This window comes from Miscanthus floridulus, chromosome 16 (assembly GCF_019320115.1).
Source record: "Miscanthus floridulus cultivar M001 chromosome 16, ASM1932011v1, whole genome shotgun sequence".
Lineage (NCBI taxonomy): Eukaryota > Viridiplantae > Streptophyta > Magnoliopsida > Poales > Poaceae > Miscanthus > Miscanthus floridulus.
In genome coordinates, this window is record NC_089595.1 from 95,575,282 (window position 1) to 95,647,370 (window position 72,089).

Genomic DNA, 72,089 nt, shown 5'->3' on the forward strand with positions numbered 1-72,089 from the left:
AAAAAACAATTTGTTGTGGTACTTGTGACTTGTCTTTAAGAAGCGTCGGTTCCTTAGGTAAACTATCTTCTTGGATGCATCTAGGTACACCCATGTAGTACCATCTAAGCAAACCAAGCATCCCGTCTTTCCTTTAATCTGTCTAGACAAAGCAAACAACGCGGGGTAATCATTGGTAGTAATAAATATTATTGCTCTACATATAAAGTCTTTCTTTCGGAATGCAACGTACATCTGCTCCCCATGCCTCCATAGCCTCTCCATTTCTTGCATCAAAGGCTCGAGGAACACATCTATATCAATGCCTGGTTGTTTAGGGCCAGAAATAAGAATAGTGAGGAAAATGTACTTTGTCTTCTGACACAACCATGTTGGGATGTTGTACATGGTCAAGATCACTGGCCATATGATGTGGTCGATCATTCTCTCATTGAAGGGATTCATTCCATCGGTGCTCAAGCCAAACTGTATATTCTTTGGGTCATCGCTGAATTCTTTGTGCTTCTCATCAAACCTTTGCCACTGACTACAATCAGTCGGGTGTGCAATCTTATCATCATCCACCTTGCGCTCATCATCCCACCATGTCATGAGTGCTGCTTCTTTAGGGTTTAGGAAGATACGTCTTAAGCAGTCGGTCACTGGCAGGTACCATATTACCAAGGCAGGAATTCTTCTCTGCTTTGTATTGTTGCCTAATGGAGTGTCCTCTGGGGGCTGAGATTCGTGTACCACCTTTTTTGTATCCTTCTTATTTCTCTTTTTCTCCGTGGAGGCTTCGTCCCCACCGTAAAGATCATTGTTCTTGTATCGGCTGGCCCCACACTGGGGACATTTATCCAGTGACTTGAACGTTTCGCCACAAAAAAGTATACAGTGGTTGGGGCATGTATGGATTTTTTCAACCCCCATTGTCAATGGACTTATGACCTTCTTCGCTTGGTATGTGTTGGCGGGAACTGAGTTTGGTTGTGGCAGCACCCATGACAGGAGATGCAATAGATCATTGAAACTACAGTCTGACCAGCCGTACTTAGCCTTCAGGATGAGCAGCTCAAGCACAAAACGTAGCAATGTCCAATGTGCTGGACAGCCCTTTTCAACACCATACACAGTCTCCTTCGATGCTTTTGTCACCCTTTCTAAATTTTCTAGACCTTTCGGGCTATTTAGTAAAATCTCTGGTCCAAGGGTTTGAATCATGTCCTCTAAATCATCTTCATCCCCGACACGTGCTCCACCATCATTATTGGCACCACCTTCGTCGTTACCATCCCAACCACCAGCATCACCACCTTGTTTATTGCCAAACTCGAACTCCATTCGTGCATCAAGCTCTGCTGAATATTGGGATAGGGATTCTATGGTTTCGGCGTCGTATTTCTCCTCATCCTCGTCGTTAATAATAATCATTTCACCATGATGAATCCACACTGTGTAGTCCTCAACAAATCCTCGCATAATCAAATGTGATCTGATGATAGTCACATCTGTCCATTCCATACGGTTCTTGCAATCTTTATAGGGGCAAATAATTATATTCTTATTCTCTTTCAATGTCGTTGCATGCTTCTTTGCGGCTTCAATAAATTTATCCACCTCTTCACATAAACCTGCCTTGAGCCTTAACGAACCATACATCCAAGAGTTACTGTACTCCATCTTTTACAACAACAACAAAACAAACATTAAAGGACTACTTATTCAGATATATATAAAAATGAAACAAATTAATAATTACTTGAGAATAATTGTATATACTTCATATATATATGAATATAAATCTAATATAATTAAATGAAGCATACACACCATGGTAGAGAAAAAATAATTAATGGCCCATTTATCCATAAATAATTAAAATACATATTTATTGATTACAATAAACAATTTCAAAGACAACAATTAGCAACAATTATACTTTACCCAATATCTTTCATACAAACCCTAGTCCAATTTCATCAAACATAAATTTACAAAAATAAAATTAATAAAAAAACCAAACCCTAAATCTAGATCCACATGCACATGAAACATCCATAAAACTAACTAATTGTCCACTAAAATCAAGAAACATGGATCAAATAAGGGTATGATCTTGTTCCCCTCTCTAATTTACCTTAGTACAATTAAAACTTAGGTCTAATTTGCTTCATAAGTAGCTTAAGCACCATAGAAGAGAGAAAAAAACAAAACTCTAATTACTCACTAACCAACCATTAAAACTTCAAAAAAAGTGTGGAATAGCATTTTCTTACCTTCTACAACTTCTCCACCAAAGGATTTGAGAGCAAAACCTTCCCTCCTTAGTAAAGCAATTTTTGGGAGGTGCCCAAGGCCTCCCCACCTTTCTTTCACGGGTTGCAGTGAGTGACTCGAGGAGGAAGAAGGTGCAGCAGCTGTTTTATATGTGGGTCATTTGTAGGGGCGGCTAGTGATTGAGCCGCCCCTACAAATCGGAGCTATATATACAGGGGCATTTGTAGGGGCGGCTCAATCACCAGCCGCCCCTACAAATAGCATTTCCAGGGGCGGCTGGTGATTGAGCCGTCCCTACAAATCAGACCCCATTTGTAGGGGCGGCTTGTAACACCAGCCGCCCCTGCTATTCTATTTGTAGGGGCGGCTGGTGTCTGGGCACCCGAGCACGTCACTGTAGGGGCGGCTCCATCACCAACCACCCCTACAAAAAATTTGAACCGTTGCTAAAAATCGTTTTTTACGTAGTACGATCAAGGCAGAACCTTCAATCATCTTCCAATTAATAGCCATGATTAACACTAAAGCTAATCGGCTTTAATAAAATATTTCCATTGATCAAACATTCCAAGATTATTCCCTCTTTTCCTTGACCGAACCAATTAACCTTTTTTCTCACCTTCGTAGCTAGGCCAAACAAATAATCATGTGCGTCAAGACAGCATGCATCAAAGTAGTGCCGAGCACTCTTCAATACTTAGAGCCAATATTTAATTTGATCGGCAGTCATAATCTTGATGATTCCTGAACTTATCGGCTATACGTGCAAACCGTGGTGGTCGGGTGTGATCCGTCTTGAAGCGACACTGACACACCAGATGTAACCGTGTCCTGGACAAATCGGTTGATTCGGTAAGCCATGGAACGAGGTTGGCATCCGGTGGTATAACTGTAGCCTTGCTGGGAAGTCGTGAGCGTCGTCGGCGGTGTGTTCTCTGGCTTCTGCGACCTAGTAATATAGGCCCCGTTCGCTTGTCTGAATTCTGGAAGAATTTGGATGGTTTGCAGGAATGCTGGATGAATTTGTGAGAGAAAAACATGGTTCCGGATGAAAAAAATAAGCGGATCAAACCGAATTTAAGGGCACGCGAATGAAAAAATAATCAGAACGTTGAGAGGGAGACCCCATCGGCAAGCTACCGATTAATTGGTCTTCCCTTGTCACTGATCAATCTTCATTAGCTGGAAAGCAGATAGCCGATGAACTGGTCAAAATATCAGTTTCAATAATTCCGTCGGCTATTCTGTACTAAGTGATGGGCAACATCCCTCTGATCTTTCTGGCTAGAGACTTTGAATTTCTCATCAAGACGATAACCCCACAAGCGCACAACTGATCTCAGAAATCCTATTCTTCGTCTTGCAGGAGGTATCAGAATAGCCAAGGAGGTTCCACCGTGCCGCTCCGTGATCGGTGATCAGAATCAGGCGATCAGATGTTTAATGACGACGATGCCGATGAGAGGTCTAGCGGCTGCGGCTTGCCTACTTCCTCTGTCGATCTGCTATCTGATGGTTGGTACGTTTCACAACTTGACGCCGACACATATAGGTAGCTTCCAACTTTGTTTGCTCAAATCTACTTCTGACTCTATCTCTTCCTGTACGTGATCCTTTATTTTTCTTTTCTGCATACAGTATTCTTCGAGCCGGACTCTTTCTTTCCAGTTTAGTTGGCGCTAGCTTTGAATTATTTTAACCTAAGGAGCCGACGAACTTTCCTTCCTCTCGATGAGACATGAGGGTCAAATAAAAGACCCTATCGGCTATAGGCTTCAAAACTTGGCACTGATTTGTACGTGCATGTTCCTCCGAGTAATGCACGCACATCTTCCTTAACTTTAAACGTAATGAACCTGGATTTGCTAACACATGCATGCGCATAGCCTCCAAATATGGTCAGCGACATCAATAACTCAGAATCAAACTGCTCAATGTATTTCTGTTTCCATCATTTTCCTGTTTCAGCAGCAAGTTTTAGCCAATTGTGGTTGCATCGGCTCTACATAGCCGATTGTGAGTTCAGAGCACCACATGCGTATCCGAGCTCTTCACGTCGCACGCGGTCGTCCACTGCTAAAGTACCTTTGCTGGCGGTAGCTCCACTTGAGCCGGCCATGTCGTGTCTGCCAGGCCAAATGGCTTCATCACCTAATGCATCAGCTGAAGTGGAAACTGAGCCAGTACTGGCCCCTAGCCGATCTCTATATATCTAGACTCTTGATTTTTGGCTGCTTGCAGTAAAAGACCTCATCGGTTGTCATAAGTTGAAGTTTTTGAGCTTGACGATGGATTTGTCGTGCACCTTGAATGTGTGCAACTCCCTAGACCTGACTACCTCGGTGTACTTTGCGACCTACTTGTCGAGCTCTAACAACTCGTGGCGGTCCTGGTTGTCGTCGCCGAAGGTGTCAGGATTGGCGGTAGCCTGGTTGAGGCCGTGCAACATCCTTTGTACCGCACCAGCGCTTCTCGTTCACCCTCGCCGTAGTTGGCAAACATGGAACTCAAGATCATGCTCAGCCCAAATTCATCGGTATGACTTATAATCAGGCGATTGGGGGTGTCCCACTGGGCGTGCCAGAACACATGTCGGCACGAAAATGTGTCAACACACAGCAAGCCAGAAGGATCTGCTTGATGGAGCAAGGCTGGAGATCCGCTTGGCTTCAACGCAGGACCAATCGACCCTGCGAATTCCTCCCGAGGGCGTGCCAGTCAATTTAACCTACAATTGACAAAGAGAAAGAGTTTATCAGTAATTTAAAGTGGAACATACCGGTTTTGCCCAGATAGTTCCAAGTGTGCCGCTTTGGGAGCAGCCAGACGGGAAAATCGACTAAATAGCTGATATGAGAAGAAATCGACTATAAAGCTCGTGGGTCGTAATTGATTTTACAGTAACGAATACAATGCACCCAGATATAAGTAACATCATCAGCTAGATAAATATAACTGGTGTAAGCATTGAGCCGATAAGTTTAACGAGAAAGGATATAACATGCGAATAAATCGACTGTCTAGTACAAATGGATCCACAAACGCTCTGAATCTAATCTATTACCATCAACGGTGAGGTTCGATCGGATCAATGCAGCTATGATGATAACAATAAACTAAAGCCAAAGAATCCATAAAACCACCTATACGTCGACAGGTTTCTGAAAGACATGCTATGTGTGTGAACGCGCATGCGAATCGGCTGAGATAGCCGATTCAGGAAGAAAAGGGATTACAACATGAGAACAATCGACTATTCAATATGGACATATCTATAAACTCATCAGACCTAACCTGTTATCTTTAACAGTGGGGTTCGACCGGATCGATGGCAGCCGTGATAAAGACAATAAATCAAACCTTTAAAATAAACAGATCTATTCACATTTAACAGAATCATGAAGACACACTGTAAGCGTTAAAGTACAGGCGATCGGCTATTTAGCCGATGCAGGCATAGCAAACAGTCAAGGTCATGCCTGGTCGAAAGCAAATCTACTAGCTAGCATCCTCCGATCTAAAGTACTAACAGTGGGGATCGACCGGATCGTTACATCCATAATAGCGAGCTATAGACCAGATTCAGCTAGCTAGTAAACCTTCTCAAGATCAGACACGCCTTGACCGCGTACTATGCACGACCAATATCGAAGTAGAATAACCGATGAAACACAATCCGTCATTTGAAGTAAGAGCCGTTGCGATGTAACAAAATAAACGAAGGACTAAAAGGATGTGAGGCCGATCTAGATCGATCTCCATCGGGTAGGTTGATATTGCTGAAACTAATGACAATAAGAACATCAGCAAGATCGGTAACTTAATGAATCTACCCGAAGAATGCCACCCTTAGGTAGAGCCGATAACTTGACCTTGATCTAATTCGAGCAGTGGAGGTCGAACTTAACCGATGCAGCCGTACTTGAACTAGATAGGAATCGATAACTAGTTTATACTAGAGCTCGCAAGAGGTCGGCCGGACCGATGCAGCCTTACAAACAGAAGTATAAGCCATGACGGTACTTACAAACAAGCCGGAGGTCGATCGGACCGATGTAGCCCTGCCTGTTGAAGAACTCGCCAAGATCTATAGTACTCCTACTCCTAAGGGGTGGCGTAAAGCCAAAAAAAAAATAATTGATATTGATTGATTGGATCCCTTGATACATTGACCGGGGGCTTATATTTATACCTTGGGCTATTGACGTACAAAACTTGCCTCAAAAGAAAATATCTAAACAAAAAGAAATATTAAATTATACGGACTCTAGCTTCCCCTTCTGTAGGATCCTCATTGAATTTGCTCGATACGTGCCCTTGTCTTGTTTGGTTCAACCGGCAAAAGATGTAGTATACATTACTTTGCCGAGCACATATATGAATATACAACTTAGCATGCCACGGATATGTACGTACATGCATGATACCTATCCTAGCTCCTTAAAAATAGTATTTTCCTTTCATTTTCTTATACATATACGATGTATATCTTGCATAGTTCTCCATGCGCACATCCCAGCGGCTAAGACTCTTCTGCAGTCCAACGGAATTATCCAATCCTGGTTGTCTTCCTTTTTCTTACGTGAATCTTCCCATATATTAACTAAACCGAACAATGCGGCCAAATATATTAATTGGTCATACTTGCATGAGTACCCATAATGGCCAAACATGAAAGTCTACTGATCAAGTATACATGTATATCTCCTTGGTTTTAATCTTGCTGGCACCTCTTGATATTCTCTCATATTCACGTGATGCACGCCTGTGTCGTTGAGCTCTTCTTGAACCTGCCTCGTGTCGCGTTAATCAAGGGAACCCGAACATCTTGCATGCATGTGTGTCCAACTTGTCATCTAGCAAATATTTTAATATTCCTTAATTGAGATTCAAGATGACGAAAGCTTCAAAACAAATCCCCTCTTCTGGCCTTCCTTGCTTTTCTCTTTTCTTCACGTCAGAGGTCATCTCCTCGGCTGGCTCATAAATATATCTCAATTAGGAGATTTTCTTGACTTTGACACCATTGGCCGATTCCTCCCATTCCAGGGGCAGCTTACCAAATTTTGGTGTCAACAATTACATGAAAATTTAGGTGGTTTGCATATGATGCATGACATATTGATCCTTTAATAGATCTAAAATGGTCGATCTTGTTACGATGCAAATATCTCATGGCTAGACACAAAGGTCTCTTATTTTAGTGCCAGATTGAGTTTCTTCATCAGGTTGTTACTAAAGGGCACATACCAACACAGAAGGTGGTATATCCACGTTGACAATGTTATCATCAGGTGAAGCAGAATTTACCATCTGCCCTTATTTGGACTTTTGGTGGGTAACCATCAGGGATCAATAGTGCAAATGAGAAGCAAACATTTAGTAGGGCTGTAAGCAATCAACTATAGACAGGTCATGGAACTGTTACTTAGTCGTAGGGCTAAATGGATTTAGTAACTACATGAGAAAAATGTTTTTAGCTAATGCACCAGTATACTGAATTTGAAACTGTTACTTAGCAGCAGGAACTGTTACATAGGTAGGTTTGCCCTAGACAAATATATTGAATTGTTAAAAAATCATATAGGTCAATCTTATTTTGCATTCAGTGAATTAGGTATTGATCAGTTTTAGAAACCAGTTTCTAAGTTGGGCTGACTAGGTATGGTAATCTACAGAATAATATAGACCAAGCTGCTAATGCGCTACAAGTCCGCTAGTAAAACCATTTTAGACAACAAAAATGGTAAACTAAAACGTTTGTGATGCCTTGAAAAGCAACATTGATCTCATACAGTAAACCCAAGTGCTTAGATGTTATGCCCTACAACTCTGATCAAGTGATGAAGTGAATGATGATAGCTATACAATTATTTTCATGGCAGGATAGTTTCATATAGCAACTAAGCATGCACTAATTGAAGCTGAGAGAGTACCTTATCAGAAGGACACAACTTCCTACGGGTTAATCCCTTAGAAACACAGCAAAAATTAGCAGTTAAAAGGAATCACACATCTGGAAAGGTCAACCAGGAACCCTGTGTCAAGTGATAAACAGAAACAATCCTCTTGAGAAGCAGTGCAAAGAAATGTACACAATACTTGAATCCTCATGATAACCTTTGAAGGGGATCGAAGTTAGCAGGAATAATACATGTACACACATGTAATTAGATCGAAGTTAGGTAGGGTTTGGGTGCTCGGTTTTGCACAGTAGGAAGGGAACAGAAGGGATTGGCACACCTGATGGTGCTCCTCGCAGGACGGGAGGGAGGTGGAAGTGCGGTAGGAGCGGAGGATTTGGCAGCATAGCAGGACCGACGAAGACACGAGTCGGATCAAGGGGAGGGACGCGCGGGTGCCCTCCCGGCTTCTGCTGCCGCGGGTCTTCGTCGCCGGTGAAGGGCCCAATGAAGATCTGGCGACGCAGATGCGGGCGAGCCGGATCAGGGACGCAGATACAGACACCGACGTGGATGCTGGTGGTCGACGAGAACCAGGAGCCAGGAGCGATGGCGTGGCGGCGGTCCTCGGTGGCGGCGGTCCTGCTCCCTGGTCACGTGGGGGTCGCAGGTGTTGGTGAGGGCGGAGGGGTGCTGCGAGGAGGATTGGAGGAGAGTGGGGAGGAGATCGCACGGGCGGGCGTGGGCGGCGGCGGCGCTGCCAGCCGCGGGAGCCGGGCGGGCGCGTGAGGCCGCGGCGCGGTGAGGACGACGATGGGGCGCGGTGGATGCGTAGCCATGCAGATGAATGACGGGAGCGATCGTTCCTTTTCAAATCACGGGAGCGAGGTTTGAGGCTGAATCACAGCATCGGTTTCGTTTTAGCTCTTTTCTTTTAAATATCGCAAGGGACGGCCACGCATCGGAGCGAGGATGCGGGAACGCAGCAGGCAAGACGATAGACCCACATTGGAATGTCACATCAAAAAGTATCCACGCTTTGTTCTTTTTAGTTGTAGGAGAAGGAGATTAGCGCGTCGGCCTCCCTCTTCTCTCTCCCTCTCTCTCTTCGATCTCTTTTCATATGTTGCCTTCAGCTACATGGTAGGAGTAATAATATCCTTGTGATGGGTTCTTGGATGCTGCTGCCTTCAGCTACGTCCAACCAACGCCCGCTAGCGTGTTGCTTACATTATTATATTAATCTAAAAATCTAATTGACGGATCGGGGGGCAATGCGCGGCAGTCCGGTTCGTAGTGTGTGCGTTTTCTGTACTCCCAGGAGTAATTACTCCCCCTTCTAATCGGGTTTCAATGCAGCCACCGGACAGCCTTCCACGTCCCACAGTCGCACATTTTCAAAACTGCATGCATACATGCACGGGAGCTAATATCCTAAATCTCGGGTGATGGCTACATGCCACAAAAAATGTTGTTTATTGTGTATAAAGATAGTGTAAACCATTCTTGACAAGTATATGTACATACGATAGTATGCATTCATACTTTTAAAACTAGAGTATGTCCATATACCCTAAAACAAGTATAGTATATGTGGATACATGCTAGGGAGTATGTGTTCATACTTTTTAATGAGTATACGTCCTTATACCAATGGACCAAGTATATATACGTGCATATATGACAATATCCAGTTGGGAGTATATCCATATATGATTGTTTTAGTGTTTATCTATAGGGTATATGTACTTCCATCGGCATTTTTTTGGGAGAAAAATTGTTACGCTTGTGTACAACTTTTTGACAGTATTAGTGCATACACACATTAACATGAAGCACATACGTATTTGCGTGAATAAAGTATGAGTGCATACTTTAATTAGAAAAATAAGTATATTTGCATACTTTTGTACTCGAAGAGTATATTCATATACTAGTTTTGACAGAGTATTAGTACATACACATTAACATGAAGTACATACATATTTGCGTGAATAAAGTATGGGTGCATACTTCAATTAGAAAAACAGTATATTTGCATACTTTTGTACTTGAAACAGTAGATCCATATACTCAGGAGATTAGCTAGGATTAGGGACAAACAAATCAATCCAATAGAAAGAGCGGGAGATCTCAAAACTTGATTTAATGCACCAGTGAATGAACGCCGCATCAGGATCTTCGATTATAGGTCAGCAGGCACGCCATAGCCGCCTACCAGAGCTGAGCGAAGCTGCCGCCACCGTCGCATGTCTCATGGGCCGCGGACACGGCAGTAAGGTAGGCAACAAGCGTGCAACCCAGCCGGCGGCCAACCTGTTTCTGCGCAATCCAAAGCCATAGGCTGACCGCAGCAGTGCCCTGCCTCCATGCTGCTATGGTGCCGCACTGCCGCTGGGGGCGGATGCCGATGGAGAGGACGTGCGATCTCCCAACCTCGCCGCCCTTGCCTTCCCGTCGCGGCCCTTGCCAAGCCTCGCCGAAGGTCGGGGAAGGGGAGCGACATCGAGCCACCGCGGGTCAGGGAAGGGGCGGGGTCGTGCGCCGCTGGTCGGTGAAGGAGCGGGGCAGGGCTGATGTCGTGCCTGCGAGTCAGGCCTTGCGCCGCTAGGGCCATCGGTGGTGTTGGGAGCCTGCCGCCGCCGTTATCAGAGGGGGAGGGGCGCGGTCGCTAGCACGGCCGGCGCCGACGTCGAAGATGTTGTCGCTTGATGTGGAGGCCGTGTGTAGATCTAGGCGGGCCGCCGTTGGAGTGGGTGGCCGCGCGCCGCTGGTCGGGCTGCCGCTGCCAGGCACGCCTCCCGCACGGGCTAGCCTCTGTCTCTTCGACGCCGGTAGACGTCGTGAATAAATGAGCTGTATCGGTGGGATCCAACAGCAATAGCTAAAAAATAGGATCGATTTATTTTCTTAACGGGTCCACTCATGTAATCCGCTAATCAACCTGACGCCCATCTCGTGTGCAGAGAAGAGAACCCACACTACGTGGGAGTAACTACTCCCTACGAGTAGGAAGTTGCAACGACGGAGATATTACAGCAAACATCGGGAAACTAACTCGGATTCAGAATTCAAATTTAAAATTCACAAGTTACTATTCACAATACTATTCAAATTCAGCGTTCACTATTCAAAATACTCGTTACTATTCAAATTCAGAATATGAACAGTGCATGAGCACTCACCCGGGAGTGGCTCAGGCACCCAACCCCTTCACTATTCAAGCACTATGCGGCGTAACTATTTGGAGCACTTGTTTTGCTTTATGGATGCCGGATGCGTGAGTGATGAGTTATGCGTGCGATTAGTGAATATGTGGATTATGCTTCTCAGGATCTTGTGCAGGCTAGTGAGACCAACAGTTCAGCCGGTCGTGCAACTATGCTTGTGTCAGTCCTACTCGGTACTCACCGTATGCATCACTAGTTCGCTTCAGAACCAGGATAACCCGGGCTTCTCCCTTGCTATCCCTAGCCACGCACACACAGGACTCAGGCTCTATCGTCTCCCCAGGCAGTTCCACCCGAAGGAAACACTTCTCTGCGCACACAGGGTTCTCTACAAACGCCGCTAACAGGGCTAACACAAGAACAACATACGCAGATGTTTCTCCTCTAGGGTCCCTAGCATAGAGACATCACCCCATATGAACGAGCTTAAAGGAAGGCTGGGATTAAAACAGGAAAGCTTAGTTCATTTCCACAGAGCAAGCTTACATACGGCTTTCCCTTTTGGAAAACCCCAAGCACTTAGCACAAACCTTAGGGATTACCTTACAAGCGTAGGAGGATCACGGAGACTTTCTTTATTCTCTAATTTACAACGGTGGAGTGGCCACTAAGTAAGTGGAGTATTAGTACTAAAGGTGGACGAACTCAGAGAACTCCTGAGATCGTGGTCTTCATGGTGTATGTGTGAATGGAGAGATGGTGGAGTGGTGGTGTGGAGTGGAGTCTTTAGTGGATGAGAGTGTGGTGTCTGATGCTGGTGGTCTTCGGTCCGCTGATGCATGAATGCGCCCGACGTCTCGCTTTATAGCGCGAAGGGAGCCTTCTGGATTGTCCATCCTTATCTTCTGGAGTTACTTCGTGCTTAAGTCTTCTAGTGTCTTCAATTATTCTCTTTTACTGTTTCCTGGATAGCTAGACGGAGCTGCATGCTTCAATAATTGTTCTTGCTATAGTAGAGTGAATGTATATTCCTTTTGCGCTGTCCTCCGTTGCGTACGGTCTTATCCTTCTAGATATTCTTTGGTATGGTCTTCCATGCCCGAATGATTGATGTTGCAAACATCAAATCAAGGATTCTGACATGTAGTATTATCTTCCATGGCATGTAGTATTATCTTCCCCCGGCCGAATTATTGATAACACCTTATCAACATAGGGAATATATTTCTTATATAGATCATATATATTTTAATTTTTATAATATTGAAATCTAATATTCTGGTCGTTGGCCATGACCACGGATATTCAACATCTCATCATCATTTTCATCGTCGTCAGATATCTGTATATTCATTTTTGACTCATAATCTTTCTTAATATTTTCTTCATAATATTTTATTATATTTTCAAATTTTTCATCTGTTTTACCTCTTATTTCTTGTAAGATTTGTTCCTTTATGTCTTTCTTCCATTGAATAGTTATTGACTCTAATTTTTTCTTTCATCTTAGTATTAATATATTCTTCATTCAATGAATCTACCTCTTTTTTTACCGCTTCTTTATATGTAGGCGGTCTGGACGGTCCATCTTCTCTTATATTTGGCCCTGCCCATATTAGTTGTATTTCATTGGCCTTCCTATATTTCTGGATATAGTCTTTGACTGCTGGCTCTAAGAAATAGTTTACTCCTAGAATATTTCTTGCATACGAAAAAGCTTGATCAATATCTAAATATTTTTTCCAAGACACTCATCTTTCTTTTTCTTTTTCTATCTGCTAAGCTATAACTTCTTCAAATGATATATAAATTCCTGGTGTTTTTTCCCTATATATAACATATATGGGTTTTTTCTCTATATTGCCATATGGTTCTTTTGGTTGTATTTTTTCATTAATCATATAAAAATATTCAGCTAGACTATTTAATATTGCTAGCATATAACATTTATCTTCTCTTTTATTGTTATATTGAAACCAGAAATTGTCTAGAATGTATTCTTGTATGTCATTTAGAATAATATGGTCTCGAGGCTTGAATTTATAAGTATTTGGTGAGAAAATTCTTAACTTATTATCAATTCCAAAACTGAAACATTCACCCCTAATATGGCTTGTTCCTTTCTTCATTCGTGCAAAATAGAAGATCGTGAAAATATATCAGGCAATGTATTATCTTTACCTTTTATATGCTCAAATATTACTTTATAACCATTTTCAGTAATAATATCTTCAAATAGAGCCTATCGCCTAGTTGAACTTTTCTTACTATTGACTTTATTATAGTATCTGTATATAGCTTCATAGTCTGTTCTAACTGTGAACTTTTTAAATCCTAGATATAATCTAAAAGCATTTATTGCATTAATAACAGCTAAAATTTCCCTATCCGTATTGTTTATTGCTTTTAGCTTGTATTTTTCTGAAGCATACCTACATATTTTTTCTTCTAACTTTGGAGAGTACTTGTGTGATTTTTGCTTTAATATCGCACCCCATCCTAACTCGGATGCATATGTCTCTATAATGAAATAATTATCATCTAAAGGTAACTCTAAGGGTTTTTAATTCTTGACCTTTTCTTTAATAGTTCTTACTAACTTTATATCTTCAGAATTAAAATATTTTTACCTATTTTTTTCTTAATTTTGCATACAATGGACCAGCTAGCATAGCTAAATTTTCAATATAATTTCTAGCATAATTTATTATTCCTAAGAATTGCTACAAGGATTTCTTATGATTCATGACATCTGAAAATTGTAAGATTTTCTTTGCAATATGATCGTGTAAATAAATTTTTCCCACTCCAAGTTCATGACCTAAAAAAATTTATCTTTTCCTTGTATATCTCTATTTTCCTTTTAGACAATATTAACCCATGCTGTTCTATCTTTCTAAAGAAAGTTTCCAAATGAGCTATATGCTAAGGGCATTTTTGCATTTTTATAGGATTTTGAGAAAACTAATAAGTCATCAATATAAACTAATATGAATTCTTGATTTTCATTAAAAATATTTTGCATTTTTCTTTAAAATAAAGCAGGGGTATTTTTAATCCTAAGGGCATTACTAGCCATTCAAAATGACCTTTGAGGACATGTGAAAGCAGCCCATTATATTGATTCTTCTGCCATTTTTACTTGCCAAAACCTAGCTTTTAAATCAAATTTTGAGAAATATTTACTTCCTTGTATTCTATTTATCTATTTTTGCTTATTTGAGATATTATAAGCATCATCTGTAGTATTATCATTTAGTCTTTTATAATTAATAACTATTCTTGACTTTCCTCTAGCTATTTCAGCATGATTTCTAACTATAAATGAAGCTGATCTATGAGGATTTCGGCTTTCTCTTATAGCTTCTAATTTTAGTAATTTTTCGATATGCATCTTAAATTCTTCTATATCTTTAGGTGTTGCTTCTATAGGGCTTGTCTTGATTATATAGCCAGGATTTATTATGTTAATCTTACATACTATACCATTTTTATCCCAATGCTTCATTGATATTTCTCCGATTATCTGAATATCTTCCAATCTTCTTACAATTTTATCTATATCCTTTTTAGATTTTATATCTCTATACCAATTTGGTGCTAATGATTGTAGACTGATACATTATATATATGAGTATGATATATGAAATTCTTCTATATTTCCACCTAGCTCTTCATCTATATAATTATTAGGGACATTTTCATCATATCCTTGGAGTTCTAAATTGGTTTTTTTGGATTAGAATTTATAATCTTTCATACTTCTGTTATATATGAAATGTTGTCTCGATAAGGAATAAATGTTATTTCTTGCTCAAGTATGATTGTTGTTTGTAAAGAGAATTGTAAAAATCTTAATCCTAATATCATATCATCATGTATCATAGATAGATCTCTTATTGTAATTGCATCCATTATATATTTTGTGTTATTTATTTGTACTTCAACATCATAAGCTAGTTGATTATGAATCTTTTTTATCCCAGACATATCAGTAGATATTTCTGCTTTATCTTGATCTATTGTATGAACTATTTCTGGACATTTTGCAAAATATTTATCATGTATAATATTTTTTGTACAACCGGTGTCTACTAACGCTAATATTTTATAAGAGATGTTAGGTGTTAATTTTACTTTTACAGGTACTCTTATTCCTATAATTTCTTTAAATAGTAATCTTACTATATATTTGTTACCAAAGTTTATTATGGCTTCTTTTAATTGTATCGCTTTATCATTTTTTTTATTTAACATTGCTTGATCCTTTAACTCGGTAAGGCCTCTATGATTTTCTTCTATCTTATTAGCTTCGTTGAGTTCTATTTTACTCTTTAGCTCTTCTAATTCTGCTTCTAAGCTATTTATTCTATTCTCTAAATTTCTGACTCTGCTTGCTAATAGTTTATCTTCTGATTCTAGTTCTACTTTTGTTTCTATTGAACTATTAATATTTTCAGATATTATATCTAACCCTTCCATTGCATTATCTAGGTTGCATAACTCTTCATTATCTAAAGAGTCTATAAAATCTTGATAACTCTGAGCTTATTCTTATGCAACTCTTTATTTTCTAAGGAGTTTATGAGAGTTACTGAGTTATTACTGCATATCTCAATTGTATCTCTATCCTCTTCTTCGTAGCTTTCTAGTAAAAACTTATTATTAATTTCTCATTGTCCTTCTTCGCTTATATCATTATCTTCTATATCTTTTATCTTATCTTTGCTATATTCTAATTCTTTTTGGGCTTCCCTTACCCTATTTTCTATTTGTTTTGACACAAATTCATTTTTTATTGGAATGCTAAATTTCTTATTATTTAACTCTCTATCTTTCTTGATGTTATTAAGTCTATATAACTCTCGTCTAAAGTAATATATATATATATATATATATATATATATATATATATATATATATATATATATATATATATATATATATATATATATATATATATATATATATATATATATATATATATATATATGGAGAGTATATTCAGTAGCCAGCTACAAAATAAGTTATTCTATAGCCACCTCCATTTACGATAATTTTATATACTAATTTATGATAATATCAATACATATTTACCATAGTTGGGTTACTATAATACATGAAGATATTTACCATAACGTTATAGTAAACCACTTAGTAATGAGTTACTATAATCTCGTAAATTAACATAGTAATTATCGTAACTCAAAGTGACTATAGAATAAGTTATTTTGTAGCCAGCAACCGAGTAGTAGTTCTCTCTCTCTCTCTCTCTCTCTCTCTATATATATATATATATATATATATATATATATATATATATATAGGGAGAGGCTATTCAGTAGCCAACTACAAAATAAGTTATTCTGTAGCCACCTCCATTTACTATAATTTTATATACTAATTTACGATAATGTCAATACATATTTACGATAGTTGCGTTACTATAACACATGGGAATATTTACCATAACGTTATATTAAACCACTTAGTAAGAAGTTACTATAATCTTGTAAATTAACATAGTAATTATCGTAATTCAAAGTGGCTACAGAATAAGTTATTATATATATATATATATATATATATATATTTATATATATATAACTAAGTGGTTTACTATAACGTTATGGTATTATATATATATGTGTGTGTCCCCTGCAGTTGACATGGTAGGGTTTGCTGACGGACTGCCGAGACAAAGGTTCTTCGAGAACTTACTCCTGCTGTCTCAAAAATGAATACAACTTTGATAACCGTGTGAACGGGAGAGTGAGGAGAACAAAAGGAAGAAGAGGTCCTCCTACGGAGTTCGCACGCTTGAGCAATGCGGGAGACTTCTAAATAAAATCATCTTAAAATTAATTAAATGTATAGGAAAAGATATGCTGATATTTATGATAAAATCATTAGATTTGTAATGGAATGTAATTTCGTATCGTAGTACATATGTGTTTGGAGCTGACGGGTTCACCGGATAATGAAAAGGACTGCATGCTGGGACCGGACGGGTACCTTAGTTTTTATTACTACTACAGGATTTTCTACAATACGAAATTACGAAATGTATCGGATAATGAACGTCCACGCCCTTTTGATTATGACATGACAGGGCCAGAGCTGGAGAGACACGACAGGACAGCGTGCAGTCCTTTTGGTCAATGGGGCCGTCCTGGTCAGAAACGAATCCTACCGCCGCATGCTACGCAAATTCTGCATCTAGCTTCGCTGATGGCGATCCTACACGCTGTTCGTCTGAACTTTATGATATAATATTTTTCTCGTGAACATCAACCGATTTATCAGCCGTAGAAACCATAAATCGAACGGGCTCGGGATCAGTCGACTGCCCGACTCTCATTAACACCAAAATTATCCTACTAGTCACAACAAGCTCAATCAAATCACAGGAGCATGCTCTGTAAGTTAGCCTTTTCTTTCAATAAAATACAGTAGGGGCAAGCCCCTCCTGTTTTCATAAAAAAAAATTCACAAGGAGCATGCATGCATCTGGAAAACCCAAGCGAAGCGTAACCCAAGGCCGGCCTCCCCGGTTTTGCCCTGCCGACTCGCTCGCGGCTGCGTCGTCACTTGGTGCGTGGAATGCCCGTGTGACGTGAGCTCTTCCTCCCCCGCGCAGATCGGCTCTGCCCTGGGCGCGGCATCAGAACATCCGGCTGAAACGGCCCGCAAGGACAGGGCAGGGCTGCACGGTGCACCACGGCCCCGTGAAGCCGTCCGTCCGTACGTCAGCGAATGCCGCGGTCGTTTTGCTTTTACTCGGCAGCGCCTTGCTCCGGTGAAAATTTCCTGGGGTTAGGCAGGTATTGACGACTTCCATTCCACGTCGCGGCGTCCCCGCCATCGCGTTTCCCTTTCCCCACAAGGAAAACACTGGCGTGGCGTGGACAAGCAGCTGGGCGACAAAAAGGAAAATGATTTGACAAATTCGACTTAGAGCGAGATGCACCGCGAGTTTTGGCACAAGGAAAGTGATATACGTATTTTCCGGCAACCGGCGAAAAGTAGGTGATTCCTAAATGGTAGGCGCTTCACTTGGTCTAACGAGAGGGACCAGCCCACCCTCAAGCGTCTTGATCGTTTGCCTGCTAATGCCGACCGGCTTCAGGCCTACCCAAATCATGTTCTCAAGGCGCTCTCGACAGATTGTTCTGATCATTGCCCGCTGCTGCTGCTAGCGGATGCAGTCCCGTGGGCAAAGAAACGGTTCCGTTTTGAACCGCACTGGTTAAACATACCAGGCTTTATGGAGGTGGTCGGTTCGACTTGGGCAGCAACGTTGCTGCATGCTGGTCCATTCCGGATCCTTGACTACAAGCTCAGGAATGTCGTGAGGGCTTTGAGAAGTTGGAGCGACAAGAAGGTGGGCACTGGGCAGCGTGCGGCTCCAGCTCGCCCTGGCCAGGGAACTAATCTTGCGTCTGGAGGTGGCCCAGGAAGCGAGGGCGCTCTCGGCGCCTGAGGCCCAACTCAGAAAGTCGCTAAAGGTCAGGGTTCTTGGGCTTGCGCCTTTGGCACGCTCTATGGCCAGACAGCGTTCCAGAATGCTATTCCTGGCTGAAGGTGGTGTGAATACCAAATTCTTCCACCTGATGGCGTGTCACAGAAAACGCAGCAACCACGTCCATTCTCTCCGGGTGCTTAACTCCGAAGTTGTCAGAGATGAAGATATGGCAGAGGCGCTGTTCCAGCACTATGGATAGGTTCTAGGCCAGAACTTTGCCCGCTCGAGAAGGTTTGACCTCGGTGCCATCGGCTTGCCCTCGGTTGAACTATCGGCACTGGAGGTTCCCTTCAGTGAGGAAGAGGTCTGGTTGGCGATTTCTGACATCCCAAACGACAAGGCGCTGGGACCGGACGGGTTCACCGGTCGTTTCTACAAGACGGCGTGGCCTATCATCAAGGTGGATGTCATGAACGCCTTCAATCACTACCGGAGACTGTGTAGTTACCGAGTGCCCAGAAAATTACCGAGTGTCAAAAGTCGGGACACTCGGAAAACATTTATTACCGAGTGCCAACACTCGGAAAACATAAACACCCGGTAGTAGACCTCTTTACCGAGTCCGAACACTCGGTAACCTCAAACACTCAGTAGAACTACAATTTTACCGAAGGGGCGCACTCGGTAAAAAGAGACACTCGGTATTGAGCTGCCACGTCTCCTAGTATACCAACCGTGCGCCAAACGGCGTCACGGCATGACATGTTTGCCGAGTGTAGAAGTATTTGCACTCGGTAATAATAAAGTTTTACCGAGTGTAAGTTCACAACACTCGGTAAACACTATCTTTTACCGAGTGTACTGGCGCAACACTCGGTAAAATTCAACCAAATTTCTTGTTTTTCCCTTCATTCTTTTTCCTCTATCCACATATGATATTTAGTACTCCATTCCAAAATATGGTGTTTATTTCGATTTATTTACTATATTTCACAAAATTTTCATTCTTTATGATAATTAGATACATATCGTGTAAATTTAATTGTAATAATTAAAATCGAACTCGATAAATCACGAGATTGGAAGAATTAACATTGAAGCATACATCTATATTATAGAAAAATTTTCATAACGTTTCGGAAGTATTTTTACATTCGTCGCTGCCGAACCGGTACATCTCCCAAAGAGACACTAAACATTCACAATGACGAATAGGATTTCTATTAAGAGTGAAATTCAACATTATGATTTGAACTTGGAATTTTTTAGATAGTAAATAGATGACATGAAATAGTTCATGTGAAAGTTTGGTGAATTTTAGGATTAAATTGGCATTTTTTCATTTTTGTTTTGCATGAAATAATGGAGACTTTTACCGAGTGTGACCTCAAACACTCGGTAAAGATTAGCCACGGCCCACCTGTCTCTTTACCGAGTGCCGTAGATCTAGGCACTCGATAAACATGTACCAGGCCCACATGTTATTGGGCTGCGGTGCTTCTGTTTACCGAGTGCCGTAGATCTGGGCACTCGGTAAACATGTACCAGGCCCACATGTAATTGGGCTGCGGTGCTTGAGTTTACCGAGTGCCGTATATCTAGGCACTCGGTAAACAGAGGCATTCACTTAGTCGTTTCTCCCTCAAATCGTGCAGACGACACACACACCGCACGCCCGCGCATCCCCGCCGCACCGCCGCCGTCCCCCGCGCCGGCGCCTCCCCGCCGTCCCCCGCACTTGCGCCCGCGCCTCCCCGCGCCCGCGCGCTCCACGCCGACGCCGGCGCCTCCCCGCCGTCGCTGGCGCCTCCCCACCGCCGCGGCCGCCTCCTCCCCTCCACGCCGTCGCAGAACCGGCGCGCGCGGTGGAAGACGAAGCAGCTGGAGAAGGGGAAAGGAAGGGCTGAAGCTCCAGCTCGACGCTGGCCGTCCTGGACGCGAGCGCGCTGGACACCTGGGCGATCCACGGCGTCGTCTGACTCCGACGAGCTCCCGGCCTCCCGCTCGACACCGAGCACGCGGACGCGCAGCCCCCGGCTCCAACTCCATCCAATCGTCCACCCTTTTCTGAGGTATTCTGAGGCTCTTCATCTTCATCATCCTCGCTAGAACACTAGAACAGAGGCACGGCAGACACGTGTGTTGTGCTTTGTGGTTTACTTGGGTAGTAGATGCAAAGTATCAATGTAAGAAAATAGTAATCTGAGATTTGTAGCTTTCGTAAGAGAAGTTTCTGTAGATTCTATCCAAAAAAAATGCTACTGCATAGTTGTCTAAGATTGAATTTGAACAGGCTTTCTGAGAAGTATTTATTTTGCTGGTGCTCCAAATTAGAGAGAGAGATCATGCATAGTTGCCGCGGATCATGCATGTTTGCAAGAGGAGAGAGAAAGCAGCAAATTAGAGAGAGAGAGAGAGAGATGAAGTTAATAAGGAAATAAACAAAGTGAGTTCTGAGATTGAACTGGCCCTTGCAATAGTTTGAATCATTCGCTAAAAGTCTAAAAGACCAAATCAAACAATGAAACACAAAACAACTGAATAAAACATTGAAAGACGCAAAAAACTTCAGGGAAAATAATGACAAATTGCAACAACTGGAAAACTGAAGAAACATTGACAATGATGGTGTCACCTTTGCCTCATGTCCTTATCAGTTCATGGTGCCCTCTATCATCGATGATTGGCAGCGTGGCACGACGTTGATCGCATGCAAACTGGTATCACTGGAAGACTGTAGAAACCATTTGAAGCATATATCTCAACTTGTAACCTTGGTGGCCTAGGTTTGACCTGTAATTAACAGAGGAGACAATTAACACATAAGAATAGACTAATAGTTGATCTACAAATTACATACATCATAGAGGTACCTCTAGTTATTTCTCATGGTATATAATAAATTGATTTCACATCAAACAACCTGCATGCCACATTGATCAAGCAACCTACGCTTCACTGTTTTAAGCTCTGACTACACGAAAACAAAGTTCAGTATTTATGATATGCAACCCCAATATGAAGGTTAAGGAAACAAATAAAGCCACCTGTCTAAATCTGAGAAGTATCCTGTGAACAAAAATACAAGCCACCTGTTCTTATTTTCTCTTCGATCAGCATTGCCCGTTGCCCCATTGCAGGGTGCAGCAGCCATGGGTGGGGCCCCTAAAGCAGTCCTCTCTCTCTCTCTACCACTTTAGCATATCCTGCATTATTCATCTCTCTCTGCAGTGCCTGGGCTAGCCGGCCGCTGCCATCTTTTATCAGAGTGGGGAGAGTGGAGAATGTGGAGGCATGCATGGCACAGGACCGGCCTGCTGCAGCTGGTTAGTAGTAGTATGTTTGTGTGTGTCGATGATCCCCGGCCGGGCACGGCCAGCTTTGTCGGTGCACCACTCATGAAATTCAGCTGATCTGACAGACCATGACCTCCTTGCCTTTTGTTTAGGTTCCTATTCTCGTTGAGGACCTGTTAGTTACAACCAGGAAGTTCAACAGGAACAAAAGATTCCAGAGGAATGTGGTGGACTGGTGGTTATCGGCCCATGATGAATCAACCTCAACTATGAGATAATGACAGTGTGATTCTGAACTTGGAATATATGCTATGACCGAACTTTGACCCAGCATTTTTCTCTGGAGCCTCTCACTGCTGGATTCCCCATTGGGATATGCTAGAGAGATGCTGGCTTGCTTGCATTCGGGGTTGAAAATTCTGGTATGGTACCATTGTTGTGTAGTTGGGGTTTGGCAGGTTTGATCTAGGGACAGCGTAAGTGCATAGAGTGTGAAATGATGTGGTCAATTCTGAAATAACTGCATGAAGTGGGGGAGTCTGTTGAGAGGACTTTTGAGGCGTTGAGCTTTAGGAAAGGGAGGAGACCACAAAACTAGTTTTATAAACCAGAAAAACAACTGAAATATGGTTTGGTTCACATGATCACTTCCTTCTTGCCAAATGCACATTGTTCAGCGTAGGGTATAATCATATATTAAAATCAAGAAAAAATAACTCACAGAAACTTCCATGAATTGCACAATAGGAGATATACTCTTATTTTTTCTTTCAGAAATATGTAAATTCTGTTTGAGCTTCAGATCATAAATGTTGTATTAATGAATTAGCTACAATCTAAAAATAGATTAGATGTACCCCACAAAACTAGTATTGAATTGTTGGGCTCCTCAAGAACAACCCAACTTTGCATTGAATTGTTGGGCTCCTCCTCACAGAGAGGAAGAACCCTCCAAAAATAGGCGTATGCTGCTTGGTGCAGCGGGCACACGCTATTCTTTAGTAAAAGGCGAAAGAATAGTTCGCTCTGTGCCCACTGGGCACGGCCAGCTTTGCTGATCTGAATTTCATGAGTGAAGGCAAGGAGGGCACGGCCAGCTTGTCATCGGTGATTTGTTTGTGGTAGTGTCATGCCATGTGACCTATAGTGCTGCGATAGAACCTAGCGCCCCTTTGTGTGCTAGCCACATGGTTGTGCTGCTAGGCGCGCGCTGGTGCTCGGGTATATGGTTGAGACACGCTACAAAACCTGCTGATGCTCTACCTCAATCTTCGATAAATCTTGCTAGTGATGGTTGTGGCTACAAAAAAATTGGTTCCATGTATTCCTCCATCTACAAGTGACATAGCGGCCTTTCAACCTTAGGTAAAATCTCATCATCCAATCTAGCAAACATCTTCTATGTGAATCGACCAAGAACATGAATGTCTCTTTATCATCTCATATGGTTTTTCTCTAGCACTACTACTCTATTGCTCTAAACTGCAATATCGTCTATATGTTAGGATGGATGACCGTCAGTGGATGTACACGGGCTATCAGAAGAGGGGTCAATACACAAATGAATGGATTGAGAAGGCCAATGATTTCATGACGAAGGCATTTGCAAACGGACGGCGACATGCCTGGTGTCCCTGTAGGAAGTGTAAGAACAAGGCAATGAAAACATATGAGGAGATGAGTAAAGATCTTGTCAACAATGGATTTGTAGAGAACTATACCCGGTGGACCATGCATGGTGAACGCCATCGTGCGAGAGAAGAGGTCATGAGACAACGGATCGAGGAGTTTGATTCTGAAGCCGGGGTGGCAGAAATGTTAAATGACCATGACATGGCTTTCGATGAAGGAAGTGCAGAGCAGGAGCCAGAGCAAACTGCAAAGGCGTTTTACGCCATGTTGGATGCGGCACAACAACCCCTTCACGGGCGCACCAATGTTTCTAAACTGGATGCCATTGCACGTCTAATGGTTGTGAAGTCCCAGTTTAGCTGGAGTAGAGAATCCTTCGATCAACTGTTGACAGTAGTTGGCACCCTACTTCTGGATGATCACGTTCTGCCAAAGAACACATATGAGTCAAATAAAATCCTTCGTGCACTCAAGATGTCGTACGAGCAGATACATGCTTGTCCGAACGGATGCATCTTATTCAGGGGAGAACATGCTGACGATAAGTACTGTCCGAAGTGTAAGGCATCTAGGTACATTGAGTTAGAATCTGGTGATGGTCGGAAGACGCAAACAAAAGTCGGCGCAAAGATCCTGAGGTACCTTCCTTTCATACCGAGGATCCAACGGCTTTTCATGAGCGAGGAATCCGCAAAACAGATGACGTGGCACAAAACTGGACGCCGATACACTGACAAGATGATACATCCGTCCGATGGTGAATCATGGAAAAGCTTTGATCAGAAGCATACCGACAAAGCTGATGAGGCTCGTAATGTACGCATTGCACTGGCAACTGATGGGTTCAATCCTTATGGAATGGGTTCTTCACCATACACATGTTGGCCCGTATTCGTCATCCCTCTCAACCTCCCACCTGGCGTCGCCTTTCAACGGCAAAATATTTTCTTGTCACTTATAATTCCAGGACACCCGGGGGCTAATATGAGTGTGTACATGGAGCCTTTGATAGACGATTTGGTCCGTGCATGGGACGAAGGGGTAGTGACATACGACCGATTCACAAAGACAAACTTTAGAATGCATATTTGGTACCATTATTCCATGCATGACTTCCTGGCTTATGGGTTATTTTGTGGCTGGTGTGTTCACACGAAGATGCCATGCCCGATATGCAAGTCAGCTGTGGAGTTCTTTCGGTTGGAGAAGGGGGGCAAGTTTTCTTCGTTTGACAAACATCGACAATTCCTCCCTCTTGACCACCCATTCAGGAGAGACAAGAAGAACTTTCGAAAAGGTGTCATAGTGGAAGACTCTGCACCGGAAATGATGACAGGTGCCCAGGTTCTTGAGATGTTAGATGGTCTTGTGGTCGACAATGAAAAGGGGGGCTTCGTGGGATATGGAAAAGAGCATGCCTAGACACACAAGTCGTGCTTGTGGAAGCTTCCTTACTTTAAGGACCTCCTTCTTCCACATAACATTGATGTAATGCACACTGAAAAGAATTTCGCCGAGGCGGTCCTTCACACAATCATGGACTGGGAAAAGTCAAAGGACAATGTTAAGGCTAGATTGGATCAAGCAACGCTGTGCGATAGACCAAAGCTAAACATGTTGCCTCCCTTACGCGGGAAGTCATGGAAGAAGCCTAAGGCCGACTTCGTCCTAACGAGGGCCCAAAAGAAAGAAGTTCTTCAATGGTTCCAATCGTTGATGTTCCCTGACGGGTATGCAGCGAATTGGAGGAGGAGTGTGAACTTAAGTACCATGCGAATCACAGGGCTGAAGAGTCATGATTACCACATATGGATTGAGCGCCTTCTTCCGGTGATGGTTCGTGGCTATTTCCCTGATCACATCTGGCGAGTGATGGCAGAGTTGAGCATGTTCTTCCGCAAGCTATGTGCTAAGGAGATATCTCGGACCGAGATTGAAGAAATGGAAAGAATGGCCCCGGTGTTGCTCTGCAAGTTGGAGAAGATCTTTCCCCCCGGCTTCTTCAATCCGATGCAACATTTGCTCTTGCACCTACCATATGAGGCAAAAATAGGGGGCCCTGTGCATGCCCGTTGGTGCTATCCAATTGAGCGATGCCTAAAGGTTCTTAGAACAAAATGCAAAAATAAATGCAAAATTGAAGCTTCCTGTGCAGAGGCATCCATTGTGGAGGAGGTGTCATACTTCACAACAAGATACTATGCCGACAACCTTCCTAACGTGCATAATCCACCCCCTCGTTACAATGCTGCCGACAATCAGTCGACCCTCAGCCTTTTCCGAGGGCAACTCGGAAGTGCAAGTGAACCTACCTTGAAGATGTTGAGCCTAGAAGAGTGGCGCTCTATCCAGCTGTATGTGTTGCGGAACCTTGAAGAGGTTGGCCCGTACATTGCGTAAGTTTTACACAAACTTGTTTCTTTTCTTGTCAGTATTTCGCATGCACCCATCCAACCCTCTTGTTAACGGCCGTTACAACAAATTTGTTCTCCTCTACCATCGTCCATCACGGAGGGAACCCACCGAAGCGGAAGTTGAAACCCTTCTAAGACATGGCGCGGGAGAACGAAATCCCACTTTTATTTGTTGGTTCAAGGAGGAGGTAGTGTTCAATTTCATTTGTTGTTTGTACTTAACTCTCAACTTGACAAATATATAACGAATCATCCTACTTGAACTAGCAGGCCAAAACTGACGTGTCTATGAGTGCCGAGTTGAGGCAAGTTGCCAATGGATTTGAATTTAGGGTCAAGTCATTCTCTGTGTACGATGTCAATGGATATCGCTTTCACACAACTCGGCATGAGCAGCGTCGGCCGAATCGAAGAACCACAAATACCGGTGTTTTCACGCTAGGCACAGATGGGTTGGACTACTATGGAATAATTGAAGAAATATACAAACTCAAGTTTCCTGGTTGTGTACCTCTTCATCCTGTCATATTCAAATGCCATTGGTTTGATCCCAAAGAAGTGATAAAGACCCCTGAGCTTGGGTTAGTCGAAGTTCTAAAGTCATCCGTCTTGTTAGGAGACGACGTGTACATTGTGGCCCAACAGGCCACGCAAGTTTATTATCTCTCATACCCGTGCCAAACCAAAGACCGTCTTAAGGCGTATGATGTTGTGTACAAGGTATCGCCGCATGGTAAAGTACCCGTCCCAAACGATGATGATTATAACATCGATGCAAACACATATGACGGAGAGTTCTTTCAAGAAGAAGGATTAGAAGGGAGTTTTGAGATTGTCTTAGATGTAGATCTCGCAATGGAAGTAGACAATGATACGATCATTGTTGACGGGGATGATGGAGAGGAGGTTCACAACGCGAAGGACTTGTTATTACTTGAGCAACACCATTCAGGCAGTGTCGCTAGTGATGAGACTTTGAGAGACGATCATAATTACGTCGACAATAGCGATGATGAGATTTTTGGCCCACCTATCGATGATCTTGATGATTATTTCTAGTACATGTAAGATCTGTAGTACTTATGGCAATTTTATACATGTATGATACATTTACTTATTTTGCATCTCTTTTATACATGTATGATATATTTACTTATTTTGCATCTCTTTTATACATGTATGATACATTTACTTATTTTGCATCTCTTTTATACATGTATGATACATTTACTTTTGTATATGCGTACTGATAGTTTATTCCTTTTGTTGCAGGTGATTGATGGTGGGCGGTGGAATCAGGAAGCTTAGGTCGGTTATGACCTTACTGGCTGGTGGCGAGGGGTCCAGCCAGGGTGGAGGAGGAGGGCGTGCATAGACTGAGGGTGGAGGGCATGCCCAGGGAGGAGGAGGAGGACGACGACGAGGGCGTGCCTAGGGAGGTGGAGCCTAGGATGGAGGAGGAGCCCAGGGTGGAGGAGGAGGACGGCGACGACGAGGGCGTCGAGAGCCGACACCTCCTCCACAGGACGACGACCACGAGTTCGTAGCGGCCACGGAGGAGGATGAGGAGGAGGAGGAGACCAGGGAGGAGATAGCGGAGGCGGTGGAGGAGGCACGGAGGGAGGATGCTTCCGAGCGGGTTGAGCGCGAGGAGGATGCCGACTTGGTGGCAGAGGAAAATGGGGTGCCTACGGTTTGGATGCGAGGGTCGTCGCGCCTCCTAGACTTACCCATACAGAGACGGCCAGTGATTCGACCATCCGGAACTAAGTAAGTAATTTTTGCATGTTAACACTAATTCACAGGTTTTTAAGTTATAACAGAAACTAATATTCAATCTCAATAACTTTGTGCAGGGATTGGGAAATGGTGATCCCAGGGAGTCACTCTCGCCGAGTAAACGGGATCCTGGGTCTTCTGTGCAGGGCAAACTACCCCGGGATGGTGAGGATCGATGGTGTTGTGCAGCCCGCCATGAAGTGGTCCCACTGGCACGCCGCCAGCGATCAGACTGATCGAGCTGGCAGGTGTTATAACAGCAAGGCCGACCGGGTGATGAAAGAGCTGTGGGTACGTGTTCATCGCACTATGCTGATAATAACATCACATTAATTGTATATTACTGACTGTATTTGCTTGTAGGATTACTACACCTTGGCGGAGGGAGTACGTAGGGAGGACGCGGATGACGTGGTGAACAGAGTCTGTGTTCACCAAGTGCAGGACCTCTTCTACGAGACAAAGCTCCTGTGCAGAAGAATTTACCATGCCCGTAGAGGAAACAGAGTCACCAGAGCATAGGCAGTGCACCTGCCCCTAACTAAGGAGCAATACTTGACGGTAAACATGAGATTACATCGTCTGTGATTAATTGCACTGAAATTGATTTATGATTTGTCATGTGCTCGTGTACGTGCAGGTGCCTCCTGCTTGGTGTGCGGGGATGGACAACTGCTGGGAGGCCATTGTGGACACGTGGTTGAGTGAGGAGTACGAGCAATATCACGCCGTACGCTCACGTTGCCGTGCGATGATGCAGGGTTCCTCGCACAAACAAGGGCCCACTACCCTCAAGGAATATGCAGCCAGATATGTACGCGGATTTCATTTCGTTGTTGCTACACTAACTTCTGAATGCATAATATCTTATTGTTGTGCTTCTTCCTGCAGACGCGGTTCCACCCCGGCCAGGAGTGCGCCTCGTTCAAGGCATATGCCTTGGCACACAAGGGCAAGGCAAAGGACCCCGACCTCATCTACAACCCGGAGGACCCGCCCGAGGCATACAGTAACCTAAGCGTGCACAGTCGCCTCAGCGAGTACACGGCGATGGCGAGAGAGATCCATGGGCCAGAATTTGATCCGAGCACCGCTGACCTCGAGGGTGACATCGTCATGAGGTTGGGACCAGGTAAGCCACACGGGAGGTACTATATGGGCAACAGCACCATAGACACGGCCAACACTCAGACACTCGCCCAGATTAGAGCCCGGAGCACGAGTTCGAGCCCGGCCATACACCCACGCTCACAGCCCCAGGTGGTAGCACTCCAGGTTAGTTCTGTTGCATTCGTTGTCCATTCATTTTCTACCCGTTCTTTATTTGCATTCTAACTATGTGATAAATAATTGTAGGCCCAGATTGAAGCCCTGCAGGAGTCACAGCAGGCCTCACAGAGCCAGTTTCAGGCCCTCCAGCTATCGCACCAGGCCGAGTTGGCACAGGAGAGGGCGCGAGTGTAGGCCCAGCTTGAGGCCTTCCAGCAGTCACAGAAGGCCTGGTACGAGTACATGGCCAGCTTTTCTCAGAGCATGGGCCAGCCTCCACCGCCTCCGCCGCCGCCGATGATACCATTGGTGCCTCCACCTCCGCGCGACGGCACTCCTGTGAGTCACTCTTCATCTTGAAAGGCTTTTTCAGTTCAGATTGTGCTACAGTCAACACTATCATGTTAGAACCTAGAAGAGAGTAGGATACATACATGTATAAGTTAGATTATTAGTAATATTGTTCAGACCTTGAAAGGCATCATGTTAGGTTCTACATGAGTACATAGGTGTTTGCCCAATTCATGTTCAGTCTACTCGACCATGTGTGACGATATCTTGCACATAGAGGAGACCTAAATAGCAACTAACTTGATATGTGTTATCTATTATATGCCTATATATTGATGTCACTGTTAACTGGTCTTTCAAAGGAATATTTGAATTTGGCATACTACCTTATGATTAATTGACAAATATGTTTATTTTCTTTTGCTCCCTCATTCCAGGGACCTTCTACAGCTGGATCGAACAACGATCAAGACTTGGACTTGTCTCCGTTTCTCGGTAGGGCTCCGACCATGTGACAGGACCATGTTTCACTTGTTTGTATGTTGAACTTAGAAGTGGGTTGAACTTTGTGGAATTTGGACATGTTGATGGTGTTTGTGGACTTTGCATTGTGCTTGTGACATTTGTTGTAGCTATATGTTGGTTATAATGAGTGGATGTGACATTTGTGGACATATATGTGATATATATTGTCTATCTGTTGGTAACTGTGATATTCTGTTATAATTGTTGTTAATTGTGGCTGGATATGCACTGAAACAAACAAAAAAAATACTGTGGACAAGTTTTACCAAGTGTTACACTCGGTAATGGTCATGTTTACCGAGTGTTACACTCGGTAAAACAGAGAACAGAACCAAATTGGTTCTGATTCTGTTAATTTTGCCGAGTGGTGCCATTTTTTACCGAGTGCCACGACCCCACTCGGATATATGTGCCATTTTTTACCGAGTGGAACACTCGGTTAACGAGTTACATGTTTACCGAGTGTTACTAGTACACTCGGTAAACTATATTAGGGAAAAATATTTGCGGAATTGTTTTAATCATGAAAATGGTTATAGGTTTACCGAGTGCTATGTCTAACACTCGGTAAATGACGCCGTTAACGGCGAGCTTGGGGACTGACGACCATCACGTCGTAGTTGTTTACCGAGTGCCGGCGTAGCACTCGGTAAGATTTATTCTCCGAGTGCCCCGTTAGTTGACACTCGGTAAACTAACTTTACCGAGTCGTTGTTTACCGAGTCATGTTTACTGAGTGTGGCACTCGGTAAACAATTTACCGAGTGTTTCTCCATATTTGCCGAGTGTTTATCACACTCGGTAATTAATCAGTATCCCGTAGTGAATACATTCTGGGAGCTTGACACCAGAAGCTTCATTCTGATCAATGATATTGCGTACATGATCCTGCTGCGGAAAACAGATCAACCGGTTGAGATTAGGGACTACCGGCCTATTAGCCTCATTCATAGCTTCGGGAAGTTGGTCACGAAGTGTCTAGCAAAAAGACTAGGGACGGTGCTTGATAGCCTGGTTCGGCAAAACCAGACCGCTTTCATAAAGGGTCGATGCATACTTGATAACTTCCACTCAGTGCGGCTGTCTTGCAAGGCAATCCATGCCAAGCGCACTCCATGTGTTCTCCTCAAGATTGACATTGCTAAAGCATTTGACTCCGTCGCCTGGACTTTCTTGCTTGAGGTGCTTGCACACATGGGTTTCGGTCAGCGGTGGAGAGACTGGATCTCTTGCATCTTATCCACGGCAAGCACCAAAATCATTCTTAATGGCAGACCGGGGAGAAGAATCTGCGATGCCAGGGGTGTCCGTCAGTGAGATCCTTTGTCACCGATGCTCTTTGTCCTCATCATGGAGGTTCTTAATCACCTCTTCGGTTGGCTGGATGACCAAGGCTTTCTAACGCCTCTTCGGATCACTGGTCTCCCTTCTAGGATCAGCCAGTATGCTGATGATGTCGTCATGTTTGTTGTGCCCAAGGCCCAGGACATGCTTGTCGTCAAGGAAACTCTCCTCATGTTTGGCGGGGCATCGGGCTTATTTTCGAACTTGGACAAGAGTGTGGCTACGCCGATCGGTTGTACCGATCTGGATATGAGCCTGGTCAAGGAAACGTTGTCCTGCAAGGTTGCAAACTTCCCGTGCTGCTATCTTGGTATACCCCTCTCCATCTACAAGCTCAGGAAGATAGACGAACAGAAGTTGATTGATTCGGTCGTGGCCAGGATACCCTAGTGGAAAGGGAAGCTTCTTAATGCAGCAGGGAGGACTACGCTTGCTAAGGCCACACTATCCGCCATTCTGGTTCATATGTCGATAGCGCTTTGCCTCTCGGCTTAGGCGCTAGACCAGATCGACAAACGGCGGCGGGCGTTCATTTGGTGTGGAGACCTAGTTGCTAGCGGCGGAGCTTGCAAACGGCCTGTTCGCTGGTTGGTTTCTGAGCTGGTTTGGGCTGGCTGGTGCTGGTTTGTTGTGAGAGGAAAACACTATTGGCTGGCTGGTTTGGGCTGGCTGAAACCAACCAGCGAACAGGCTGAAAGTTGCTTGACCAACTGTTTGCTGGCCGCGCAATCTTGGAGGGCTGGGCGTCGTGGATTTGCGCCGGGACGGTATCGCCTTCAGGGCACGCTGGGAGTGGAGGCGGCGCACCATCCATGATCTGACCTAGGCATCCCTGCACAGCTCCTGTGAAAAGATGGTGTCCACATTATTTTGTGCAGCCACTGTTTTGGTCGTGGGCTCCGGGGAGTCGACGCTGTTCTGGACCGATAATTGGATTGACGGCAAGAGCATCTAGGCGTTGGCACCGGCACTCTTTGGGGTGGTGTCGGGAAGACGGAGAAGGGTGTTGGTCAAAGACGCGCTTCCTGGACATGCGTGGGTGCGTCACATCTCTGAGGCGTTCACGGTCCAGGTCCTTGCTGAGTTCTTCCAGATTTGGCATAAGCTGTGTAACATCCTCAGTGTTACACCGTTAATCATCTACTAAAATATGTCATGAGCATCGTATTTGTGTGTTAATGCATGTGGTGAAATGAGTAGGTGAAGTGTCGTAACGTAGAAGGATCAATAAAATGTTAATCAGAAAGTTATTCCATGATTCGCGTAATTATCAAGTAGGGTTGTAAACCAATTTTTATTGAACAAAAATAATATAGAACATATATACAACACTTAAAGAAAGTTGGAAGTAAAAACTTTGTAGATGATAATGAAATACTTGGTGTCGATAAATAATGTTGCTTGCTTATATTTCTAAGGGTTTGGAAAGGCAACTAGGAATAGAAAGTCATTCAACACTTAGAAGATTTCATGAACTTTTGGTGAGCTAGACATTGCGATGTTTGGTAATTTTGTAAGGCAATCTGGTTAAGAAGTAGGGTAGTGTTACGGGTTGTTTTAGTGACCAAATGTACCCTCTAGGTGATGGCATAAGTGGTTTTGGAATGGGATCAACGGTTTAGTTTATGTGAACACTTTAAAAAGCATGCATGGCACGTATTCGGTCGCTTCCCTCACGTGGGCACGATCACTGTGTTCCCAAGCTACGACGTTGCCACGTTGGACGCTCGTGCGTGTGCACTGGCCATGCTCGGTTGGCCACCGTGGCTGGTCGGCCGGCCCGCGTAGTGCCGCCGCTACGTAAGTGCCCTGCCCTAGCCGCCGTGCTGCTCTGCTGCTGTGTTGCTGTCCGTTGCGGCCGCTCTGCCTCGCTATCGCTCATCATGTCGCGCTGCGGGCCGCGCTCATCGCTGCTTGCTACGCCGCTGCCACGTGTCGCCGGCGTGCATGTGGGGTGCCCCCGTTGCGCTTGCGTCGTCGCCTTGCATTAATGGCACTGTAGCTGCGTGGGCCATGCCACGCCTGCCCGTCTCGGGCGTGCACGTGGCCGGTTGTGGAGGGTGCGCTCGTCGTTTGCGCCTTGGACAAAAGCACTCGGTTGTGACATACGCGTCCTACCAGGGCACACAGCCATGCCACTACCACCACCATATTTTCCCCAGCTGCACCTCTGCCCCCGCGGTCACATCGCGGCCACCGAGGGCCCGAGCACGGGCACCAACCATCAATTCTTCATGCTCGTGGGTACGCTAGGTCGCTAGCGTCTCAACCACCACCTCACCGCTTTGATTTGCATCGCGACGAGCCCCAGTTTGGGAGCTTCCTCTCCGCCACGCCATTTTAGGTCGCGTAAGACCGTGGCCAGGGGCAGCCTCCAGCTCACCTTTCCAGGCCATTCTAGCTACGCCTCTAGTTTAGCCTCCATCCCCACTTCACCCTGCGCCCCCACGTACACCTCTCCGCCTCGCCGTAGCCACTGACATGGTCGTGCTATCTCGGAGCGTTGCCGCATCCCACCACCCGCACGTGGCAAGCCCTATTTGGGGAACCTTTGGCCAAACCACCACCGCAGCCGCAACTAGGGTAAGATAGTGATGCTATAGCGCTAGCTAGTTCACCCCGCGGTGGCTTAGGGTGGCCGGCATGGTCGCGCATGGCTGCACGCCGTGGTCATCACTTCTGCGAGCTCCGCCACTCCTGTAACCTAGGCTAGTGAAGACGCTAGGGTTGTAGACGGGGGTCGGCCCGTTAGTGGAGCCGCGCCCCGCGTGGGCCGCGTTGGGCTAGAATTGGTTTATCTTTTTCGTAGAGAAATAGCAATAGCTTTTGATTTCAGTTCTGAGCTAAACTTTGAAAATTAATATCAATTCACTTGGATGTCCAAAAATTGTGAGATAAATTTTGGTAGGCTCCAAAAAATATTGTCTATCGGATGGTATGATTAGATTATGCAGGTCTGGGTTGATGCTGAGGCCTATCAAATCAATTGTGAGTGTTTAGTATTATTTAGATTAGTATTTATAGGAATTTTTGTGGCAAATGGGTAATAGTTTTGTCCATGAAATTTTTATAGTAGGTTCATTGTATTATTATGTGCTCACTGTAATTTTTATAGCCTTAGAATATGTTGATAAATAGGGTAGCTAAGTACTCCTTATTTTAGTATATATGAAATCATAAATAAAGTAAGAAATGCATTTTTGGTTGCTAAGATAATACTCGAATGTTTCATACCTGTTTAGTGGAAAGGATGGGTAGCTGAGAATCTTAGTCATTAGAGTTAGCTTAGTAGCTTGATAGATGTATTCTTATTTTAAGAGTTGTTGTTGTCGAAGTGCTAAGTGTTGCATCATCATCGCATGCATGTAGAGAACGAGTTGGTGGAGATTGTGACCATCAGAGATCATGAGTTCAAGGAAGTGATTGAAGAGTACGAGGAAGAGATCCTCATGTAGGAGGAGATCCTGGAGCCATCACTGACTGGCTGAGCTGACACCACGCCTGCCCAAGGCATGCCCCGGTGTATAACCCTTATTTTGAATAATCACTGGGAATATATATATGGTGTGCAATTATGTTACAGGATTTATATTGAAACTACATGCATAGATATACCTACTTATGAGTCCTACTAGCTTAGGTCGAGTAGCTACTATGCTTAGGTTTTTCGGTAGCGTGAGTAACCTGTCGTTACTCACAATAGCTGATTATTATTATCACTCTCATGATAAAATGGTGAAAAGAAATGAAGACCAAGCATGGCTATGGTACGGGTATTGGTGGATGTAAAAGGTTGTGCCCCACAGCCAACGGAGCATAGCTTGGTTACACTGTTTTCCCTGTCTGTGTCGGTTAAGGAACGGCCGTTGCATTGGATTCTAGTCAGGTTACAGACTTATTATCCTGAGAACTTACTTGTTTGTGGGAGCAGGGAAGGCTCATTGCTCTCTTGTCAGGGGTTTCGTCTCTTTCCGGACCAACTGATTGGAGGCGGAGATGGTGGAGGTCTAAGCACCACACTAAGTCCGGGACTCAGGTGTGGGGGCTTGGAGTCTAAGTTTGGACGAGGACCTAGACCCCTTGACAGAAGAGTGATGGGTTGGTCCTGCTTGTGCCTGGGGTACAAGCGGGGCGTGTGTTTTTGGGTACCCAGCTGGGCACATTGATTCATGAATCGACGGGTAATTCGGTATGACTTGTCTACGATCTAGCACCGTAGTAAGAAATGGAAGATGAAAGATGATGAAATGGATCTGTTTGCTCAACTCTTGCTTGAAAGTAGAACAGGTGCTTACCTAGAATGGTTAGATAACAAACTAATCAGGACTGCTAATAAGAAACATACATAAGGTTTCACTACTAGTATTGCTTTCCGCAAAAAGAAAACCCAACAAACCATAAAAGCTTATCATATCCTTTGGAGTCAGGAAATTATTCCCACTAGTCGAGTAAGTCTTGCGAGTACATTGTGTACTCAGGGTTTATTTACCCCTGTTGCAGGTGCAGCTTGAAGAGTAGCTGTTGTGTGGATGATTCTTCTAGTGGACACAGACGGATCCTTGTATTCTACCGTTAGATGTTTATTGTAATTCCGCTGTTTAAATTCCGCACTCTAAACTTAGTATTGTAATAGTGTATTTCTAAGAACTCTGGTTGTATAAAATGGACTAAGCATTGTAAACTCGTTCTCATTATTGGATCCTGGAGAAAAAACGTGGATTATTCGAGTTCTCTCTTGGGGTGTGCTCGCTGGAATTCGTCCGATGTAGCTTGCTTTTGGTATGCTTTGTGTCTGGTGGAAGACGAGCGCCTCCAAAAGCGTGCTATTTTGGACGGTTTTGCCACAAGCTGCGGCATGTGCAGCTCGTCCCTAGAATTTCGGACGTCTTCCGTTGGCGCCTCACGGTGGATGGTTCCTATTCTTTTGCTTCGGCTTATGGAGCCATGTTCCTTGGGTCATCCAGACCGCTGGGAGCAAAGGAAATCTAGAAGACGTCAGCACCACCGAAAGTACACTTCTTCTTCTGGTTGGTAATGCATGATCGCTACTGGACAGCGGAGCGAAGGTTCCGGCATGGCCTATAGGACTCCGACAGATGTATCTTTTGTGACCAACTCCCAGAGACAATGCACCACATCATCATCGGTTGTGTCTATAGCAGAGAGGTATGGCATTTCATAGTTGATAGGCTTCACCTCACTAATGTTATCCCTGTCCAAGAAGAGGATGTCCTGGCATGGTGGCTGCGCAATAGGAAGTTGCTCCAGAAGCATGTGCGGAAGGGGTTTGATTCCCTGTTCTTCCTTATCGGTTAGAAACTGTGGAAAGAAAGGAACGCTATGACTTTTGGCGGAGAACCCACTCCTCCGGGCAACTTAGCTTGCTTGATCTAGGAGGAGACCGATGAGTGGTGTCGAGCAGGTTTCAAGCACCTGTTGTCCTTGCTTGCGTTGTTGTAGGCCATTTTCCTCTGGTCGCCAATCGTCCAACTGTAAATTACAATCTCATGCTGCAGTTGGGCTGTTGAGCCTCAATAATCACTGGATTACTGCCGCTTTGTCATGTACTTTGAACTTTCTCTTCTGGCGTAATGAATTTCGTGCTAATGCACATTCGAGAAAAAAACTTTACCTAGTCAATTGATCAGACAAATATCAGAATGTGACCTCGGCGCAAAGATTTTTTTTTAATTTTAACACTATTTGGAAACTAATTTTAAATCTAACAAGGTTGGGTTTTTTTAAACTAACACTTTTGGCCGCGCCTATTGCCCTGGCGTGGCCAAATGCCTGTGTCGCACCATGCATGGTGGCGCGGCAGATGGCTGATGTGGCGACGATCGGAATCGCTGACCACTGACGGGGCAGGGCCTGTGAAAGGTTCTAATATGGCTAGAGGGGGGGTGAATAGCCTATTTAAAAATCTATAAATCAACTAGAGCAATTTGATTAGTATGACAAATAGCGAAAATCAAACTTGCTCTAGCTCTACAAGGGTTGCAAGCCACCTATCCAACAATTCTAGTTGCAATGATTACTAGGCACACAACTTGCAATGTTACTACTCACTAAGAGCTCTCAATCTTGCTACTCTAAAGAGCTCCACTAGATGAACTTAAAATAACAAAGCAAGCTCTCAATTCTAATTACACTAAAGAGCTTGCCACAACTAGTTTGCAAGAATATAAATGAGTGAGTAGGGTGATTATACCGCCATGTAGAGGAGTGAACCAATCACAAGATGAATACTAAATCAATCACCGGGAGAATACCAAAGGGCAAGAGATAACCAATTTTTCTCCCAAGGTTCACGTGCTTGCCAACACGCTAGTCCCCGTTGTGTCGACCAACACTTGGTGGTTCAGCGGCTAAGAGGTGTTTCACAAACCTCGTCCACACAATTGGACACCGCAAGAACCTACCCACAAGTGAGGTACCTCATTTACTAGAGTTACCTTTTGGTACTCCGCCGGGGAAGGTACAACTCCCCTCACAATTACCGGAGACGGCCACGAACAATCACCAACTCATGCCTATCCTCCACCGCTGCACCAAGCCGTCTAGGTGGTGGCAACCACCAAGAGTAACAAGCAAAATCCACAGCGCAACACGAATACCAAGTGCCTCTAGATACAATCACTCAAGTAATGCACTTGGATTCTCTCCCAATCTCACAAAGATGATGGATCAATGATGGAGATGAGTGGGAGGGCTTTGGCTAAGCTCACAAGATTGCTATGTCAATGAAAATGTGCAAGAGAGTGAGCTTGAGCCAGCCATGGGGCTTAAATAGAAGCCCCCACGAAATAGAGCCGTTGGCTTAATTATTTGGCTGACTGCGCATCGACCGGACGCTCTGGTCGGAATGCACCAGACGTAGCACCGGACGCTCTGATCATGAATACCGAACGCGTCCGATCAGCCTACCGGACGCTCAAACACAAATGACCGGACGCTGAGCCGCTACGTCCGGTCGAGTCTAGTAAGCCCCAGGGCCGACCGGACGTGTCTGTTAGAAACTGACCGGACACTAGGCCTCAGCGTCCGATCGAGTACAGTAAGCATCTACGCTCGACCGGATGCATCCGGTCACACTGGACCGGATGCTGCCAGCGTCCGATCAACTGTTCTACCAAACACTGCGTTTGCTGATTCACACCGAACATGTCTGGTGTGGCGACCGGATGCGTCCGGTCACTCTGTAACCAGCGCGACTAACCCCTTTTCTACTCTATCTTCTTCACCCTTACTCAAATGTGCCAACCACCAAGTGTATCACCTTGTGCACATATGTTAGCATATTTTCATAAACATTCTCAAGGGTGTTAGCACTCAACTAGATCCTAAATGCATATGCAATGAATTAGAGCATCTAGTGGTACTTTGATAACCGCATTTCGATACGAGTTTCACTCCTCTTAATAGTATGGCTATCTATCCTAAATGTGATCACACTCACTAAGTGTCTTGATCACTAAAACAAAATGGCTCCTACATTTTATACCTTTGCCTTGAGCCTTTTGTTTTTCTCTTTCTTCTTTTCCAAGTTCAAGCCTTTGATCATAACCATGCCATCACCATTGTCATGATCTTCGACATTGCTTCGACACTTGGAATAGTGCTACCTATCTCATAATCACTTTGATAAACTAGGTTAGTACTTAGGGTTTCATCAATTAACCAAAACCAAACTAGAGCTTTTAATCTTCCCCTTTTTGGTAATTGATGACAACCCTTACACAAAGATATGAAATAAGATTCAATTGAATTCATGTTGCTTGCCCAAGCACATTTACCATGTGTAAAGGATATGGACAAGTTTCATGAACTCCATATGGTAGCAATTGCTCCCCCTACATATGTGCTAAGAGTTTGGATTGTAGCTTTGCACATATGCTTAAATAGGAAATATAGGAGACAATTTCTACCAAATGATGCTAAGGTATAAGAGATGGACCTTTGAAGCGTGATACCAATCGGAGTGCACCATTATACCATCCTTAGCACCTTTAGTAACTAGACATACATAAAAACTAGAATACCCCATGAGATCAACATTACAAATAAGGGTCTAGTTTCCATAGAATGAACATAAGTCTAGTTACTTTAGCTAGATACCACTTGATAGCTAGATACCACTTGTAAATACTTGGAAATGAAATCATTAGATATCCTATGCATGCTAGTTTTTCATTTTAACATTCAAACCAACAACTAGCATACACCACACAAGCATGGATATTGAAATTAAGAACTTGTACCATGCAAGCAAATATATGAAATGCACATTCAAATGCATCATACAAGTTTATGAGCTTGCTCCCCCTACTTGTGTGCTCAAAATTTTAATTGATCCCTTTCTTTTATCATATCTCTCCCCCTATGTCAAATACTCCCCTATCACTCATATCTTTGTTTCTCTCCCCCTTTGTCATCAATGACCATAAAGACTTGAAGTAGAGATAGGTTCAAATTATAGATAGATTGGGGTGAAACCATGTGAAATGCGGATCATTTTTCAATTTGGTTCAATCTAGTTTACTTGCAAAAGATATTTAACTCGATTTGATCCAAGGACAAGCTTCTTCACACCTCCAAATAAGGGTTATCTTGTACCATGTTGAGTTAAACACTTATAGCTCATTTTATAGATCAAACACTAGGTTTACAAGCCCACAAACATGTCATATGCTACCACTAGATCATTTCAAAACATACAAGCAATAGTGGTACCATACAAGCATCAAATTCATTTGATTTTCATGAATGAGCCTATTCAAGTGTGAAATATGTCTAGATGCACTAATCATGTCCTTAGCAAGGATGTATGCCATGCCAATCAACTTTTACCTTGGATTGCTCGAATGAGAGGCATGTCATATAAGTTAGAGGGGTGCATCAACACATATTGGAGAAGTCAAGTATATTCAATTCATTCCTTAGCTTGCAAAACCTCTTCTCATCAAGTGGCTTGGTGAATATGTCGGCAAGTTGATCTTCGGTGCCCACACTCTCTATGCAAATGTCCCCTTTTTGTTGGTGATCTCTTATGAAGTGATGATGGATGTGGGGGTATTAACCCCTATATCCTTATGGCTAGGCTTGGGCTAGCTCGAACCAGGGGGTCTAGCCCACTAGAAGACGACGCGCGGCCCGACCAATCTGCTCAGAGTCCCGCACAAGGAATCAAGGCAGACTTGGAGATCAAGCAAGATCCTGGTCGGTTAGAATAGGAATCCTTATTCGGCCACCTATGACAATTGTAACTGGTTAGGATTAGTTTCTAGATTTGTAACCCTGCTCCCCAGACTATATAAGGCGGGCAGGGGACCCCTCTAAAAAACATCTCTCATTGACATACAGCAATACAATCAGACGCAGGATGTAGGTATTACGCCTTCATAGTGGCTGAACCTGGATAAAACCTCGTGTCTGTCTTGCGTCACCATCTTGTTTGTAGCTTGCGCATCTGTCTATCGATAATCTACTACCTTGGGCATACCCCTAGGTAGACTACCGACTATATTTCATCGATAGTGGCGCGCCAGGTAGGGGGTTTGCATACTGCTCTCTAGACGAACAAGATGGTCATCATCCCTGGTTCCATGGCTACGCCGAATGGCCTCACGTTCACCATCAGCCAGATCACCTGGACCACTGGCTCCAATGACTTCATCACCATGACCACGAAGGAGGTGCGGATTCAATCTGCGTCGACCACTACTTCACCTGCATCGGCTACGGCTCCGACCATGGTGGATCTGGCTCCGGCCACGCCAGCATCATCTTCAGCCATGCCGACAACCCGTCGTCTGCTTCCTCGCTACAAAGGGAGGCAGATCGACAACACCGACCTGCTCGACTCTATCGATCAGGTCGGCACCAAACTTGCTGAAACCCTAGCTCTAGTAAGTTCGATTCAAAGTCAACCTAATGAGCAGGTAACCACTATCCACAAAAGATCTACCCGACCAGCTCGGGCCAGTCATCCTGCATGACTCGATATGGATCTCGTGGTCACATCTACTCCTGAAGGGCGCTCCGTTCATCGCCGGCCAGCCCCCGCGATGGGTCTTCGGCTCTCCGAGTACGAAGCCTCGATGGAGAACTACTAGGCTCAGCCCTACGGCCTACGCAACTTCGTCAACATGGTCTGGATTGAGGAGTATCAAGAAGGATCGGTCCACACAGTTCAAGAAGGGGGCTCAAGCTCCTCGTCCGGCATCGCATCTAATGGCTTCGTCCACACCGAACTTCAGCATCATGACAATGAAGGCGTTGAATACGATCTGGATATCCCAGACCACACCCTGGGGTTCCCACGATTCCCATCCTTCCCACCAAGGCGAGAAGACTTGATCAATGTTGTTAGTAATGATGAACCACCGGCAGTTGGCGAAATAGAACAAGAAAGGCTAGCACGCGAAGCATGCAATATTGACCAGTTTAATCACTGACAAGTCGAAGCCAAGGTAGAAGAGGAGGCACAACACATAAGGGTCTAGCCTCGCGACCTTAACAATGCCTTTGACAGGGTGGGGGACAAGCAGGTCTTCAGGACTCCAAGCGCCAATGTAGCTATTGCTATGGCGACAATGCAACGACTACCCAATACCCCGGAAATCCAGGCAGTTCGTGATGATATACAAGCCTACCTGATGGCTGCTATGACCCAGACCACAGAGATTGTAAATCAAGCCCAGGCTCCATCCGTCTCAGTCGAATCAAGCCACAGCCGCCAGTACTCAAGTCGCTCACAGCCACCCAACCAACATGGCTCGCGCAACAACGACCCATCAGACAACCGTCAAGGCAGAAACGGTGGTCATGATGGTGGTCGAGACGACAACCGCCATGACTACCGAGACGACAATCACTGAGACAACCGCGATAATCGCCATGATAACCGCGGTCGTAGGGTTAACCAGGGTGGCAATCGGGATCGCTGTGATGGCAACAATGATCTCTGCCATTCCCTCGGAGAACGCAATCTGCGCGATCGCATTAACCAAAGAGCCAACGATCATGCATCCCACGAAAGCTATCGCCGTATGGAATATGATACTACCCATGGCCCCCCGGGTTTGAAGCAGTTTACTCCACACCTTCGCCAAGTCATATGGCCCAAGAACTTCAAGCTCGAAAAACTTCAGAAGTACGACGGCAAGGAGAACCCCGAATTATGGGTCATGCTCTATGAAACCGCGTGCAGATCAGCCATGGCTGACGAGCACGTCATGTCTAATTACTTCCCAGTCGCCATTGGCCATGCAGGCCACCAATGGCTGGTTAGCTTGCCGGCGAACTACTTTGATTCTTGGCAAGAGCTCAAGCAAGCATTCATCGACAACTTCATTGCTACTTGCGAGCAACCCGGCAATAAATATGATCTGCAGCGGATTCGAGATTTCAAAGATGAGCCACTGTGCGAGTACGTCCAACGCTTCTCGGAGATGAGCATCAAGGTCCCGTCAATCTTCGACAATGAGGCAATCGAGGCTTTCATCACTGGTCTCCGCTTCCACGATGCCCTAAGGGACAAGCTTCTCTGCAAGAGACCTAAATTAGTCACAGCACTCCTAGCCACTGCTAAAAAATATGCGGATGCCGATGATGTTAAAAAGATAATCATCGAAGAAGCAGCAAGGGTTCCACGCTCCGACCGCGACGACTACCGCGGCAGCCATGGTCGGAACGACAATTTTGATCGCCGCAACCAGCGCAATGATTCCCGCGACCACCACGACCAGTGTAATCAGCGGCATAATCGCCGTGACGATTACAGGGGCAAGCGTGCTCGGGAAGACGACGGCGAGGTCAACACCGTTAAAAAAGGTGGCGGACATCGCAACTACGAAGAAGACTACGCCAAAGCATTGAAAGGACCCTACCAGCTCCATCCCAAGTCAAACCATACCATGGAGAATTGCCGTGTTCTCAAATCTATCTACACGCGCCAATAGGCTCCGAATACATCCGACAAGCCTAATGACACAGGGGAGCAGCGTAACGAGGACAATGATGATGAAGATGCAGATCCCCGTCACAAGTACGTCAAGCCAATCGATCATGTCCACACCATCATTGGGGGCAAAGTGTCCATCGAGACCAAATAAGAACGCAAGCTGCTCGCCCGTGCTTGCTTGAACGTGGCCAACACTGACAACCTCACCACCGATCCGCGGCTCCCTCCTTGGTCTCACCACGAGATCTCCTTCAGCAGAAAGGACCAATGGGCTGCAATACCTGAGCTAGGATGTTTTCCTCTAGTTCTCGATCCTTGTATCAACAAGGTTCAGTTCGACAGAGTGCTGATTGACGGTGGCAGTTCCATCGATATACTATTCAAGAATAGTTTGCCAGCCCTGAAGATAACCCAGGCTGATCTCAAGCCATACGAGGCATAGTTCTAGGATGTCCTCCCTGGACAGAGCTCCATACCTCTCGGGTAGATCACGCTACCTGTGCAATTTGGTACCCCGGACCACTTCCGCACCGACTACGTCAACTTCATGGTCGCTGACTTCGAAGGCACCTACCATGCTATCCTTGGTCGACCAGCGCTCACCAAGTTCATGGCCATACCTCACTACAGGTATTTGGTGCTTAAGATGCCTACAGAAAAAGAGGTTCTAACTCTCAGGGGCAACGTATACGTAGCTTATACCTACGAGGATGACAGCTTCAAAATAGCAGAGGCTCATGACCTCTCTATTCGCATGGCCGAGACCACGCTTGATGCCAAGAAGACCCTAGCCGACCACCTGGAGATCCCAGAGCTCGAGGCCCCATGCAAGAACATCAAGTCCAAAGAGCACAAAGCGATCCAGCTGGTCGACGGTGATCCCAGCAAAACGGCCCTTATTGGGGACAACCTAGATCCTAAATAGGAAGACGCGCTCGTCAGGTTCTTGAGGAGCAACGTGAGTGTGTTCTCATGGAAAACCTGCTGACATGCCCGGTGTACCTCAGAACTTGATCGAGCACTCCTTAAATGTCGATGGCAAGGCCAAACCTATCAAGCAGAAGCTACGACGGTTCGCTCGCAACAAAAAGGAGGCTATTAGGGTAGAAGTTACACGGCTTTTGGCAGCCGGATTTATTAAAGAAGTGTATCATCTAGAGTGGTTAGCCAACCCGGTTCTTGTACGCAAAAAGAATAATGAATAGAGAATGTGCGTTGATTACACTGATCTCAACAAACACTACCCTAAAGACCCTTTCGGCTTACCTCGCATAGATAAGGTCATAGATTCAACTGCCAGTTGTGAGTTGCTTTCCTTTCTCGATTGCTACTCTGGTTATCACCAGATCGCTCTCAAAAAGGACGACTAGATCAAGACATCCTTCATCACGCCCTTCAGCGCCTGCTGCTATATGACCATGTCATTCGGGCTTAAGAACACCGGGGCTACCTACCAACGCGCCATACAGGCCTACCTCAAAGATGAGATAAAAGACGACCTCATCGAGGCTTATGTTGATGATGTAGTTGTTAAAACCAAGGAAGCATACACCCTTGTTGACAACCTCGAACGTACCTTTGTAGCTCTTAACACATTCCAATGGAAATTAAACCCAAAGAAGTGTATCTTTGGTGTTCCATCTGGTATATTGCTCGACAACGTCGTTAGTCATGACGGCATACGCCCTAACCCAAAGAAGGTAAAAGCTATCTTGGACATGAAGCCGCCCAAAAAGGTGAAGGATGTTCAGAAGCTCACCGGATGCATGGCTGCCCTCAGTCATTTCATATCAAGATTAGGCGAAAAAGGACTACCGTTTTTCAAGCTACTCAAAGCATCCGAGAAGTTTGAGTGGTCGGAGGAAGCAGACGCTGCCTTTACACAGCTAAAACAATTCCTTACATCACCTCCGGTCCTCACTGCTCCCAGAGAAGACGAAACCCTCTTGCTTTATATTGCGGCAACTAATCGAGTGGTCTCCACTGCCATGGTGGTCGAGCGCAACGAGCCCGACCACGTCTACAAGGTACAATGACCAATTTATTTCGTCAGTGAGGTGCTCAATGAATCCAAGACTAGGTACCCACAGATTCATAAACTGATCTATGCCATACTAATCACATCCCGAAAGTTGAAACACTACTTCGACGGATATCGCGTGGTGGTCATGATTGAGTACCCTCTAGGAGACATCATTCGCAACAAGGATGCAAATGGGCGCATCGTCAAATGGGCAATGGAGCTATGCCCTTTCTCCTTGGAATTTGCAAGCCGTACTACAATCAAGTCTTAGGCACTTGTCGATTTCATCGTTGAGTGGACAGACTTAAGCACACCTACCTCTTAGGGGCCCACCGAGTATTGAAAGATGTACTTCGACGGCTCTCTCAACATCGACGGTGTAGGAGCAGGAGTCCTTTTCGTATCACCATCCAAGGAGCAGCTCCGATATGTCCTCAGAATTTATTTCCCAGCGTCTAATAACACCGCCGAGTACGAAGCATGCCTACATGGTCTATGCATTGAGGTCGAGCTCAGTGTCAAACGTCTCTATGTATACGGAGACTCAGCTTTGGTCATCAACCAACTCAACAAGGACTAGGATACGACCAGCGAAAAGATGGGCGTATACTGCAAATCGATTAGAAAGCTGGAAGGGAAGTTCTATGGCATCGAGTACACACATGTGGTCTGGGACAAAAATCAAGCAGCAGATGCGCTGTCAAAGTTAGGTTCCTCCTGAGCCAAAGTCCACATGGCATATTTGTTCAAGACCTGCTCACGCCTTCCATCAAAGAAGAAGATCTCACGGTCGACAAGCCTCCAGACCAGCTATTGGTGGCTACGGTTCCGGCGTCAAACACCACCGAACCACCTCCGACCACTAAGGAGCCTGACTAGAGAGTACCTTTCATCAAGTACCTGACAGATGGTAGCGGTTACACCGATCGGACAGGAAACGAACGCCTGATGTGTCGCAGTAAGCAGTATCTGCTCGTCGATGGCAAATTGTGGCGCAAGAACGCGAAGGAAGAAATATTGATGAAGTGTATAAACCAGGAGGATGGTGAACATCTCCTGGACCAAATCCACTCTAGCTCCTGCGGCAACCACATGGCCTCGAGAATGCTGGTTGGCAAGGCTTTCTGAGCAGGGTTCTATTGGCCGTCAGCCATAGCCGATGCAGAGAAGCTAGTCCGCCATTATGAAGGTTGTCAGTTCTTTGCCAAGAAAATCCACGTACCAGCACACGAGATTCAGACAATACTAGCCTATTGGCCCTTTGCATGCTGGGGACTAGATATGATCAGGCCTTTCAAACCGGCCCCTAGGAAATTTACATGCGTCTTTGTGCTGATCGATAAATTTTCCAAGTGGATAGAGTACATGCCCCTGGTCAAGGCATCTTCAGAAAAGGCTGTTGCGTTCATCGACCAGGTCATCCACCGCTTCGGCATACCCAACAGCATCATCACTGATCTGGGTACTCAGTTCACCGGGAACACTTTTTGGGACTTCTGCGATGAAAGGAGCGTAGTAGTAAAATACGTCCCGGTGGCGCACCCTAGAGCTAATGGACAGGTCGAGCGGGCAAATGGTATGATCTTGGACGCACTTAAGAAGAGGATGTACAGAGAAAATGACAAAGCTCCCGGAAGATGGCTCAAAGAGTTACCAGCTGTGGTCTGGGGTCTCAGAACCCAGCCCAGTCACAATACCGGTGTATCTCCATACTTTATGGTTTATGGCGCTGAGGTAGTGCTCCCAGCAGATATAGCCTTCAGATCAGCATGGGTATAGAACTTCGATGAAGACAAGGCCAATGAAGTATGGGAGCTAAAAGTGAATAGTGCAGAAGAGAAGCGGCTCGATTCTTACATGTGTATAGCCAAATACCTTGCTGTTTTGCATAGGTACTACAACAAGAACATCAAGGAGCGGTTCTTCGTGGTTGGGGACCTAGTCCTGAAGTGGAAGACGAATCAGGCTGGCATCCACAAACTCGCAACCCCATGGGAGGGGCCCTTCATGATCAAGGAGGTTACATGCCCAACATCTTACAGGTTAGCTCACCTAGATGGTACAGACGTACCCAATTCATGGCACATCGACAAGCTTAGGCATTTCTATGCTTAACTACTAAGATATGTACCCCTCTTGTACTTTCGATTTAATTCAATAAAGCCATTATGATTTCTCCGACCACTCTAATGTGTCACTTCGAAGTCTATTGTTATTCTAACTCAACCAGTTAAAACCGACCACCATTCCTTCTCGGGTTTTCGGAGCAGGCCCTGTCTCCGGTTCCTCCCAACGCGTGCATGGGATCCCCTCTCTACGCTATGGGTGATTGTTAGGTGCTCTCTAGTTTAACTTGTGTGTTTCTACATGTGCACAAGCTACGCACCTCACACCCCGACCACAAGACAAACCAGGGCCATACAAACCTTTCAGGATGACATGTTGACTAAACTGGTACAACTAAACAGAATGCTAACATGTTCTAACTTAGTTACACCAACATGATATCCGAGCTTAAACACGTTTTCTATAAAACAAACAAGCTTATGCTGATATACAGTTACGTTATTACAAGCTTGCCTGAAAAGGTCCAAGTTTACAATAACACAACTACATCTTCTTCTATAGCTATAGCCTATACTATTGGCTGGTCAGGGCACGTGGCACCTGTTGCTCGCTAGGTCCAACATCGTGCACAGGTCTCGAGGACTCTGGCATTGATCAAGCTGAAGAAGATGGCCCCGTCGATGCCTGGCTGGTCGAGACCATAGGCTTCGCCGGTTGGCTTGAAAATGGTGGCGCTCCCAGCTGACTTGTTGATGGTGTTCTCTGTACGGGTGGTGTCGCACCTCCACATAGATTAATATCACCAATTATTTTTGTCGACAAGTCCAGCTAGGTCATCCGTAGCTCCTCGGCTTTGTCTGGATCTACCTCCTTCAGGTATCCAGCCTCCAGGCGCTTGAGATCGATCAGGGGGTAGTGAGCACGTACCATGCTCAGCACATGTGCGCCTGCATACTCTCCTGCCTCCTTCATGAACTCCTGGAACCATCCCCATGCCTTTTGGCATCTCTTGATCAATCCTAGCTGTGGAGTCCTTAGCACATCTTCTACTAGTGCCGGATCGATGAGGTTTAGGACCGGCAAAATGCCTGTTGCCACCTCCTGGCACCGGCTTTTCTAGGTGTCATGGTCTTTGATGATCTCTTGGCATTGCACCTTCTAGCCATCACGGTCTTTTATCATGGCCTCCATATGCTTCTTTACATTGATTTTTATAACTACAAACTGCACATGCTGTTAAGACGCTATATTACGACAAACTACGGTAGGCAACAAAAATGAGCAAAGGGGTTTGGAAAACTTACCTTTCAACTCCTCTGTCATCTTGGTCGTGTGGTCCTGGAGCTATGACTGGTCTTGTGCTAGTTTTCTGTTGTCCTATTTCAGGCGATCACACTCCATGACCGCACGACTGTTCTCCTCTCGGAGACGGACCACTTCGGCTTCTAAGCCTGCACTATAGCTGTTACTACCAACAATGCAACAACACTTGTCAGTAGTCGTTGTGATAAAGTGGCTACTTACTTGTTCTTTCCTGCTCTTTATTACTGAGCTGGACGACCAGGTTCTGGTTCTAGGACTCTTGCACCGTCTTTTCATGGTTGGCGGCTGCAAGTCGCTGGCACAAGCGTTCCACCTCCGCCGTTAGCTCCTTGTTGCTTGCAGCAATCCCCTCAATCTAGTCAAAGCATTTCTTGCGGTACCTTACGGTCTTCATTAAGTCCTATGTGCAGATAGCTAAGTAAGATAGCTGCGACTAGACAGCAAGATCAGGGGGTGAAGCGAAGCTTACCTGCACCTCTATCACCAGCCGTTTCGCCGCCCATTCAACTTTCTGGGTTTCTTCGACCTCTGGGATTTCCTCATGGACAACACATTGGTCGTTCCACCAACGCGACACATATACATGTTGTTGCTTGTCCTACGGATGGCCCAGGACCTCCTCCACTTCGTCCTCTTCGGGCTCTTCTTCGGGTCTCGGTGCTGGTCCGGCGTCAGCAGCTTCTGCGATCACCATGGCCTTCCCATGGGCTGCAGCGTCGACAAGCATGGTCTGTGCTCTCACTTCCGGCCGCTGCTCCTTGGTATGTTCCATTACCCTTGATGCTGAGGTGTTGCCCTCAGCTGGTTTAGCACTTGGAGCACTCGTGCTCGGCTCGGCTCTTCCCTCGACCGCCTGCTCGGGGACTGTTGTCTGACTATTTGTTTGCTGAGGCCCCGATGGATCTTCTACTATGGGTTCCTCAATGGTCGGCCACTGGGCAGTCTGCTCTGCATTTATTGGTGGCACCACACCACTTCCAGCTAGCTGGTCTAGACTTTTGGTGGACGCTGAGCTAGTACATCCGCGATAAGTTCAGAAAGCAATCATATTAAATGCAAATTGCTAACTTATAATAAAGTTACAAATACTTACATGTTAGAAGCGTCGAATGATGTGGAGAAGGTGCGTCTCTTCGGCCGTACTTGTTCCACGTGCTGTGCAGGTGACTCCTGGTCTCCCTCTACATCCAGCACTGTCGCTGGGCCTTGGTGCTCGACCCCTCCGCCGCTTGTCCTTCGCGCTACAGTGGTCGGTGGTGTGCTTGGTCAGGTTGTCACTTCTGTCGCCGGTCGCGTTCCTTGCCTAGGTACTCTCGAGGTCGACCTGGCTGCATCCTTCACAGATGTCAATGTGGGTCCCATAGGCACGGAGGAGACACCTTGCCCTATCGACTCCAGTTGTTTCCTCCTCTTTCGAGGGACAAGTCAAAAGGTGTCTGCATCCTCTCCCTCCTCTGCATCATCGTCCGACCAGGAAAAAATCGCCTATCGACGCTTGCTGGCCGGTCTCTCCTCCAGGCCTCCCTTGGGCTCATTAATATTTAGCGCCCCCCCAGTGAGCAGGGAGGTTGCTGATCTCTTCTTCGACTGTTTGGGGGGCAGCCGGCCGCTTACCAGTGGCTAGGGCCGCTGCCTCCTCTCTAGCTCCGAGCACCACCTAATCGACGTCCTCGTCCTAGATATCGACGCTGGTCTCAGTGGTGGGACCAGCTCCTTGTGGCCACTCCACTCCAGGGGGTGGAGACACAAACACTATCGCTCTATCCCGACCATTAACCTGGGTAACAAAAATGAGTGAACATAGTAAGTTTCCACTTTTTCCTACCACAATATAAGACTACGGGTACAGGGCAAGACGAGTTACCTTTGCAGGAGGTCAGGCAAGCTTGAAAGCATGCTCGATGTTGCTCAATCTAGCATAATTTGGATCAGCTAAGTTAAATAGCTCTCCAATTCTAGCTTTGACTTCGATTTTGTCAAGCGCCCCCTGCCTCATCCTCGTCGGGTCCGTGCTACCTTGATATTCATAGCCAGGATGTACTCTCCTCTGGCACGGCTAGATTCGTTGGCTGATGAAGCTCCCAACCACACTCGGACCATCCAGTTTTTTCCACAAGATCATTCCAAATATTTCTGGAATCTGTTCTAGGTGCTCGGTTTTCTCCGACCAGCTTGTCCTCTTCTCTGGAATGTAGCCCATGTCGCACGGTGTGATCGTGTTTGGCTTTTCGTGGATGAAGAACCATTTCTTGTACCAGTCGTCGAGCGACGTGTTCCATGGGCAGTGCAGGTACTGGGCTTTCATGCCGTCATGGAGGTTGAGGTACACACCCCCGGCTATCTTCGAACCGCTGCTTCCTTTCTTCCGCAGACAGAAAAGATGGTGGAAAAAATCGAAATGGGGCTAGAAGCCACCATATGCTTCGCAAAGATGTATGAAGGTGGCGACAAGGAGGATCAAGTTGGGATGCAGATTGCAAATCCCAATCTCATAGTAAAGACAGAGCCCCTGAAGAAAAGGATGTACCGAAACCCCAAATCCCCGTTTAAAGAAGTCTTTGAACACCACGATCTCACCTGGTTGTGGATCGGGGTACCCCTCACCCTCTAGCGCATGCCATCCTATGAGCTCCTTGTTGTGGAGTACCCCCATGGTGACGAGGTCTTCAATGGTCTGCTCATTGCTTCTCGATTTCTACCATTCCTTCGCCATGACCCCTGCTTTCTTCTGTGATCACTTTTCGCCATGAATCTGGCCTTGCTGGTGAACGAGGAAATGGTGGAGGATTGATTGGTGGCGATTTTGGATGTATTAGGGTTGGCGAGAGGAAGAAGAAAGCTGTGGCTACGAATGGCAATGGGGTTCAGTAAAAAGTAACTTACCTATCCTATACTATATTTAACCTAAGAGTTATGCCATTTCGTCTGCCCGGGATTCTTGGGAGACATGCACACGCGCCGCAGATGGTTGTTTTCAAAGCTTCGAGATCTACGCCAATATATGCGCCTCTTCGTTGCTAGTGTGGGAGGGCCCATGCTGACGCATCTACTTACAGGTGCCACACAACTATTTGCTTGACAAGACAAAAGGCAGTATGACGTGCTATACCCGTCTACTTTTTTGACTAGACATGTCAGATTGGACTTGACAGAGCAAGTAAATGAATAAATACATAAAATAATAGTACAAGTGGCATATGGTTTTTTGCCACACTTCTCGTGCTCAGGGACTGTCGCAACTATCCTTATGCTCGGGGACTGTCCAGACCACCATCGTGCCCGGGGACTGTCCAGACCACCATCGTGCCCAGGGACTGTCCAGACCACCATCGTGCTCGGGGACTGTCTAGACCACCATCGTGCTCGAGGACTGTCCAGACCACCATCGTGCTCAGGGACTGTTCCGACCACTCTCGTGCTCAGGGACTGCCCCGACTACTCTCCAAACATTGCTCAGAGACCGCTCTCCTCGGCTACATATGATTTGTACTCACATACAGTTGAGAGGCATTTATTTTTTCTCACTTAGATCTTGCTACAAGGCTGATACCTCGCCTTCCAGCAAGCTCGGGGACTACATCGGTACGATGCACCTGCCGGTGCATCTCGTATCATTTGTACGATGATTGGATTCTCAACTTAAGTGGGAATTCTTTTTAGACCCTAGCACCACGTGCCTGCGTCACCTACTACCAGGCTCAGGGACTAAGTGGGCACACTTCACCTTGCGGTGAATGTGCTTATTTTATCGACCCCTACACTCTGACTGTTAGCCATAACTACTATTGTACAAGGGTCACTTACATTTCTTTTCAGAAATACAAGTGGGCACACTTCATCAGGAAAGGAATCTTTTTTCTTTTTTCTTTAGAGCACCATGCATTCTTCGGACAACCGGAATCTTCAGCTATAATTGTGGTCTACTACTCTCTGTGCTAACCAGAATACTGCCACATTTGCTTGGTCAATGTTTCAGCTAGTTGGAGATGACATGAAGACAGATCGCATTAATTGAAGAAGATCAGACGGCATGTCGCAACATAATACATGGTGCTCGGGGACTAGCTGTGGGATATTAACCCCTATATCCTTACGACTAGGCTTGGGCCAGCTCGGACCAGGGGGTCTGGCCCACTAGAAGATGACGCGCGGCCTGATCAATCTGCTCGGAGTCCCACGGAAGGAATCAAGGCAGACTTGGAGATCAAGCAAGATCCTGGTCGGTTAGAATAGGAATCCTTATCCGGCCACCTATGGCAATTATAACTGGTTAGGATTAGTTTCTAGATCTGTAACCCTGCTCCCCAGACTATATAAGGCGAGCAGGGGACCCCTCTAAAAACATCTCTCATTGACATACAGCAATACAATCAGACGCAGGACGTAGGTATTACGCCTTCATAGCGGCCGAACCTAGATAAAACCTCATGTCCGTCTTGCATCACCATCTTGTTTGTAGCTTGCGCATCTATCTGCCGATAATCTACTACCTTGGACATACCCTTAGGTAGACTGCCGACCATATTTTGTTGACAACGGACATCTATATGCTTTGTTCTTGAGTATTCAACCGGGTTGTTGGTGAGCTTTACGGCACTTTCATTGTCACATAGCAATGGCACTTGCTTGATCCTAATTCCAAAATCACTCAAAGTAGCCTTCATCCAAAGTAATTGAGCACAACTACCGGCCAAAATGTATTCTGCTTCGACGGTTGAAAGTGCTACACTATTTTGCTTCTTTGATGACCAAGATACAAGTGATCTTCCCAATAGTTGACATGTGCCTGATGTGCTCTTTCTCTCAACTTTGCATCCCGCATAATCGGAGTTTGAATATCCAATCAACTCAAATCTTACTCCTTTGGGATACCATAATCCAACATGTTGTGTATGCTTCAAGTACCTCAATATTCTCTTAGTTGCCTTCAAATGACTTTCTCTTGGTGAGGCTTGAAATCTAGCACACATGCATACACTAAACATCACATTCGGCCTTGATGCGGTCACATAGAGTAGACTTCCAATCATGGACCGATACATCTTTTGATCCACCATGTTGCCACTAGCATCACTATCTAAGCTTCCACTTGTCCCCATTGGTGTACTAATAGCTTTAGCATCATCCATTCTAAACTTCTTGAGCATGTCCTTGATATACTTGCCTTGACTCACAAATGTGCCATTCTTCATTTGCTTGATTTGAAGACCAAGGAAGTAACTAAGCTCTCTAATCATGGACATCTCAAACTCACTTGCCATCATCTTGCCAAACTCCTCACAAAAATCTTGATTTGTTGACCCAAAAATGATATCATCAACATAGATTTGTATTACAAACAAGTCATTTCCAAGCTTCTTGGTGAAGAGAGTGGTGTCAACCTTTCCTATCTTGAATCCCTTAGAGAGTAGGAAATCCCTCAATCTCTCATACCATGCTCTAGGTGCTTGTTTCAATCCATACAAAGCCTTTCTCAACTTGTAAACATAGTTGGGTTTCTTTTTATCTTCAAAACCGAGAGGTTGCTCAACATACACAAGCTCATTGATGTACCCATTGAGAAATGCACTTTTCACATCCATTTGGTACAACTTGATGTTGTGGGCACAAGCATAAGCTAGCAAGATCCTAATTGCTTCCAATCTTACAACCGGGGCATATGTTTCTCCAAAGTCAAGACCTTCAACTTGAGTGTAACCTTGAGCCACTAATCTTGCTTTGTTCCTTATTACTATCCCATCTTAATCTTGCTTGTTCCAAAAGACCCACTTGGTTCCAATCACTTTATGATCCTTAGGCCTCTCAACTAAATTCTATACTTGGTTTCTTGTGAAGTTGTTTAGCTCTCCATGCATAGCATTGACCCAATCAACATCCTTCAAAGCTTCATCTATCTTCTTAGGTTCAATGGATGACATAAATGAGAAATGCTCACAAAATGAAGCCAATCTTGATCTTATTTGCACACCTCTTAAAATATCACCAATGATAGTGTCCAATGGATGATCTCTTGCAACATTGGTTGGTTGAAGCACTTGCACTTGATTGCTAGCATTTGATTGATCACTTGGTTGAGATGATGAACTAGCCATTTGTTGATCTTGCACATTGCCGTCACTAGTGCTTGCTTGGATTTGATCATGAGAACCACTAGCTTGCATATTTGAGTTAGAGAGCACTTAATTCTTGTCATCTTCAATATCAATCACCTCTCTAGGCCTTAACTCACCAATGTCCATGCTCTTCATTGCATTGACCAATTGAGTGCCTCTTAGATCATCTAGATTCTTATCTTCCTCTTGGAAACCATTTGTTTCATCAAACTCCACATCATGAACCTCCTTAAGAGTACCACTAGCTAAATTCCAAACTCTATAAGCCTTGCTAGTAGTGGAGTAACCAAGCAAGAAACATTCATCACATTTCTTTTCAAACTTGCTCAATCTAGTGCCTTTCTTCAATATGTAGCATTTACAACCAAAAACCCGGAAGTATGCTATGTTGGGCTTTCTTCCATTCAATAGCTCATAAGGTGTTTTTTCTATCATGGGGTGACAATAGAGTCGGTTGCTATAATAGCAAGCCGTGTTGATTGCTTCGGCCCAAAATGAATGACTCACATTGTACTCACTCAACATTGATCTTGCCATGTCAATCAAAGTTATATTCTTCCTTTCAACTAAGTCATTTGATTGAGGAGTGTACTTGGCCGAGAATTGATGTCTAATTCCAAATTCATCACATAACTCATCAATTCTAGTGTTCTTGAACTCACTGCCATTGTCACTTCTAACTTTCTTTATGGTTGTTTCAAACTCATTGTGAATGCCTTTGACAAAAGATTTGAATGTTGCAAACACATCACTCTTGTCAACAAGAAAGAAGACCCATGTATATCTAGTGAAATCATCCACAATCACAAATCTATATTTGTTTCCTCCAATGCTAGTGTATGTGGTTGGTCCAAACAAGTCCATATGCATTAGCTCAAATGCCTTAGATGTGCTCATCATACTCTTCTTAGGATGTGTGTTACCAACTTGCTTTCTGGCTTGACATGCACTACATAGCTTATCTTTCTCAAAAGTGACATCTTTCAAGCCTCTAACTAAATCATGCTTGATCAACTTGTTCAATTATTTCATTCCAACATGACCAAGCCTTCTATGCCATAACCAACCCATGCTAGACTTAGTGATCAAACATGTTGACAATTGAGCTTCTCTAGCATTGAAATCAACTAAGTATAGATTCTCATATCTAAATCCTTTGAATATCAAGTTAGAGCCATCTACACTTATGATCTCTACATCATCCATACCAAATATGCACTTGAAACTAAGATCACATAATTGAGCTACTGATAATAAGTTGAAGTTCAAGCTCTCTACTAGTAGCACATTAGAAATGCTCAAATCATTGGATATTGCAATCTTACTAAGCTCTTTGACCTTGCCTTTGCCATTGTCACCAAATGTGATACTATCAATCCCATTGCTCTTATTTTCATTGATTGAATTGAACATTCTTGAATCACCGGTCATGTGTTGAGTGCACCCACTATCAAGCACCCAATGCCTTCCTCCGGCTTTATAATTTACCTACAAAAGAAGATCAATTCTTTTTAGGTACCCAAACTTGCTTGGGTCCTTGTAGGTTAGTCACCAAGGTCTTTGGTACCCAAATGGCCTTCTTCTTTGGGCCCACAATTGGTGTACCAATAAACTTAGCCTTCACACCATTGGCACCCTTAAAAAGCATGTAACAAGAATCAAATTTAATTGAGGATACATTAGGTAGCTTGTTCTTGTTAGTCTTGCAATTTTGCTCTATATTCCCAACTTGCTTGCATCTATTTCAAAACCGACCATTGCCCTTCACAAAGCTAGCTTTGGGAGTGACAAAGGCCGCCTTGCCTTTCTTGGGGGTATAGCCTAATCCCTCTTTATTGAGAGAAAACCTTTGGCTACCCAAGTACTTTAGTAAGAGGGCATCTCCACCATAGGCATTGCCTAAGGCACGAGTGAGCTCATTCACCTCCTTCTTGAGGGTCTCATTTTCCACTTTTAGTGAGTTTTCACAAGTGAGACCATCACTCAAGGGTGAAGTGGAAGTGGTAGTGCTACAAGAAGTGTTAGTGGGAGCAAGAAAAATAGATTCATCAATAAGATCACATGTTAGTCCTACATCACATGATATGATCACTTGCTCTTTCTTGGCTTCCTCCACTTTGACTTGCTCAATGAGAGAGGAGTGAACCTTTTCAAGCTTAAAGTGAGCTTTGTCAAGCTTCTCATGGGCTTCCATTAGCCTCTCATGAGTAGCATTGAGCTCATCAAAGGATTGCTCAAGAAATTTTACTTTCTTGCTAAATTCTTTGCACTCCTTTCTCTTCATCTCATTGCAAGCATGCACTTGCTCACACATGTCCAAGAGCTCCTCCTTGGTGTACTCCTCATCCTCATCATCATCATTATCATTCCTACAAGAGTCACTTTTACATTCACCATCATCACTCTCATCATAATTTACCTTGGTAGGCTTTGCCATGAGACATGTCGATGGAGTGTCGAAGATGGAGAGCTTCTTGTTGATGGCGATACTTGCTAGTGCTCTCTTGATAGATTTCTTGTCATCATCACTAGAGCTATCACCATCCGAGGAACCATCACTATCCCAAGTGACTACATAGCCTCCACCCTTCTTCTTCTTTTGGAAGGTCATTCTCTTCTCCTTCTTCTCCTTCTTTTCATTTTTATCTTTCTTGTGCTTCTTCTTCTCATCTTCATTATTCTCACTATTGTAGGGATAATTTGCTACAACATGATTGGGGCTCTTGCAATTGTAGCATATTCTCACATACTCTTTGCTCTTGGTGTGATCTCTTCTCTTTCTTGCATCATAGCCCTTCTTCTTCATGAATTTGCCCATCTTGCGCACAAATAGAGCCATGGCTTTATCATCAATGTCACTAAGATCATCATCATCACTTGATTCTTTCTTGGACTTGCCCTTGTTCTTGAATGATGATGAGCTAGCCTTAAATGCTACACTCTTCTTCTTCTTGTCCTCTTCTTCCTTCTTGTCCTCCTTGTCATCCTCCTCCCTTTCCACACGGTATGTCTCTTGTGTGATGACATCACCTAGTACTTGGTTGGGGGTAATGTCCTTCAATCCTCCTCTTATGATGAGCAATCTCAACATCTCAAACCTTGAAGGTAAGCACATCAAGAATCAATGAGAGACATCATCATCCTTGATCTTCTCTTCCAATGCCTTCAAGTCGTTGACAATCACTTGCAAAGGATGGAACATCTCCGGAATGCTCTCATCTTCCTTCATCTTGAAGCTTATCAATTTATCCTTGAGAATATACAACTTGGCACTCTTCACCGCCGGTGTGCCCTCATATGTTTCCTCCAATCTCTTCCATACCTCATTTGCTCTTTCACAATCCTTGATTTGCTCAAACACCTTGGAATCAATGGCATTGTATATGGTGTTGAGAGCCATTGTATTGCATTGCTTGTTGATCTTATCTTGGTTGGTGGGATCATCGGGATCAATGATAGCATAGTCATTCTCGGTCACTTCACATACTTGATCATTGATTGAACCAAGATATATCCTCATCTTTTTCTTCCAATAATCATAGCATGTGCCATCAAAGAATGGTGGTTTGCCCCCACATGGTTGAACACAACTTGAGCCATAATTTGACACCGAGGTTGTTAAGCCTTTAATCAAAGGTGACCATGGCTCTGATACCACTTGAAAGGTCCTAATATGGCTAGAGGGGGGTGAATAGCCTATTTAAAATCTATAAATCAACTAGAGCAATTTGATTAGTATGACAAATAGCGAAAAGCAAACTTGCTCTAGCTCTACAAGGGTTGCAAGCCACCTATCCAATAATTCTAGTTGCAATGTGTTGACACAAAATGTGACGCACTGTGCCTCACACACAGCAAGCCGAAAAGCGTGGCTTCAATCGGGTTCCCGGGTGCTTCGTGATCCGGAAGCGTGCCAGTTAGTTTGACCTGAAAAAACTAACAAGGGATAAAACAATTAAATGTCAAACCGGAACATGTCAGGTAATACCAGACAGTTCCACATATACGGCCCTGAAGCCACTTACAACGACATACAGCTATAGAGAGCTGTCTGCCAACAAGTTCATAAATCATTCAGCTAATCATAAGATGAATGCACGTAAAGACTTGATTGCCGAATGCATGTGCATGGGAAGACATGTTTGAGCAAGTGAAATTAATTATGAGTTAATGCATAACCAAGCTCGGCAGTCTAGCCAAATTGGGGTCCATGAAGAAGGAACGTGCAAATAAAGACGATTAAACTAATCTAAAACCTGCATCTGCCGCACGACACCTGGTTTCGTTAAAGCCTAAACGTGATTAACATGCATAAACCCGCAACATGTGACAATCTAGATTAAAATAATTCAGCCATTATGAGCGTGTTATTTATTTGCAAAGGTAATATGAAAAGCAATGATCGTTGAAGCACGAATAAAACCATAAGAGAAAAAGAGAGCCGAACGATATCAATCTAGATTGGGCAAAAGTATGTTACAAATATATAAAATATTTAAAACATGCAACACTAGATAACTTAATGAATCTATTTAGATTTGCCATATCTAATAGAGCCGATAACTATCTTGCTTTCGCTAAGCATATTGAGCAAACGCCTGCCGCACGGTATCTGCTCATAAACAAAGCATAAGCAAAGACTTCTTGATTGTCAAGCAAAGATCCGCCGCACGATCATTGAAAACAAACAAGACTACTTGCATCACGTTTAAATCCACCGCATGATACTAAACATGATAACAAGGTTGCCGGAACTTACGGAGGTCGACGGATCGATGACTCCTCTCGAAGAACTTGACGACGCGACAAAAGGACTCGAAAGTTGGCACGGGGCCGGTTGTATTGATTTGGTTGTGAACACTTATTACAATGGCCGAGGGTCAATATTTATACCCTAGACAAAACACGAGTCCTAGAGGACTACGACTTTACAAAGGAACTTTTAAACAAAATTGGAAACTTACGATTCCTTACCCTAAACTTTTAGATTCCTTTATTATTACAACTTTCATCTTTCCGATCGGTCTTGCCTGCCATCTTCTGTTTTCCCGAATGAAGTCACTGCCTTCTAGAGTAACCGACCGTACAAGCATTTAGCCGACCACTTGTCTTGTTTGCCGAACACCCTTCTTCCCGCATGCGGGTCCACCTGTCATCCTCCAGAATCGACCAAAATCCAGTGTTAACACATGCCCCCTCAATTTTGGGATAAAAGTTGTTTTATTCTGAAATTGACCAGAAGCTCTTTCTTCCTCCTAGGTCAACACCGTTCAATACCGCAGCCGCTGCCCAAAAATTCAAGCTTTCAGCGCAACCTCGGACCTATTTCGAATCTTCAATGGCGACCCAGGATGAAATCCCAGAGGTAAACTTTACTTATATTCGGCAACTTTCATTTGATCTTCCCGCTCCTCTTTTGATTTATTCTTCTTTGATTTCAATCATCTTCTAAAGGAATACAAGAACCAGATTTTGATCCCCTATGCTGCCAACCTTGACTCCTATTTCCTCGGCCCAATGGGAAATCCTGACCCTTCTGAAATTATCGAGAAGGAAACCCAAAGAATTCCTTTCAAATCTGGGATCACCTCGCCAAACCGATGGCCGAACACATTCAAGAATTGGCCATTTCCCCCAATCACCGGATGGCGTAATTGGTACAGGAGAATGCTGGAGAAAAGCAGCAGCCACTGGGAAAGTCAAGACATCAGTCATTGTCTGGAATTATCCTTAGCAGAAACACCCAGAAATGATTCCCTTTTGATAGCAGCTTCCCATTTTTGGTCTGACACTATTAATGCCTTCATCTTTGGTCATGGTATGATGACCATCACTCTAGCTGACGTGTTCATGATGACTGGCTTGAACGTGTCATTGCCAGTATATCCCTATAAGTACAAGAGCAAAAGTAATCAAAGAGCCGTCAGCTCTGGATGTGGATGGGTCAAACATATCCAGAACTACATGAATGCATCTAGCACCGTCTCTGACAAAGAGTTGAAAGCCTTCATGAATATGTGGCTATGCAGATTCATCTTCTGTGGAAAATCCAATGAACCAACCCTGAATCACATGGTAATGGCTGAAGACTTAGCTGCAGGCACTCAGATCCCACTAGGCAAATATCTCTTAGGGTCTGTTTATCATATGATGCATCAGATTACTCTTCAGATGCACCAAGGTGGAGAAATCTCTTGTGTGAATGGTCCCTGGTGGCTAATTCAAATATGGCTTCAGCTATATATGCATCAGATAACCTCTGTGAGCCTCTTCAATCTAAGTTTTCCTTCAGTTAACTATGCTGAAGGTAGTACAGCAAAGGTTAAGGCTTGTCAGACTTATGGGGAAGCAGCAGCATCTATAAGCATTGACATAGACATCGGTCATTTCTTCAAGCTGTTTTTCAAAGGATTCGGCAATGTGCTCTGGTTTCCTTATAGAGAAAATGAAAATTTGACTTTGCCCTGCAAGTTTAGCTATGAAATTGGTTGTTCAGGTCAAGAATCCACGGAGATTTTCAACTCCTTTATCAAACCTTGTACTCTGCCAGCCGAATTTCATCATGGGAGGTTAGTGCAGTCCACCTATGAATTCTACTATCCAAATATGGTGGCCAGACAATTAGGATGTGGCCAACTGCCTTCAAGATTCCTCTTCTCAGCAATCATAAAGTCAAGGGAAGTAATAACAGAAAGAATGGAAGCCAAGAAAATCTTTGAATTAGGATGGGAATTGCCAACATATGAACCATCTCCATTTGAGCTAATAGATGTTGCTCATCCCTTCTTTGTCTCTTGGTGGCAAGAATGGCATGCTCATATCTTCAATATATCAGTTCATTCTCTATGCAAAAACTTGCAACCTGACTTTGCTTCTGATAGTGAGGTAATCTCATTATGCTCATCATTTCTTGCTCCTGAACCCACTTCTTATTTTAACATTTAGCTATGCACAGGATCTTGAGTTTACTCTCCCAGCCAAAGCAATCTAGTACTATTCAGCTAGTCCCAAGCCTGCTCTGGGGTTTGATGCTCCAAATTTAAAGGAATTCATGAAAACTCCTGTGACTTTGGATTCAATACCCTTAAAGGCACTCATGAGAACCCCTGCTGCTTCAGCCGCTGCGTCTTCAAGAGGAAAAAGCAAAAGGAAAACATCTAACAATTTTCTCTTACCCAAGAAACCAAGGACCAAGAAAGCCAGATTATCTCTTAAGGCATGAATCTTTTATTTTCTTATCAGGTTAACAACCTCACTTAGCAGTAAACCTGACCACCTCTATATTCATTACTTCCATTGCAGCCACAAGTCGAAATTCCCACACTGGGCAATACCTCAGCGCCTGCAGAACTAACCCCTGAAGTTTCTACTGAAGATGAAGAAATCCATGATAGCGAAACTTCAGAGACTCATGAAGCTGAAAGTTTAAAAGCTCACAAATCTGATGAAACCATAGGTAACATCGTTCAGCCAATTCCCTTTTTTCTCTTTTTTCCTAAATAACATCTATCTCTTATGCTCATTATCATTTACTTTATTGAGAATAGATGAAATCTTAGATGAACTGGCAAGGGAAACTTCTCCTGATCAAGCTCCAGACCCGCCTCTTTTGAACCTTCAATCAAGTTCTCCAGCAAGCCAGGGTATAATCCATCCTGATGATCAATCAGCCCAACAGGTAATGCCTTGTCTCACACTATATTTTAGCAAAATTACTCAATCGGCTAACACCTTCTTTCTTCTCCTTTCTTTAGAAGAACATCACTAAACCGACCACCAGTTACTCCTTCTCTATTGAGGACTACATCATTGAGAAAGGTGAAGAGATCACTTCTCATCAAACCTTATCGCTGGAAAATCAGGCTCGGCTAAAAGAGGTGATCATTCTGCTGAATAAAGATACCATTAGTCTGGTTCAGGATGCAGACCAGATAAAAGACCTCCTTGAACTCATTGATCAAGATATCCCCTCTGCTCTCAAGGTTCCCCTAGAATCTGTAGCCCATCTTGATGACTACTTTGCTATGGTGAGAAGGGCAACCAAGAACATATCTTCGAGGACCGCTCTGCAGAAGGATAGATCTTTGAAAAAACTGAAGATTAAAGATCTTCACTCTCATATCCAGACTACGAGAAATTCCTTGGCAACCTTGGAGCCTGAACAGAAAGCCATGGAGGATGAAAAAAGCAGACTAGAAGCTCAACTAGCCGAACTGAATGCCAAAATTCAGTCTCACAGGGCCCATATAGCTAATTTGCCGAAGAACATAGAAGCAGCTTCACTAAAGATAGCTTCGACCATCAAAGAAGATCAGCAGATCAAAAACAAGTTATCCAGCATCTAGAGTTCTGAAGATGAAGATCAAAAAGTGCTAGATAATGTTAGCCGAATCAGGACTGAAGCCATAGAGGCAATCAATCAGCTTCTAAACAAGTAGATATTGGGCTTGTAATAAACTCAAATGTGATACCCTCTGTCCTTCAACTTCGTTTTCACATATTTTTATTTGTTTGAAAAAAAGCAATCGGCATTTTCCCCTTAAATTACTCAATTAGAATGTAGCCGATTGTCTCCATTCTTCTGATAGCCGAACGAATCCAATTTAAATATTGTGAGGGTATAGCCGAACAATGTTGGCTCCAACAAATCAGGGAGATAGTCGAGCGATGTTCGATTTAACCCATGCCTAGCCCAGCCCAGTAGCGGCCCAGCTGAAAGGGAAAAACCCTACTCCACCATTCGGCATTCTCGCCCCACAACCCCGTGGAATTCGCCACAATCCTTCGCTTCAGCTTATAAATAGACCCTTCCGTTAGCTTTCATCGCTATCTTCGCTTTAGCGTTCTCACATCCGTCTCCTCCACTTCCTTCGTTCGATTCATTCCAGAAGAAAACCCTAACCTCCATCAAAGCAAATGACGAACAGTGGCAACCGTGGCAAGCGTCCTGCCGACGAAGAGGCTGAAGGAAGCAGAGCATCGCGCTGCCGGCGTCGTGGGTACGATTCGGCTTTTTGCCCCCTTTGCAATTTCTTTGTTCATCTCTTAGTTTCGATCTTTCCTTCCTCATTCATCAGGATAAGGGTCATCAGCTCCAGCCAATATCATCTCCTTCCTCCGGCGACGGCAGCTCAACCGGGAACTCCATCATCCGGCTCCTCCGGATCTTCCAGCTCTTCAAGCTCTTACCATTCCAATCCTTGGGGCCTGGCAGAACCAGCAGATGCACACCATCCATACTCTCACGAGGAGGCGCTCAAGTTTCGCTAGGAGAGGGACGAAGCCCGGGAGGAGCTAGGCGACGTCTCCAAGAAGTTCGGCATCGATCAAGCCGAATGGGAGGACCAGCGGAAGCAATTCTGCGACGCCATCACCGGTTTGATATCCCCATTTGGTTTTATCATTCTGGCTTCCCTTGCTTGCTGATCCATTTTTTCTTTTCTACCCAGCTCTTTCTACGGAGAATGATCGCCTGAAGGCGGCGGCGAACAAGATCGCCGACAAGGTGAACGCCCAAGGGGAGACATCCGAGGCACGCCTTGATGCTGCGGACGGCCGCATTGATTAGGCCGTCATCCAAGGTGTGCACCTTGGCGCTTCTCTCGGGCTGGCGGCAATGACCTCCCGAACCAACGAGGACTACTCCTTCCGGCCAGTCGGCTTCACTGGAGGACGCCCAGACGAGATTGACAACATAGACGAGCGTCTGGAGGCCTACGATGATCATGCCGCCGCCCTTGCTGAATCCACAAACCCCCAGTCCGTCCTCAACAAGTTATTTGAGGAGTAGTTTGTATTAGGATGGACTTCTATGAATAATCTCGTCTTTTGTAAGAATATTTATTTCTTTGATTCTTTTCGGTAAAATTCTGCCTGCGACTGTCATAAAAGATGCTGAAAACACCCCAACCTTGCATAAACATTCTTGTGCTAGAGGCGATGCAAACTGCATCGGCTATTTTGTGCTAAAGGCGATATGAACAATATCGGCTATTCTCAGTCTTATTTATTTTTAGGCTAAAGGCGATTTCCCCTTCATCGGCTTTTCTGATCTACATTCATAAACCAACTTCAACACTAGGATAATATCTCTAAAGAAATCTTCCATTGATAGCTCTGGTAAACTCCTCTCCAAATAAAGTTTTCAATATGTATGCATTACCAGGTATACATTCTACTATTCGGAAAGGACCTTCCCAATTTGGAGACCATTTGCCGAACGCTCTATCCTTTGTTCCAACTGGCAATATAGTTTTCCAAACCAAATCTCCTTCTGCGAATTGCTTCAGCCTAACCCTTTTGTTATAATACTTGGCAACGCGTATTTTATTTTTCTCAATATTTTCTAATGCCTTGAGACGAATCAAATGTAGATCTTCCAATTCATCCATCATTAGATTCTTATAATCCTCTTCCACTAATTCTTTCTGTAACACAACTCGCCTTGATCCTGACCGTAACTCCCATGGTAACACAGCATGATGTCCATAAACCAGCTCATAGGGAGACGTTTGAGTGGACCCATGACAAGCCATTCGGTAAGCCCACAATGCTTCATTAAGAACCAAGTGCCATTTCCTTGGTTTTTCATCAATCTTCTTCTGGATAATTTTAATCATAATCTTATTTGATGCTTCTGCCTGACCATTAGCTTGTGCATAATAAGGAGACGAATTATACAACTTAATCCCCATACTTTTGGCAAAGTCACAGAATTCTGAAGAAGTAAATTGAGTTCCTTGATCAGTTGTTATAGTCCGAGGAATCCTGAATCTGTGAACTATATGTTCCTTAACAAAACTGATCATATTCTCTGACGTTACCTTCTTCAAAGGGACAGCTTCAACCCACTTGGTAAAATAATCCATGGCCAAGAGTACAAATTTGTGTCCCTTACTAGAAGGAGGATTGATCTGACCAATTAAATCTATACCCCATCCTTTGAACGGCCAAGGATTGATTATAGGATTCATAGCAGACGCTGGAACTTTTTGAATATTGCCGAATTTTTGACAATTGTGACACCCTTTGTAATATTCAAAACAATCTTCCAACATAGTTGGCCAAAAATAACCAGTTCTCCTAATTATCCACTTCATTCGATAAGCTGACTGATGTGCACCACACAATCCTTCGTGAACCTCATACATCACTTTCTTGGCCTCTTCTTGACTTAAACATTTGAGCAATACTCCATCGATGGACTTGTAATATAACTAATCATCAAGAAACACAAATTTGAGAGCTTTGTACCTGAGTTTTCGGGAAACCTTTTGAGATGGATTTTTTAGATAATTGGTAACTTCGTATCTCCAATCACCATCTACTGGATCAGTATTTAAAACATCTTCCTCCATAGCAAAAACTTCCCGACTCTCTCGATATCCAGAAGCAGCTTGAGCTAACTTATTTGCTTCTTCATTGTACTCTCTAGGGATATGATGCAAGGTCACCATCAGAAAATTCTTCAAAAGTTCTCTACACTCCTCATAATATTCTCTTAACACATTGTTCTTCCATTCATACTGACCATTCAGTTGATTAATCACCAACTCAGAATCCCCAAAGATTTCAACAGCAACGGCCTTTACTTCTATAAGAAGCTGAAGCCCTCTAAGCAATGCTTCATACTCTGCCTGATTGTTAGTAACATGAAATTCAATAGGAACTGCATACTCAAAAGCTTTTCCTTGTGGGGAAATCAAAAGAATACCAGCACCACCACCTTTGTTACAAGATGATCCATCGAAGAACAAGGCTCAAGGCACAATGCTTATCGCCTCAACAGAAAGATCCCGATGTTGGGTAATAAAATCGGCAATAATTTGACCCTTTATCGCCTTTGCCGATTCATACCTTAAATTAAATTCTGACAATGCTAAAATCCATTTGCCAATTCTTCCATTCAAAATCGGCATTGATAGCATATGTTTGATTACATCAAAACTAGAAACCACCACACACTCGGCATTCAACAAATAGTGCCGAAATTTGGTACATGAGTAATACACACACAAGCAAAGTTTTTCTGTAGCCGAATACCTTGTTTCCGGGTCTAACAGCTTTCGGCTAAGATAAGCTATGACTCTTTCTTTTCCTTCAAACTCTTGCATAAGGGCCGATCCTATCATTAGGCTATCGGCCGCCACATACAACTTAAAAGGCTTGTCAAGTTGTGGAGGTACCAGCACAGGTGGTGCTTTCATATATTGTTTGATCTCATCAAAAGCCTTTTGTTGTATGTCACCCCATACAAATTTTTGATCTTTCTTGAGCTTTAATAAAGGGGAAAAGGGTAAAACTCTCTCTGATAGATTGGATATGAATCTTCTTACAAAGTTGATTTTGCCTAACAATGATTGCAATTCTGTGAGATTGGTTGGCGGCACAACTTTGTCTATTGCTTCCATGCTCTTTTTCCCAACTTCAATTCCTCCTTTATGAACTAAAAATCCCAAAAACTCACCGGCTGAAACTCCAAAGGCACATTTGTTTGGATTCATCTTCAAGCCATGCTTCCTTGTGCACTCCAGAGTCTTTCTTAAATCGGCCAAATGTCCTTTATGATTTCTAGACTTGACCACCACATCATCGATGTAAATCTCTATAATCTTGCCGATCAGCTCGTGAAAGATATAATTCATAGCTCTTTGATAAGTTGCACCGGCATTCTTTAACCCAAATGTCATGACTATCCATTCAAACAAACCAATATGACCAAGACATCTGAAAGCTGTTTTCGAAATATCTTCTATTGCCATAAAAATTTGGTTATAGCCAGCATTACCATCCATAAAACTAATGACTTCATAACCTGCTGCTGCATCTACCAGCAAATCGGCAACTGGCATTGGGTAACCATCCATGGGAGTAGCCTTATTAAGATTTCTGAAATCTATGCAAACTCTCATTTTTCATTTTTCTTGTATACCGGTACTATATTTGAAATCCACTCTGCATACTTGCATGGCCGAATGAAGTTTGCTTCTATTAATCTTTCAACCTCCTTCTTCACATCGGCCAATACTTCCTCTTTGTATATCTTCCGTGGAGGTTGTTTATAAGGACGAAATCCAGGTTTAATGGGTAATCGATGCTCAACAATGGAACGATCCAATCCAGGCATTTCCGTGTAATCCCAAGCAAAATAATCTTTAAACTCTTTCAACAGATCTATCAACTTTGATTTATATTCTGGGTCTAACTTTGCACTAATATACATCGGCCTTGGCTTAGAACCATCACCAACATTAATTTCTTCCAATTTATCAGCTGACATAAAACCACGTCCCAACTTTCCTTTGTTGCCATCGACGGGATTTCCCATTAAAAATTGCTATGAGAGCCGACTGCTTGGATCGGCTGTTGGCCCTCGCTGAAAACATTTACAGGACCTTCTTTCCACACTTTTCCAGAGAAACAATCGACGCCCTCATATTCCCAATAGGTAGATTCTGTGGCAGCAACACTTACCGAATTATCAGCATGTACAACTTCAACATCATCTCCAATCCATTGAATGAGAATTTGATGCATAGTTGAAGGAATGCAACAATTAGCATGGATCCAATCTCTGCCCAAGAGTAGACTATATGCCCCCTTGCCATCAATGACAAAAAGGTGGTAATCAGAGTTTTTGACCCAATAGTCAGCTCGACATGGATAGCACCTCGGGTATCGGAAGGATTGCCAGCAAAGTCCCTAAGCACCATGTCAGTTTTCAACAATTCTTCATTAGTCATCCCAAGCTTTCTGAAGGTAGTATAAGGCATGATATTGATAGCAGCCCCTCCATCGACAAACATCTTAGTTAAAGGCTTGCCATTGACATATCCTTTTAAATAGAGTGGTCTCAAGTGACGATTCTTGATTGGTTTATCAAAAACAGCCTACTGCGTTAATACAAGCTGAGCCATCAAATCCTGACATTCACTCTCATCAAAATCAGAGTACACCTCTTCTTGGACATCTTGGCTTTCGGGAGCTATAAACTCTGATGGGAGGAAGAAAGCCATGCAAGCATTAGCCGAAGGACCACATCCATCAGGCTTCTTTTTAGGACGCCATATTTGCTTTGTTTCGGTAACTTCCTGTTCCAACTCCCTATTCCTCAACCGTTGAACTCTTCTTTTCTGACTTTTCCTCAGGCCTGGAGGACACCACTGTCCTTTTTGCCATACGTATCTATAGAAGTCAGCTTCTTCATCATGCACTCTATCATGAATCCAACCTTGACCTGCAACTCTTTTCCTTTGCTGATTCTCAAAATCATCTATTTTTAAGCGCCGATCATCTTCAGGAACCTTCGTTCCAAGTCTTTCATAGACGGGACAGCGGTTGACTCGAGATTGCCTATACTCGAAGTACTGAGCACTACACTCCGGACAATTATTTCTTGCAGGCAACCTCAAGCCTTCATTCCAACAATGCCTAAAGAATGAACAACCCCAATGAGACTGCTCCTATTCTGTCATGTATTCTTCTTGCTCCCTTCGGTATACCTCTTCCTCATACCTCCGGCATTCTTCCATAAACCATTGCTTCTTACAGTATTCCTTCTCTTGTTCCCTCTGCCACTTGTTTAGCAAAATACGTGATGTAACTCTGGGTTTAGAAACTTGACCTTTCTCGGTTCGGCTATTCTGAAACCGAACTCGTTGCTGCAGCTCTCTACTGGTGACTTGTCGATCTGGGTCAACAGCACCACTCTCCTTTGCTCTATCAGAAGTCAACACCTTCATCTTGCCTTTACCTTTGAGATCATTGGTAGAGACCATATTCACAGAGAAAGAAATCATATTTTGTGGAAAAGGTTGATCATCAATTTTCATCTTGCCATCAAACCTCAAATGTCCCTCTTGGATAGCTTTCTGGATTCGTATTCTGAACACTCGGCAATCATTGATAGAGTGAGAATTAGTGTTATGAAAGCCACAATACTTTTTGTCTTTCACTCCTTCAGGACATAGCATAGGATGTCCTTCTGGCAACTTGATGCGTCCTTCCTTTATCAACAATGCAAAAAGTCTGTCTGCCTTAGTAACATCAAAATCATAGGTTCCCTTTTGTTGTTTCAACCAGCGTTGATTAACTTGAGTGGGTTCTTTTGCCCAATTTAACTCAGCCGCAGCTATCTCATCTTCATCAATATATTCAGTCGCTTCATCCAGAAAACCTTGATACACATCATTAGTGGCATTATTTTTCTGAAAGCGATTATCTCTCCTGAATCCTTGGGCTTGATTACTCATAGCTGCTAAACGCTGTGTAAGTTGGCCAAGATCATCAAACTCTAAACCGAACAACTTCTCCCTGATATTCGGTAACATTCCTGCTATAGCTATTCTAGGTAGTTGATCATCTGGTAAATTTAGAGAATAACACATATTCTTGGTCTCCCTAAATCTGCGAAGATACTCCAATGGTGTCTCATTTGTTCTCATCCTCAGACTCATGAGATCAACCAACTTCTTCTCATTAGTACCCGTATAGAAATATGAATGAAACTTCTGCTCTAGTTCTGCCCACGTACCAATGGAACGAGCTGGTAGAGACGTGAACCATGTGAAAGCTGGTCCTGTAAGAGACAAAGGAAAATATCGAATCCTCCAAGCTTCATCTGAAGCAGCTTCTCCAAGCTGCATTAAGTACCGACTGACGTGCTCTATGGTACTAGTATCATCTTGACCAGAAAACTTGGTCAAATCTGTTGGAGGCTTCACCCTTGGAGGTAACGCCACTCTATTGTACCATTCTGGATAAGGAGACTTGTATGAATAGGATTGATTCTTTGGCTTCAAGCCGAACTGATTTTGCATCATATCAGCCATTCTGTGCATCAAAACATCAATGCCTGGATCCTGATTTCCTTGTACTTGCACTCCAGAAGGCAATCCTGAAACACTTCTATACCCTGGATTTGGCACAGCATTGATAGCACTGTAATCAGTAAATTCTTGATACCCATCTCCATACATATTCTTCTGCAATCTGTTTGATGCTGGAGAAACTCTATAAGCTGAAGGTGGCACTTCTCCTGTGGTACCAAATGTCACCTGGCCATAGGTGGGATGTAAATGCTTTTCAGTGTGAGTCAATCCACCTATATTTGAAGGCGATGCTACTTCTTTTCCAACAGGCTTCTCTTGATGCTTTGGAACATTGAAAAGCGTCGGTCCACTGAGTGGTCCAACATTTTCTTTGAAGTATTTATCAACCATTGGGCCAAAAGTACTGATCATGATTGCCCGAAAGGTATTCAGAAAAGCTGTGTGATGGTTTGTCATGGTTTCTCCCATAGCTTTATAAACCAGGGCTGCCATCTTCTGAGCATCCTCCTCTTCAGTGTAATCAGTTTGATGCGGAAGAAGAACCCTTGGCATTGACTGCTTTTGAAATACTTTATTGCTCTTGTTTTTGGAAAAAGACATCAAGCATTTCCGTTGGTATTGCTCACATGCTTGTAGCACTAAATCCTTGTAATTATCTGGCAATTCTGCCATGCTCACATCCAGAACATGATCATTGTTGATCTCAGACGCCATCTTGAACTAACAGTTTGTCCCACTGAGCGTGCCAAAAAGTGTGTTGACACAAAATGTGACGCACTGTGCCTCACACACAGCAAGCCGAAAAGCGTGGCTTCAATCGGGTTCTTGGGTGCTTCGTGATCCGGAAGCGTGCCAGTCAGTTTGACCTAAAAAAACTAACAAGGGATAAAACAATTAAATGTCAAACCGGAACGTGTCGGGTAATACCAGACAGTTCCACATATACGGCCCTGAAGCCACTTACAACGACATACAGCTATAGAGAGCTGTCTGCCAATAAGTTCATAAATCATTCAGCTAATCATAAGATGAATGCACGTAAAGACTTGATTGCCGAATGCATGTCCATGGGAAGACATGTTTGAGCAAGTGAAATTAATTATGAGTTAATGCATAACCAAGCTCGGCAGTCTAGCCGAATTGGGGTCCATGAAGAAGGAACGTGCAAATAAAGACGATTAAACTAATCTAAAACCTGCATCTGCCGCACAACACCTGGTTTCGTTAAAGCCTAAACGTGATTAACATGCATGAACCCACAACATGTGACAATCTAGATTAAAATAATTCAGCCATTATGAGCGTGTTATTTATTTGCAAAGGTAATATGAAAAGCAATGATCGTTGAAGCACGAATAAAACCATAAGAGAAAAAGAGAGCCGAACGATATCAATCTAGATTGGGCAAAAGTATGTTACAA

General features: G+C 44.2%; 2 long non-coding RNA genes and 1 other non-coding gene across 3 annotated transcripts; 2 read left to right on the plus strand and 1 right to left on the minus strand.

Annotated features, from left to right (window-relative positions):
* Nucleotides 1-23,018: 23,018 nt before the first annotated feature.
* On the minus strand, nt 23,019-23,138 carry LOC136514585 (U5 spliceosomal RNA). Its single transcript, XR_010773740.1, has one exon. It is a non-coding gene; the product is annotated as a U5 spliceosomal RNA (small nuclear RNA).
* A 4,720-nt stretch (nt 23,139-27,858) lies between these two features.
* Nucleotides 27,859-28,329, plus strand: LOC136512008 (uncharacterized). Its single transcript, XR_010772945.1, has 3 exons — nt 27,859-27,909; nt 27,996-28,209; nt 28,282-28,329. It is a non-coding gene; the product is annotated as an uncharacterized lncRNA (long non-coding RNA).
* Nucleotides 28,330-28,438: 109 nt separating this feature from the next.
* On the plus strand, nt 28,439-28,897 carry LOC136511763 (uncharacterized). The gene is made up of 3 exons (XR_010772829.1): nt 28,439-28,479; nt 28,559-28,732; nt 28,810-28,897. It is a non-coding gene; the product is annotated as an uncharacterized lncRNA (long non-coding RNA).
* Nucleotides 28,898-72,089: the final 43,192 nt, after the last annotated feature.